This window comes from Musa acuminata, chromosome BXJ1-6 (genome assembly GCF_036884655.1).
Source record: "Musa acuminata AAA Group cultivar baxijiao chromosome BXJ1-6, Cavendish_Baxijiao_AAA, whole genome shotgun sequence".
NCBI lineage: Eukaryota > Viridiplantae > Streptophyta > Magnoliopsida > Zingiberales > Musaceae > Musa > Musa acuminata.
The window spans coordinates 34375638-34431764 of NC_088332.1; the positions used below are offsets into that span (position 1 = coordinate 34375638).

General features: G+C 38.2%; 4 protein-coding genes across 6 annotated transcripts; 1 reads left to right on the forward strand and 3 right to left on the reverse strand.

Moving 5' to 3' along the window:
• Nucleotides 1-1247: 1247 nt before the first annotated feature.
• LOC103988700 (uncharacterized) lies at nucleotides 1248-6836 on the forward strand. 3 transcript variants are annotated; one of them, XR_010514395.1, is made up of 7 exons: nucleotides 1248-1413; nucleotides 1727-1800; nucleotides 4308-4441; nucleotides 5449-5591; nucleotides 5803-5879; nucleotides 5964-6068; nucleotides 6172-6189. XR_010514395.1 is itself a non-coding variant. In XM_009407311.3 (7 exons), exons 1-7 carry the CDS (start codon nucleotides 1347-1349, stop codon nucleotides 6321-6323), a joined length of 747 nt encoding a protein of 248 aa, XP_009405586.2. In that variant the 5' UTR covers nucleotides 1248-1346; the 3' UTR covers nucleotides 6324-6836. The 3 variants fall into 3 exon arrangements, 2 of the variants coding, with proteins under 2 accessions (XP_009405586.2, XP_065044267.1); XM_009407311.3 differs by having other exon boundaries at nucleotides 5803-5874; nucleotides 6172-6836; XM_065188195.1 differs by lacking the exon at nucleotides 6172-6189 and having other exon boundaries at nucleotides 5964-6069.
• Nucleotides 6837-11852: 5016 nt separating this feature from the next.
• Nucleotides 11853-14765, reverse strand: LOC103988698 (uncharacterized). The gene is made up of 5 exons (XM_009407309.3): nucleotides 14429-14765; nucleotides 13938-13977; nucleotides 13693-13853; nucleotides 13161-13610; nucleotides 11853-12327 (listed from the first exon to the last, which is right to left on the reverse strand). Exons 1-5 carry the CDS (start codon nucleotides 14642-14644, stop codon nucleotides 12046-12048), a joined length of 1149 nt encoding a protein of 382 aa, XP_009405584.1. The 5' UTR covers nucleotides 14645-14765; the 3' UTR covers nucleotides 11853-12045.
• Nucleotides 14766-16140: 1375 nt separating this feature from the next.
• LOC103988697 (probable zinc metalloprotease EGY2, chloroplastic) lies at nucleotides 16141-22998 on the reverse strand. The gene is made up of 13 exons (XM_009407308.3): nucleotides 22670-22998; nucleotides 22516-22588; nucleotides 21969-22055; nucleotides 21089-21181; nucleotides 20939-20992; nucleotides 20755-20862; nucleotides 19390-19464; nucleotides 19211-19316; nucleotides 18909-19002; nucleotides 18511-18664; nucleotides 17841-18048; nucleotides 17031-17191; nucleotides 16141-16506 (listed from the first exon to the last, which is right to left on the reverse strand). The coding sequence occupies exons 1-13, from the start codon at nucleotides 22822-22824 to the stop codon at nucleotides 16255-16257; spliced, it is 1620 nt and encodes a 539-aa protein (XP_009405583.2). The 5' UTR covers nucleotides 22825-22998; the 3' UTR covers nucleotides 16141-16254.
• A 334-nt stretch (nucleotides 22999-23332) lies between these two features.
• LOC135676721 (uncharacterized) lies at nucleotides 23333-37500 on the reverse strand. The gene is made up of 25 exons (XM_065188197.1): nucleotides 37262-37500; nucleotides 36761-37150; nucleotides 36240-36301; nucleotides 35313-35450; nucleotides 34933-35196; nucleotides 32307-32393; nucleotides 30648-30749; nucleotides 30517-30582; nucleotides 30028-30138; nucleotides 29891-29952; nucleotides 29716-29760; nucleotides 29498-29571; nucleotides 28315-28382; nucleotides 28163-28231; nucleotides 27966-28063; nucleotides 27805-27886; nucleotides 27620-27698; nucleotides 27455-27542; nucleotides 27230-27383; nucleotides 25810-26001; nucleotides 25669-25728; nucleotides 24981-25288; nucleotides 24663-24768; nucleotides 23694-23751; nucleotides 23333-23585 (listed from the first exon to the last, which is right to left on the reverse strand). The coding sequence occupies exons 1-24, from the start codon at nucleotides 37473-37475 to the stop codon at nucleotides 23698-23700; spliced, it is 2973 nt and encodes a 990-aa protein (XP_065044269.1). The 5' UTR covers nucleotides 37476-37500; the 3' UTR covers nucleotides 23333-23585; nucleotides 23694-23697.
• Between the last annotated feature and the right edge of the window lie 18627 nt (nucleotides 37501-56127).

A 56127-nucleotide genomic window follows, 5' to 3' on the forward strand; every position in this document is an offset into this window, starting at 1 on the left:
GGGGGGGAGGGGGGATTCCACGTTGGGTTTGGTTTTGACTGGTCGCTCTACCAGTCGGCTCTCACCTGCTCGGTCTTATAGCGACCACTTGGTGGGCATAGTGCTGGTGTCCCACGTAACGACGCCATTGCCGAATCCATGGTGACAACAACGCTATAAGCTTCAGTCCCATTCATCTCCAGCCCAACTCAACATTGTTTGTTCGTTATCGAATCACGTAAATCTTCGCGTCAATTTTTTCTCATTTCTTTAAATTTCTCTTTTAGCGTCGAGATAAAGAATGCTTTTAATAAATATTTGACACGTGTACACGAAAGTGATAAAATCTATTATGTCAAATTTCTCATGTCAACGGTCATCTTAAAAACTATATATATTTACATGAACATGGAAGGACCAGAGACTCCAGCAAAATCTAACATCAGTCTTCTCCTGCATTAGCTCAACTATCTAAGAAACCTTAATGGTTTTCGGAAAGAATAACCTCGACGCTTCGACTCTAGCACTCAGTTCTTCTAGTTCGGCATCTTGACACATTAGACGAGATTGACCTGCTTTGGTTTCATGTCTGAATCAGGTCGAACCATTCTCGACATCCATGCAAAAAAATATTGTCTGATGACATTTGGCGTCGATCCATTTTGACAAGGCCTGAGTCTAGAATGATCATCTTAAGGTCCACCTGTCGTTATCCGATTGGTACAGAATATTCGTGGTATCACCGACTAAAACTACACCAGCTTTAGCTGTGCATTTAATTTAAATAGGCTAAAATATTGCCTTCCGTTAGCCGTCTTCTTCAAAGTCACTGTTGTCATTTTCCCTACCTGCTTATTCTCAAGTCCACGTCATCACCAATTGGAGTAGACATTGCTAATTGATGCCATTTATGATCCCAATTATAAACTGGTCCGACCTAACCGGACCAGAAGATGGTCCAAATCAATCCTGATTCGACCCAAAGTGACCCGATTCCCGTCTATTGGACCAAACATCATGTTGTAACATCTTAATTGAATTAGATTATTGGATCAATAGCGTTATCCATTTCCTTGTTTTTTCATTAATTATCTATGGGAAAATGACAAATTATGTTCATTTCCACTGAATCAACTTTGTCGATAATTCGATTACTACCAAAAATCGGGTTCAAGTTGGGGTTTTGATCCATTTGTAATTGGGTTTTAATCCCCAGTACCCGGATCCGATTTAAACGGATCTTATTAACCCGATACCCGAAAGCGTAACCCCCGATGCCGTAGTGGTTGTAAAACAGGATCCGATCGCTCTCCGACTAACGGGAAGAAGGCGGTCGTGTCGGAACGTCGTCGGCGGCGGTGGTATCGATGGACGTAGCGCTCTTCTCTCCGGCGTCTCTCTTCCACGACGACGAGGTCGGTGGAGAATACTCAGGTAAGCAAGATTCCGTGTTTTCTTGGAATATTCTCGTCTTCGTCGCCCATCTTTGTTCCGTTTCTTGAGACCCTATATGTTTCCCTCGAATCCCTCGTCTTCTTCGTCGATGTTGATCTTATCTTTTCTTGGAATGATTCCGTCTTCTTCCTGGATCTTTTTCCCCTTCTTCAGAACATTTGATTTCTTGGAATCCCTCGTCTTCTTTGTCGATCTTTTGCTCTTTCTTGTTACCCTATTATTTTTCCTTGCTTTCCTGTTTATTGCATGATTTTATTCTTTTTATTTGTTTGACTTTTCTTTGTTTTGGCAGCGGCGGCGGAGGGGAACGAGAGCGCGGCGGAGCAGCAGGTTCATGTGGAGAGAAACCATGCTTTTCCTGGAATGGTACTACGATTCTCCTATTCTCTTCCCTTAGAGATCAATGAAAGAATCAACGGAGCGCAAGAAACCTTCAATAGATTGAATCATTAGGGTTTCGGTTCACGTATCCATAGGATTGTGAGTGAATGCCGTAATTCAAGATAAAACACCACAGCTTGATGTCACTGAATGCCCTAGAGATCAATCAAAGAATCAACGGAGCGCAAGAAACCTTCAGTAGATTGAATCATTAGGGTTTGGGTCACGGATCCATAGGATTGTAAGTGAATGCCCTAACTCAAGATAAAGTACTACAGGTTATGCAAGTGAATGCCCTAAAGATCAATGAAAGAATCAACAGAGCGCAAGAAACCTTCAATAGATTGAATCATTTGGGTTCGGGTTCAGGTTTCCATAGGATTGTAGGTGAATGCCCTAATACGAGATAAAATACCACAGGTTGATGTTGGTGACTGAGGAGTTTCTTTGTTTCAACTAGAGGAAGGAAATCATGCCCGTGCCCTAGTATTGTGCCTATAATGAGCAAGAAGTGTTTACCCTGGCTATGCAGTCTCCTGCTTGATAAGCTGCGTAAAGCACAAATATGATCAAGTGTGGTGGGCGACATATAATGTTGTTTTAGGATCCTGAGTTAAGATTTATTGTCACGTTAATGAGAACAAAAAAGAGAGGAGATCTTGTAAATTATTAAACCAAAAGCTTGTCGTTTGCCTATTTCTGTAACTGAAAATGTGATAGAATCATGGGAAGAAATTTAGACTGTACTGAAAAGCACTAATCTGTTGAATTGTATGACTAAAGAACACTTATGTGTCTCTCTCCTAAATTTGGATCTCTCTCTGCCTAGTTCTGAGAAGTCCAATTTGTTTATTGAAATCTAAAATAAAAATTGGCTAGCATTTTTTTATGTTTTGTTCTTTTAGTTTGCATAGCTTTATCTAGTCTTAACTCTTAAGTACATTCTACACATTTAATGACACAGTTAATAAACTGATGTGTTTCTCTTGATCAGACAATGCTTTCATAACTTGTCTGTCGAGATCAATGCAATATGTAGGAAATTCCATGTCAAATATTTAATTACGTGCATAATTCTTGGTATCATACTCTTTGCTCTCCACACATTACTTTCATACTGTTCCTCCATCCAGACAATCAGAATGCTGTTTCAATTTCATGCCACTGTGTGTTGGGGCCTGCAAATCCACTATCTGATGCCTCGACATGGTTGAATGCTCAGCTACCAATTTGGCTTTCTTCTGTTTCATTCTGGGAGGCATTTGTTGGGTTTTTCAATGTATCTGGTCTGCCTTAATGTTTGACTAAAGACCCATGTCTCGAATTAAAATGTCAACATACCTGTGGTTTCTAAAAAGAATATTTTCTCATCCAATATGAGCAGGATGATATTAATTAAGAAGTTCTTTAAACTGGGAGGAAGATTGATAACACAACTATGCTTCTAAGCATGCTATGTTGGCATAATACTGGATAATTAGGAATCAAATTACCCCAAAGTAAAACTTACAATTATCTTTTTTGATTGTGAATTAGAGGCATAAAAAATTAAAGATGTGACAGAGATTATGGGCTTAGGGAAGCAAAAGATCTCCCGACAAAGTATGATGTAACAATCACAAACAACAGCCTTTACTAGCTTCCTATGTATTAAAAAAAGATCTGTTTTGTCTCCTGAACTCAGTTATCATCTATTGCTGCCTAATGACACATTATGGTCATGCCTTGCATTCTGATTGAATTGTCACATTACAAAAAATTTATTTCCTGATGACTTGACAGATGAGGGGATCCTTAACGACTTCAGAGATTTGCAATGGGCCATTTCTTCCTAGGATTCTGAGTTCGATGTCATTGATAGACAGTGTTCATGCCGATGGTTTATGACATGGCCTTGTGGATAGCATGCAAGTGCAAGAAACAAGAGAAAAATGGCTTGTGTGAAGAATATGATGGCCCTTGAATTAGAGAGAAAGATATCCTAAAAGGCTATGTGCCATTGAAGGAGCTATGTGAATGGCCCCTGATGATTGGAAATGAGGTCTTGCTGTTGTACTTCATAGCCTGCTATTTTTTCGTAAAATGAAGATTCTTGTAGAGCTTTTTTTCTTGGATTCTTTTTTGACAAGCTGCTATAAAACATTGGACTAAGAATTTAACATGAGAGTTAAATAAAAAAGACACAAACAACCTTGTGCCTTTTTTCAACTAATCTTATTAAAATTTGAGGATAAATTTGCTCTGTTGCTTAGATTTTAGCCTAAGCAAAAAGTTATAGGTGACATGCATTTAACTCGAATCCCCTCAGAATTGTCATATACACAATGCCTAGAACCCTCTGGCCTTTGTCTTTCATATTTTTAATTTAATTAACCTTCTGATAAAGATTTGAGAGTTGATAGGGTATTTCCCTATAGGTATACCAGTGAAAATTGCAGCCATACTTCACATTTTTTTAGTTATAATGTTTTGCTTGGATCATTGACATGCAGGAGTTGAATCTTCGAGAATTTTCATTTCACCAGCTAAATGCCAATTTGTTGTGGCCTGGGACATTTGCATTTAGCAATTGGTTAGTTGAGAATCGATCTCTTTTACATGGAGCACGCATCTTGGAGTTAGGAAGGTATGCAACAACATTTTCCTTGAAAAACAATATTTTGTTGGTATAGTACTTGTGGAAAAACTGTTAGAAGGAACCTAGCCAACTTGTTTTGTTTGTTTATGCTTTATGTTATTGTTTGAAGAATTTAACTTCTCAAGTATAATTGTATTCAGTATTTGTGGTAATACAGATGGAATTAACAGTATGATGAATCTTTATTTGCTCTAGGTTGCTTCCATGTTAATCTTTTTTACTAATGATGGATTAATACTTCTAGTGGAAAATTGCCACTACAGGACACTTTATTCAAATTTTATTAATGAACATATTTAATTTATGAAGAAAGTCACATGTTGTACAATTTATTGCTTAAAGCTAGAAAAAGTTACCTATGGTAATACTTTTTTGAGTCCAAAGCTTGTTTGTTGAAATTCATTGTTACTTCAGTTTCAGAATAATGTAGATTATCCATTATATATATTTGTTGTATGGAATCTGGATTACTTGTTCCATTTTTCGTCAGTTTAAGTACAAGGGGATGCAAAATACAGATGATTATCATGGATTTAAGAATTAAGCTATCCAAATTTAGTAAAAGCTTCGTGGATCCTTTAAATAAATGAAAAATATGGTGGAACATTCCGAGAATGAGTTAGGTTATGAGGATTGGTTGATTTGCTGAAGGAATATGGATGATCTCAGAGCCGTCGAGGCTTAGGAGGAGATTAGCATTTGATGCTAGGCCTACTACTATTAGTGTAATGATCACATAATACTACACTCGGCTGATAAGCCAGTTATGTTGTCTACAAGTGACCGAATAACTGGAGTCAGAAAAGGTTGTCTTATAGATCAGATTTTGATTTTTCTGGAGAAAAAGAAAAAGAGAGAGATTAACATTTGGATGCTAGGCCTACTGCTTTTAGTGTAATGATCACATATTGCACCTCACCATGTTATTATCTGTCTTCTGTATTGCAGTGACTATTAATTATATAAACTAGTTGTTTCTATATCTAAACATGTAGTGGAACCGGAGCTTTAGCCATTTTCTTGAGAAAATCGTTCGGGGTGGACATTACAACCTCTGATTTTGATGACTTGGAAATAGAAGAAAATATAGCTTACAATTGTAGAGCTAATGGGCTACATGTGCTGCCTCACATCAAGCGTAAGTTTCATTTGTTCTTCTTCCCAGTCATGTTGGTCCAATAGGTGGTGCGTAGGTTGATGATAGTATATTGCAAAATCGACTCTTTGACAAGTTTCAAATAATATTATCTTGCAAAGTGTTTACCGCTGAGGCCAACATGTGAGAATTATTTGGAGTGTTTTCTGATTTAGAGCTTTTTTTTTTTTTTTTGTCCCATGGAATGCTTCAGATACATGGGGAGACACCTTTCCGATTTCTGAACCGGATTGGGACTTGATCATCGCCAGTGATATCCTTTTATGTACGGTACTGTTGTTCTCCAACTCGGGCAGTTATTGATTGCTTGGGTAAGCTTTGACATGACAATGGCCTTTTTCTTTCTTCAAACAGATGTGAAACAATATCCAAGCTTGATAAAAACCCTCTGCTTCCTCCTCGACTCGGACAGAAGGAAGGACACAAAAGCTAAAGCTGCAGAGGCTCTCTCCGTCTCAGGTACGATAAGAAGAACCCCCCACCCCAAGAAAGAAAAAAAAAGCTTCAAAATCTTCACGCGAAACAATGATTGATGCCCATCCACTTCGTTGTTGCTTGTCAGGAAAAGAGGTGCAAGTGAGGCGGCCAGTTTTCCTCATGAGTTGGCGGCGCAGGCTTGGGGGAGAGGAGACCCTTTTTTTCACGGGATGCAAGGATGCTGGTCTTACCGTACGCGATATGGGGTCTCGTGTATATTGCATCAGCCGCGACTAGACTAGAAGAGAGAGAGAGGGTGCTGCGAGGAGTTTCTAAAGGACGGTGACAACCCTTGTCGGGGCAACATCGCTTTACGTCCCCAAGGGAAGGTCAGCATTCAGGCGTGAAAAGATCGTGTGGCTTTAGATTGTCCTCCTTTGAATAGATGTTCCTGCGATAGAAGAAGTTGTGTAAACGTCGGGTGTGAAGCGATCTTAATTATGAGCTAAAAAGGCCCAAATGTTCACCCGAAATGCTCCGTCGATGCTACGTAATTTCCTGGCGACAAAAGAACCCGAAAGGGGGTCGGTCAAGCTGGTGCCACTCTTTTAAACTTTCCATCTTTCGTTTTCGAGCAACTTATTCTAGCAAAAATTTTCAGTCATTTTCTTAAACATTTCAAACATCTTAAATTACATACAGAGCACTAGTTCCAGAATGATGTTGCTAGCTACTCTGATAAACCGACTTACTGGATTCACAAACATGTATTGGTTCAAGTTTCATGATGATGTTTTACTAGTTCAAGCATCCAAGTATGTATCTCAAAGATGTTGTTACTATTGCATACATGCTTTCACATGGTTACCATTTATCCCCTTCTTTCACAGTAATATTAAAGAATAGTGTAATCAATCTTGAAGAAGTGACAAAGTAATCTTACTAATGGTTCTAGCATCACTTAAATAGACAGTGTGGTACTGTGCTCATAAAAGCACACCAATATCAAGTTAGAAACATAAATTTCATCACATGCATAGTTAAGAAATCATTGATATTATAAAAGAATGTCTATATATATATTCTTAATAGGGAATTCTAGAAATTAATGGAGTGTCTATGATATTTTCTACTCAATGAAAGATAACTTAGTTGCTTGCTTTTCCTTGCAACTTTTAATTTCTACAGTTTTTCAGTGAGGATCATTTGAACTAAACAACTGTTTTGGTTCAGCTTCTCATCATAATGGTGTCCAAATTTCCAATATGACACTGCCTAACTTTTTGACAGCCTATTACATACATGCTTAAACCCCTTTTTTTTTTTTTATGTAGTACACATGCTATGAGCTAACTGGGTAATTGGAATCTAACAACCAGTGATGCATTAAGGATCAAAATTTTTCATCTTCGACATCAACCTCAAATTAAATGATCGAATCAAACACATTAACAGATGCTTCTGAAACTTGAAACATATATGAACAATGAAGTAGATAGACAATTGGCCATCTTGCAAAGCAGTTGTCGTTGTTTCTTATGTTTAGTTATTTTGCATGTTGAACTCCGATTTTCACAGAAACATGCAATAAGAAACTATATAAATTTTTTATACTACTACTTTAACTACAAGAACAAAGAACAAAGTTGTAAAGTCCAAACTATTTGGAATCGACAAGTGCCAAAAGGGGTGCAACATGCAGAACTTGATGAATAATGTTGATGACTATTTTTTTTATAAATTTAAAGCTATTGCCTCCAATAGCTTATAATTTTTTTTAAGCTATACATGTTGATGACTTTTCATGGAGAACTTGCTGAATAATGCATTTATTTAAGATGTATCAATTATATAAATATATACGTATATATGTATATGTATATATACACAGATATACATACATATACTTGTACACACACACATATATATATATATATACCTTGGTCAACATATAGTCTCTAAGCAGATGGCTTATAGTCTTCATGTTGGATCACTGAGTACTTCCATTCTTAATTGTGTACTAATAGTCTGAAAGGGAAGCAAATGAGCAAGAACAATGTGCAAAACTAAATTGTTAAATTCAGTCAAGTTATTTGTAATAGAAAAGCAACATCAATTAATAGAGAGAAAAAGAATAAAGGATTCTGCTCTTAAATGATAAGATCATTGATCAAAACAATGAAAAGTAACCCACAAATTGTAGAATATAATAGATGTACAAGCAAAAGCAGTGCATCTGCTCCAGTCATCTATGGCTTTCAATTCACTGCTCTTAAGAGATCCAAGCATGATCAAGAAGTAATTGTGTAGAGGAAGAGATCCAAGTAGGAGAGGTTTAGTCAAACATCTTCTTCTCTCTTTTCTTGTTTTGATTTCCTGTTCCAGCTGCAAGTACATAAATTATGTACATTGGTATGTAAGTACATAAATTATGTCAAATTAGAATTTTTTTACCCTGTATAATCCAACTTCTTTTTGTCTAGTTGACATATATCTGACACTATGATGCCCATCCAGATTTTATTACTGTAATTACATGACTACTAAAGCCTGAGAGATTGATGAAAAACATCTCCAGAGGAGTATGGGTTTCAAATAAGGTGAAGGTTTAGTACTAGGGGGGTTGACTCAGGTCAAGTTTTAGCTTAATCAAAGAGATCTCATTTTTCTCTTCATATGTTATAGGCTCATGGGCTTGGGCGGGCCTGCAGGCTTGGTTCGCAGGCTAGCCCATGAACCATGCTTGTGGACTGCACTTTTTATCGAATTGACTAATCTCTAACCACTTTCATAACATATATTTTCTTTTTATAAAATTAACAAATTTATTAGTGATTTAAAATAACAATTAACATGACAAGAACCAAAAAAGGAATGGGAAACCTACTTAGGTTTCTCCCTCTTTCCTTCCTCTATCTACTTAATTTTTGCATGTAATTTGAGGCAATAACCTCTTTATAAAGAGGAAAAAGAGGCAGTGAAGACTGAAGCAGCTTAAAAGTATGATTTTATATTCCAGTGAGTGAAAGATTGTTAATTACAAATAAGTCCCTGTAATTGATTGAGGGGGTAAGACAGCTATTGGAACAATATCTATACCATTGTCCTTTCAGGACAAAATATGAAATATGGAACTTTTATATTTTAGTCCTTTAAAGACTTATAATTGTGTATAAGTCCATGGAAATACAGAAAGTCAACATAGAATCTAATTTTGCCCTGCTGGCTCTTCTTGCTTTTCCTGTTGACCTTCCAGGATAAACACCAAACCACTCGCTAGAGTGGTTTGATTAAATTAGAAAAAAGAAACAGATCCTAATTCAAATCTACAAGCTCTCTTAAGTTTGGTCGGTTTTGATTCCACATAGATTCATCTTGGTTTATCCTAAACTCAGAAAAACGAATCAAAACAACCTAAAACAAACTCGCTCAGTGAAATTCTCTCGCTTAATCATGGTCATGTAAGATAAGGACTCAAATCTTCTTGTGATTTAAAGAACTCACCCAACTTAGAAATATCTCAAATTTGTCAGCTTACTTGTTAACTAAGTAAAAGACAAGATCGAAGCAAGGATAAACAACACAAAACATAACTAGAAATAAGTAAACGAAAGATGAAGCCGTTTGAAATCTATGAAACATTAAAAAAATAATTTAATCTCAATTTAACCGAAACACAATAAAATTTCTCTTTTTTGTTTGAATAGATATGCACAAGATCTTTGTCCTTAAGAACTTTTAACATTGAAATAGGACTAGAAGAACTAGGTGAGAAATAGGACTAATAGGTAGAAAAGCTAGAATGAATTTTGAAGGTATAAAGAAAGAGGACAATATTCTCCTTCCCAAGTATTTCCATGCTTGCTTTAATCAACTGAAGGAGCTACTGAGTTTGCTGTTCATGTTTCTATTCCCTCCTACATAAACTTTGTGGTCAGTCATAAGACACACTTCCCATAAGATTTGCTATTTGTTACTAGCTCGTGTCATCTCCTTCATCATGCAATTCTACATTGTTGGTGATAATATTAACCATCTGATGGTGCTTAATATGATTATGCTTCTTGAAGTCTAAGCTCTTAAAAATACTGTAGTAAATAGAATTTGGAGTTACAGATACAACCAGCAACCTTGCAATCTGAATGATGGCCTTTTAGTGCAGGAGCATGAACAAGATAGAGAACAATGCAATACATACTGGCTAATTATTATCAGTCAGGAGATGCTTTCCTTGTTACTATGATCAGCTTTAAGAGGGTATAAGGGGACTTAAATTTCCTCAAGAGTACAGCCATCAGCTAATTATTGGCTGTATGGTTGATGGTTTAAGAAAGAGAGTAAGTAGTAAATAGACACTTTTTTCATTGTGACTGCAATGCTTAGCTTATTGCTCTTTGGCTGTTTAACCAAAGTAGCACAAGTTCTCTAAATAATAATTACGAGAAACAGAGAAATAAAAAGCTGGTTGATGAGAATCCTTCCAATATGACCGATGCTTGATGATTAAAGCTAGAAAAGAACTTCCGACACTATTTGGTATAATAAGATCAAACTTGTATAAAAAAATTTGTACTATAAGAAATCAAAGATTAATACATGTGCGTGCTATGGATGTAATCCCAATCCTATGAACTTGTAAATTGAGTTGGTTCTGAGACAAAACTTGGCAGAAGCCTCCTACAGTGTTATGGACAAAGGTTGCATCCAGATGGTCCATTCAAAAGGCTACTTTCAAAGATATATTGATCATGATTATGATGTTTCTGTATATTCCAAGAGTTTTGAAGCATTCTATAGTTTTAGGTCAAAGTATTATATTATAGTTTCAGGGTTCAATTTATTATTTCTATACAATGAGACATAATTTGGCTTTCTAAATCTTTTTTTCACTTTGTTAGGAGCATCTTAATTTGGCATGTTCTTGATGGTTGATGCATATGAAAAATACGAAAGCAAGATAAACATAAACTGTTTCAGGTGCCACTGCTCTCTTCCATTTTGCTCTTCTTAGGGGCAACACCTTCCACATTCTTGGAATCATGGACCTGTCAAAATGGAATTCATGTGAAAATCCATCTGGTGCTTTTGACAACAACAGTTCTACTTTCCAAATTTGTCTGAATAAGCTTTATTGACTTTGTTATATATTTGTTACATATTATTATTTCTCCTGTAAGGCCTATCCCCATTTTCAGAAAGATTCTACAAGTTATATCTTAAACTTCAACTCCCATCACTTTCTTATAGTTTTCTTGATGCACATTGATTTATTTGTAGGAAATGCCTTCATGTAAGAGTACAAAAGATCAGTTATTGCAAGTGGCGGAAATTTTCAACTGGAGGAGGTTTAGCGGTTGATTCATGTAAGAGTACAAAAGATCAGTTTAGCTCTCAGGAGGAAGAGAACCATTTCTCAAGCAGTGAGTACCACTATCTTCATGTTCAGACCTCTCCTACTGTAGTACTTGAAAAGGTTATATATGATTGCGGTTGATCCTATGTCAGTGCATACACTCTTACAACTTTGTTATTAAGAAGACAATCATATATCATTTTGTTTCTGAATATTTGAATTTGAAAAATGCATGTGTACGTTGGATAAACAAGTGTTAAATAACAATGTTTTGTTAAATGCAATTTGTGCACAAAACCTAAGTAACAAGTAACAAAAACATCATCAGTGGGAGAAAAGATAGCAAAAGGTGAAGGTGCCTGCTCAACATAGCACAAATATCTCCATTCCACCTGGATTGGGCCACAAAATAAAACTTGGTGTTTGAACTGAGTTAAATCAGAATATATAATGCTCTGTTTTCTCTCAAAATATCTAAAGAGAGCCATTATGGCCAATCGCATTGCAGATGGATACAGAATCAGCAACACACCCATTCACATTCCAGTGTACAACACAAAACTACATCCTCCACAAACTAGTAATGAATAAAATAAGGTTACAAGTATAATTCTCCACAGCCATTAAGAAAGGCCACAGGAACAAGCAACAAACAACACTGGGTTCTCAAGAAGTTTCTGTTGGCGTGACATTAAAACCCAGATTTAAAAGAAGCTGCTTCAGTGTTCTACGGCCCCATTGCTTGTCGTTCTGAAGAACATTAGCTATTTCTTCAGAATTAGGTTCTTTTGGGAGAATTTTATCTTCAACCAACATGCTGCCGTTACTCTGCTTCACTGCCATTTCTTCATGTTCATGGCTGTCTGGTTGTTGCGACAGTATCGTGGTTTCTTCTTCTTCAAGCAAGTTTTCGTGTGATCCCTCTGGTTTTTCTTCCTTTTCAGATAACTGATCCATGGTCATGCAACACATGAAACAGATGTTTCAAGTTAAACACAAAAGTACTTCTCTACAATAATTGGTCTTCAGAAATAAAAGATATTGACTTACTTCTTTGTATCTTATTATTTTGATGCAATATGATATATCACCATAAATTTCTTGTAATAAGACTCGATAGGTTAGGTTAAGCACATGGAAACAGATGTCTCAAGATAAACACACAGTACTCATCTCCACACTATGGTATTCAGAAATAAAATATTTTGTTTACATTACACGAAGCATGGATGCTACTTCTTCGTCTCTGATCACTTTGATGCATATGATAGATACATCATTACAAAATGTTCTTGTACTAAGACTAGATGTGTTATGTTAAACACATGGAAACAGATGTTTCAAATTAAACACAAAGTACTTAAATCCACACTCAATTGTGTTCAGAAATAAAAGATATTGATTCCACAAATGATGAATGCCGCTTCTTGTTATCTGATTACATTGATGCATATAGCATATCACTATAAATTCTTCTTATACTGAGACTAGATAGGTTAAAGTTAAATGTCTATTGCACCGGGTTTTCACATTGCAGATATCAGCCTCATCTTATTAATGGTAGTGGCAGAAGCACAAGTAGACCTGACTCATGGTTGAAAAAAAAATGCCTAAGGAGACTTATTAGTAGCATAAGCAGTACATATATCTGTGAACTATAAGGAAATCCAATTGCGAAAGAAAGAATCTCTGCAGCTTCCAAAATTGTGATCGACACAAGGCAGGAATTGCTTGCCTGTTACCAAACCAAAGTGAAGAGCTACACCCCATCAAACATTTACCTGCGCTGATGAGTTGTAGTGTTCAGCAGCTTCATCAGATTCATGAGAAGCATCAACAGCAGCCTTCACAGGCATTGTTTCTTGTGGGGAACCCAAAGCGCTCCCCAAAGCACGAATTGGCACTAAGCCGGGGACTAAAAGCAAAGTGGTATCAGTTACGCCTCTGGGTTTGTCCTGAGCCTCACCATTCTGGGTCAGATCCATTACAGCTCCCACATTGCTACCGATCTTGCTCTCCACGGACCGTGTTTCCTCGACCAGAATAAGAAGTGATGGTTCCTCCTCTGAAATCTTCTGAGACTCAGCATCCTCCCAGTCTTCTGAAACCATAATAGTATTGGAGGTTTCCCATGTCTGCAAGCATCTATCAGGGCCAGGCTGCCACTTGATTTCCCCAGCGTCACCTTTGAGTATAAACTTGAACTGGATTTGTTTTCCCACAGGTAAATCCTACATTAAACATGTCAGAGTTTGATCAAAACCAGAATTATCGTTTGGTTCCAAATACAACTGGAGCATTTCCTTGTCTCACCAGCTCAGCTGTCCATTCATGGCCGGAAGACCATTCCAAAGGAACTGCCTTTTCTGGATCCCACAGACCAAACATTGGATCATCTCCAACCAGGAGGAATTGCTGGCCAAACGAGCACTCCTTCTGCAGAACAAATCTTACGTGCACGGTCTTGTAGCGATCTGAGTAGGAGCAATTAGAGCACGATGTTATCTTCAGAAACTAAACAAAGCAGGAGATCCGAGATGGCGACAGCGAAGTCTCACCTGCCTTCTCGACATAAGAATCAAGAGTAAGCCTATCTACCTGCATCATGAGATTTGAAAGCATGTAAGCTACAGAATCAATGACTCAAAAATGTTGCTTGTGCTATCAGAGACTCCGTAGCTTCTGCACGAACTATAGGGAAGCGTCGATCTAAAGTGCCTTGCTTGTGCTCTTAGATGCTAACACAAAGGAGAAGAATAACCCTAAAAAGACTAGTTAGAAAGAGAAAAGTAACCCTAAAAACGAACACATAATTCCTAGAACAAGAGTCGAGGACACGAATGACAAGCTCGCCTTTTTATCTCGGAAAGATATCCAAAATCTTACACAAAGCAGTCACTGAGACACCGCCGAAAGGAAACAACCTCAAAAAAGGGGCATTCAAACGGGGCCAAAAGCTCCAGTAAAGCCGAAGTAAAAAGGGCCAATCTCGAAGCCCTAAAGAATCGCCCCAAAAGAGAAAGAAGATAAACGATGGTGGACGCTGTACCTCCGACGACGCTGCGGAGAGGGAGGAAGAGTAAGACCGCCAGATCAGCTGCCCTCTGAAAAGGACGGCATGGCCGGAGCCCAACTTTTTGGTGGGGAACGGGGCCCGAACGGTGATCCACCTCAGGCGAGAAGAAGCGGAATAGGCGACAGAGGGAGCTAATTTGCTGCCGTCCCTAACGAAACCTCTGATGCAGTTTCCCGCGAGTGCCTCCATGGATCGATTCCTCTTTCCCTCTCCCTCTCTCTCTCTCTCTCTCTCTACTCCGAATGTGTAGTAGCTTCCAAAGTACTTTCTTCCTTCACATGATAGAGCTCGCGTCGACGCGATGGAGTGAGTGGCCAAGAGGAACGGCTTTTAGTAGAGATGGGACCCGGGCATCACGGGGACTCGACCGGGGTCCGCACGACCAATCGACGGCTGAGATGGAGGGATGGATCTTGCGTGTCGCAGGCGCCTCTGACCCGGATACCGGAAACGTGGCTCGCCGAGCGAGCCGCGGGTGTCACCACTTGGGGAAACAGAACCGAGAAAGCGGGGTAGGGATTATTTAGGCCGTCCTTCCCTGCCGTTACGGAGCCGGGGGCCGAACCGGACCACTTGGGGGCGCTCTTCCGCTGCCACCTGGCGCTCTGCTACGCCCTCCGGGGCAGTGGCCGTCTCGCAGCTGTAAATACGATTAAATACCAATTGTATGAACGTAACATGTAAACGAAGTACAAATATGTAAATTGGATTAAAGGGGAATAAAAGGATTATAATTGAACAAAATAACAAGAGAATGAAAAGGATATCTAAATTAAATTTGAACCAATATATTAATTTGCATAAATATTATGTGGGCAATTATTTATAGACGCTGATAAGTTGATGCAGAAAATTGAAGGAAAATGTGAAGAGAAAAGCACACGCCCGTAAACATGCTTCGCGCGAGTTGAACCGTATAAAAGCATATAAATATGAACTATAATTCCGCTGATATATTTTTTTTTTTTCTCCTGTGTTTATGAAATGATGTTGTTGATACGATATCCTCCTTATTTCATCCAACCCGATCCGATGGAAAACTGATATTTATTACTTTGATGAATCTAAACGTGAAATAATGATTTATTAATTTGATGAATCGTTACTATTAAAATTTCATCCTAATGTGGTACGTCCTCATTTAATATTTTTTTAGAATATCATCTTCGCCGTTTATTCTTAAAAAAGGAAGAAAAAAAAAACCCAAAAATGATTTTTCACCTTGCCATCTCTCATCCATACTTAAATCCATCATTGTGTAATAATACTATGTTGGATATGATATCGTGTGTCATAAAGTGATAATTGGTTCATTAATTAGATGATCCTGAACCACTCATAAGTTGACTCGAATTGTTAACCATCCCTCAATTTAGATGTGGACTAAACTCAAGTGTCACAAGTTTTTTTTTTTTTTTTTCTTTTTTCGCAAAGAGCAAGTGATAAAACAAAAAATTGGATGGATTTTGATCTCAAACCTGATCTGGACAAAGCATTATCAGCCAAACCTTCGACATGCATCATGCGTCCAATACAGCCTCATCCTTTAATATTTTTATGCCTGAAACATCGAACACATTAGTCACCTTAACTTAAAAGATTCACCATGAGTTGTGAGCATAGTCTCATACGGACTAAGCCACAGAGGGAAGATAGGAGCAAAACAATAGAGACATACGTTGGGATTCATCAGCAACAACTGCCTTTATTACATGTAATCAACTAATTAATGATTGAATTTAGTCAGCACTATGTCAAAATTCAAACTTCATATGTGATACATGTACATGAAACACCACTCAAAAATCAAAATTTGTTACTTCTGTGTTGAAGGGAAAGGGGTATGGTAAGCATACAAGCAATCCCAGCAGCAACACTGCGATGCCAAGGCCAACGTATCTGTTCTCCGGTTCAGTTATCTCCTCCGAAAGAGGAGCAATAGGCCCCCTCTGTAAGAAAAATATTAAAACTGTCCAATAGAATGCCACGTCATTGAAGAGCGATGATATTCCAAGTAGGGCAAGGGCGATGCCACTCAATCGAGTAGATGCCTGTTGTATAATCAAGAAAAATTTCACCACTCGAAGTTATGAAACTGATGGAACAGGTTACAAAATACTTGACTACTCAAGTCTTCTGGCTCAAAGGTTCGAAGATAAGAATTTAAGTCAAGGAATGCAGAAAATTTATTGACATGAACATTAAGAAAATTAGAAGCAAACATGATTTAGGACGAAGATTTCTTCACGTACATGCACTTGCTTTTATGCATCATAATAAGCTATCTTTGAGCATGTCTTGGTACATTTAAAGTGCATCATGGTATAAACCAAGTAGGTTAACAAAGTATAAGTTGACAACATAATTTTCAAATAGATTACATGCTTGTGAAAATTTTCCAGCAATGTACTATCTTAAATTTTCAATAATAATTAATCAAGTTCTCAGAAGTCCACTGTTGCATATAGTTGGTAAATAGATTGCCATAAAATAAACTCACTAGTAAAGTCTCGTTCCGGTGCTCGATAGCATGCATGAGCAAACAAGGATGGATTTATAAAAAATAAAAGTTTACCTTTCTTCCCCAAATGGCAAATGATATACGACCGCCATCAAGCTCTCCTGCAGGTATACTGTTGAGAGCATTAACAAGAAGCCCAGTCCAAGCCCATAAGACAAGTGGATTGATAGATAGTGGAGCGCCTTCTTTCAGAGCATTACCAAGGAAAAGTTTTGCTGCAGGATATGCAAGATAGTGAATGGAAAATTATCCAGTTAGTGAGTCCAAGTTTGGGACACAATGCATCTGTTATAACTAATTGCCTTGGTATTGGAATAAAATATATACCAAGTACAAAATGGGGACAAATAAAATCAGATAGAACATGAATAAAAATATGCATATGAATGCTTCAGCCGATTGAGATCAATTGCAATTTTGCTGGAATAAGACAGTACATGTGCCTTTTGTCATTGTAATGTTGTGCATACTTGAGAACATTTGACCCTTCCTGTGTGACGATAAAAATGCAAGGTCCTAATTTGTAGTATATTCTTGGCTATGTTTTGATGACTTCATAAGAGGTAACAAAGTATATTCATCAGGCGACAATATCTTACTCCAAAAAGAAATGGGAAAAAGAAATTGGACGTGGACAACATGCAGCTTAAAATGGCATGGTCGTATGGTCTCTTTGAGACACACTGAAGTAGGGGAATCAACACAAGCATACAAATTATGCAAGCCTGTGCGCAGAGGTGCATGGAAATCATGTACCCTTACATGCACTAGCACAAACAAGAACATTCTCACACATGGACAACATCCCCATCATTGCTGAACATATGAGATAAATCCATTAATGATGTAGGACAAAGAACTCACCAATACCACCAGCAAGAAATGACTCATGAAAGACTGCCGGATCAATCACAATACCGGTGCCATCAACGGGAGGTAAGACAAACCCTAATAGCAAAAGAATGAGTCCCACTGTAAATCCAGCTAAAGGCCCAGCAGCTGATAGTTTGAGAAGATCCTCACGGTTGGCTACAATACTTAAGATCCTTGTAATAGCACCAAAAGATCCTATCTGTATAAAAATTAATTCATGCATCAACATCCAATATAAGATGATAGAAATTTGACTCTTATACTGCATTCCTTCAGTTCATAGTGCTCTATAATCTATAAATACCGTCAGATAGCAAAGTAGAAAAAAGCACAGAGCAAGCAGAAAAACTTTCTTGCCAAATTGGCATGTCTAAACTGCAAGAAATTTTCTTTACTTACAAATACATAACTCAACATGAAATCATGTCCAATTAACTACAAAATATTTTCCATGTTTTTCAGATAGTTCCTTTCAAATAGATTAAATACATATCAAAATTAGCAAAAACGGAAAATATTGAAACACACATCCTGCACCTTTATTATAAGAAGTCCATCAATGAAAAGTGAATCAATATAAATCCTTTTATTATTCACGAAACTTAATGTGACTATCATGCAAGACATGACTGAAAGATCAAAACTAGAGAACAGCACCTACCTGCCAACTAGGGACAAAATATGGCACTCCCAACTTGATTCCGGCATCTCTGGCAACTAAAATGTGACCTATTTCATGGAACCCTACAATTAGAGCAGTTACAATGGCTCCTGGAAGACCGTCATTCAGCAGTGCAAGATTATCAAATGTTGATCTGAAAGAACATATTTTCTAACATAAGTAACTGATATCTTGAAGTACAGCACGAAACTCAAAACAAATCCACATTACTAAACTACATTTTGAAAAGAGGGTACAAGATGATAAATCTTTTAAATAAAGTTTATAAGGATTTTCTGCACACCATTTGCAACATCTTGAACAAACAAAATAAAAAAAACAAAGATGAGGACGCTAAGTAATAAATAAATAGTAAGCATGTGCAGGAAACCTCATACAGCAAGTTGGACTGCAGAGCAGGTACATTCCGAAGAAGCAACGTGAAGATCGTAACCAAGCCAAATGCACCAGCAGCAAACCATTCTGGAACAGCTGCAAATCAGAATACATCCAAAGCACGTCAATATCAGAAGTATACAACCTCTCACACATGGTAGCTTGCTCTGACATGCCTAGTCTGAGCAGATAAAGTTACATCAGCAATAACAATGATGGAGTGAAGTTTCATACAAAGAGAAGATTTCATTGAATTCCAACTTAAAGGCTCTTTAGGGGAAAGCAAGAAGAAAACTCTTATTACCGGTGGTTTCTGGCTGCAAGGTTCGTTTAGGCACCACTACAGCAACTGGTTTATCATCCTCTGGATTGATAAGAAGGAAAAGCTTATATTGATCACCAAACTTACCCTGTGAACCATATGTGCTGGAAAGTTAGTAGATTGCATTGACAATTAAACCGAAGAACAAAAGCACAACTCACTTGCATCCGATTTGTAATCTTCTCATAACTTTTAGCTGGCTTTCCTCGAAGGTTACCCTTAAATAACACCCCACCCTATCGGGAATGCAATGGTAGCATATGAGTTGAATGGAACCTTTTTTTACTTCTCATGTACAATATTACCAGCCTTAATTATAGAATTAGAGTTAATAAAGATGATTTCTCCAGATACATTATAGCAGTTATGTTGGAATAGCCCAACAAGAAAACTTTGCAGTAGATTGAAAAATATGGAAAGCACTTCTGTTAGGGTCTGCAAAAATCAGAGGCTGCACATCAGCCATTGAGCAGTTTTGCTGAAAGACAGCAAATCAGACAATGCAAGACTGAATAGCTTTGGCATGTTAAAAAAGTTGTTTCATCAACAAGATCATGTAGATTTTGATGTTCCTATACTAAAACAAGTTAAATGACATTACCCAGTTGTACTGGAGAAAGCAAATCATAAATGTGACAACCATAAGAGCTGTGTAGCTTTCGCATCTTAAACAGGTGTTCTTGTCAGCATGTCATGTGGGTTATGCTAAAGAAAACTAACTTATAACCTCATTTGGCTCATAAATATTGAACAAAATTATCTGAGAATGTACAAACATTATCAAATAGGATCATCTACAGCAAAACACACACACACACACACACATCCACATTTTGCCCACCTATTTATCACGCCAAGCTTTGTCAAGTATGATTGGGAGAATTCGTAGTTAACAACCTCAGTTTCCCTTCACTCCAAATGTAGTCTCATTACACGTTTCATTTTACAAATTGTGAGCTTGATCCCACAACTATGGTGCTCACATCATGATGGCATTGCATTCATGTGCTACTTGCTGGAATTTATGTGGTTCACAAGAGCCATAACTATTTTGTGCCAACAACACATAGCACCAGATGCATGACTATGTGGTAGTCCATTTTAACCTAGCATGGACATAGCATCAATGTGGCATTTGTTTTGACAATGTGAGAGGCCCATGTGCACCAGAATTCAGCCATTCTATATTCCATCTCAGCACTGCATTAGTGTTATACAGGAGCAAAAACACGTCAATGGATTCAAATCATATATTCACATGGGTAGGACATTCAATAATATCAATAAATGCTTATATCACCCCTCTCCTAATGTAACAAAAGATGCAAATGTTGATGACATTAAAATCACAACATAGTTTTCCAATTGAGGTAACACAAGCCTATTTTGGATCACGGAGCCAAATCTAAGTAGAATAAGGGATGCTTTTTGAACAAGTTGACAAAGCGAAATCAGAATAAACCACATGTTGGTAAACTGTAATTTACTTAAAGTCAAGCCCTCTAAATTACAAGAAAGCAAGTCACCTCATAAGGTTCCTGGCTGGTGACAAAAAAAGTGTCGAAACCAAAAACTTGATCTTTAAGAATGTCAATAGTTGCCTTAGGGATCTTCACTGTTTCATCGAGTTGTTGCTGTACATAAAACATTGAAGATATATGCTTAATAAAAGGAGTAATCAGAATGGCATACATGCTATGAAAATTTAACCTTCATTCCTGGTAAAGGAGACCCACTTGCAACCTCCAAATTATCATCCTTCTCCTACAACAGGCATTCAATTCAGACACAAACTAAGTACATAATCATAGTTCCAAACTTGCAATACCTACAAAGTCACGCAGACTACACTCTAAGTACCTGGTTATCATTGTGAGCCACAAGATCATCCTCGTTCTTCTGTAATGTAATATCCTGATTCAACAGTTCGTTGTCACAAGGCTCATCTTTATCCTGGTGAAATATATAACAGCCATGAAACCTTTTTCTCATGAAGGATACAAATCGATCATATACATACAAATTTAACTTTAAAGCATTTCTTATGGATCCTTCTACACCTTTAATAATTATATTTTTGTTAACTTTAGAGTACTAATTAATATTTAGTAAACTATATAGCATATAAAAGGGTTATCCTAAGATTTTGCAAATCTGAATATATGTTGATCTCAAGAAAATGTTATGAACTGGTCAAAGCTGAATTAATTATTTGAATTCAGAAAAGTACATCACTAATGAATTTAAAAAGTTATTTGTTATTTTTTGCTAGTAATTTATATTCAATTATTTTTATTGAAAACTTGGATTAAGATATTTTATCATTTTTTTTCTTTCTTGATCCAAAACTTATTTAACTTGTTCTCCTAGTGCATCGCACAGGACCTTTGTTGTTCCCTTGTAATGTAACAATAATTACTTCTTGTACATGTTGGACAAACATTCTGAAAAAAATGAAACCTAAGAGGACTATGAATAGACAATACAGGCAAATAACATAAAAAAGATGGTCCAGTGCACAAGCTCTTGCCAATGTGGCGATGGCAAAAGTCAATGTAGACAGTCTTATCTATTCAAGCAGAAAGATTATTTCTGCATATTATCAAATAACATGAACATGAAAATTCAACTATCAATCGTCAATAAAACTGAATACTATGACAAATGACGATGTAACAGACACTGCAAAATATAAGTTTTAACTTTACTATAAGCTTCTGAGATAAAGGTCCATGGTTACCTGGTCAATGATGGAATCCGCATGGCCATTATTTTGGATCAAATCGGCAGTTGATGGTGTGGAAGTATCTTCCACAGGTGCCACCTTCTGCAGAAATGCACTTGGTATTGAAAGATGAAATCACCACATGACTTGATCCAAATCAAAAAAGGTTTCACAATTTGCTGAAGCTTGTCTCAAGAGAATCCCATGCCAGTACCAGTATCAAGCCAATAAATAATTGAAAGTATAACATATAAAATCTTAGATGGATGGTGAATTTGTTTCTTGACCAGGTTAAGACCTCTTGGACCGAAGGTAAAATGGCCAAACTACGGAGCACAACTAGAAAACTGGAAAGAAACAGCAAGAGATGGGATCTAGTCATTCCATATTGAACGCCACCAGAGGTGGCTCTTTCAGTTTTTTTCTTCCTTTTAGGCAGTTTGTGGAGACAAGATTGAGGACTGAAGTAGATTAGCAGCCGATAAAAGCTAACGACATTACCCCACCGCAAGATAGGAGAGGCAGTAGACAAGCAAAAGGGAGACTACCACATAAGGCGCACCTTTTCGTCGTTGCTGTCCGGCTCTGTTTCCGTCATGGCCTGGCACACAATCTGATGCCTCCTCAACTTTAAACTGAACCCAAAGGAAGAGAAATTAATTGACCGGGGAAGAGAAAAAGAGAAGTAAAAGAATGAAATTGGCAGGATAGCAGACCCGAGAAGGCATGGAGGTCTCGAGGTCGAGGGGGAGCTCCTCCAGAAGAACACACTCCTCGATGCAAACACAGGTGTGCAGAGGTAAGGCCCGGCGCGGAGTGCGCAGCAATGGAAGCATTGCGAGCCGCGGAAAAGATCCACCGCGCAGCTCATATCGAGCGAGACGACAGATGGCAACCGCAGCCTGTCCTTGAAGGTAGCAGAACTTACGAGATCGCCGGAAGGAAGAAGACGGAGACAAGGAGTGAGTACACCGTACACGGAAGCGAGAGAGAGAAGAGACGGAGAGAAGGAATCTTATCCTTTTCGGAGGGGACGACGGGGGGAGGGAAAAAGATTTTTTGGGCCGTTAGACGCTACTTGGTTTGGGTCGGGTATGTATCATTTCGGATCCAGCAAATCCGACTCGACTATCCGGCTGGCAAGTTGATAACAAAGCGATCCGATAATATCCGACCAGCGTCCGATATCGTACTCCTTTCCCAACCCGTGTCGGTATCGAACCCAATGTATTTGCTGGGTTAGATTGGATCCATCGCGACGAGCCGGATCTCGTCGGTGTCGAACCCAATGTATACACGACCGGAAATACGAATTCCTTCATACCAACTCTCTTAAACAAACGGTCAAAGGAACGAGTAAAAGGAAATCTCTTGGGACTGGGAAGAAGAGCATAATTCCTTAATTAGTAGCTGTTCTTCGAGAGGAAGAGCAGGTAACAAGTTGTCACATGCCAACTCTCTTAAACAACAATGGCATGACATACAGCTGACGCATCTGGCCATCCCTTCTTACCACAGTCGGTAACAAGTTATAACATCAGTAGGCAGCATGTCGGGTGTGTTCAAATCTTGAAATAACAAAGCCAAAAATAATAGTTACATCTCTAGTAAACAAGTACATGCGTTCGGAATCTGAAAAAAAGAAAAAAGAAAATGTATTATGATCTAGATAGAAATATTTGCCAAAAAACCATATTCTACCGATACAGAATGGGTCATAGAATGTTAAAAATTGCAAACCTTGTCATAACAGCAGATCGCGTATCCTGACAGGTCTTTTGACTGCGTTTGTGAAACCCTGCAATAATCACATTGAAAGGATTCACAAACAAATCAAAAGATTAGATTTTCTTTCAAGTTGCATGTAGACTAAATAAGGTGAGTGCTGCCATGCTTTTTTAAGTGGTCTAATGTAAGGAAACGAAAGGAAGAGAGTTCCCCATGGTTCTGGGTATTTTCATAGTAACAATAATGTAAGAAAACAAAATGAAGCCCCTCAAGAATGTTTGTGAATAAAGACTTCCCCCATGGCATTTCACAGTCCAAAGCAAAAGATTTACATGACAGATAAAGCAATAACATGTCAAGTCTTTAGCAACATATCCAACTGGGCCATAGCAAGAACATGTTTGATAATGCACCTAAGAAATACATAAATTTTCAGTGTCCCCTATTTCACAGTGTAGATTGCCATTAGCCTTATCCAGACTCAATATCATTCTATGCATTTCCATTTCCTGATTCTTTCCACATCTCCAAAAAATATTAACCTGACATTCGTCCTATTCGACCTTTAAGACTATGACATGTTGTGCAAGCCATTGTTCCCCACTTTACAAATTTAACCCATTGGACCATTCAACCCTGAGGATCAACTGTCATTTAAACTGTTCTCTGCAAAAATCAGAGAACAGCCACAACAAACTGTATTGACTAGTAAATTATTGGAATAGGAATAAACGCTTTGCACGATAACTTGAACATATGAAGGTTTAGAAATAGATTCTTAGGTGAGTGTGGAACCAAAGATTGCTCAACAAGGATAGATTTCTAATGCTATTCACTTCTAGATATGGATTGATATCTGAAGATGCAGAAGACTAGAGAATCTAAGTTCACCAAAGGAGTTATTTACTTCATCATTTACACTGAAAAACATATCAGAACAAAGTTCCATATTAAATGAGATATAAGAATCACTGTGTATACCTCATTGTATTTGAAGATTAATGGACGTGAATCTCTTTCAATAGTTGCTACCTCTTGTAAAGCCTCTCCAGAAACATTGGAGTTTGTGTTGCTTCCTTTTCTAAACCTGCAGTTGTAAAACATTAATTAGTACAAGGAGGCAATTTTATCATTCCATAGTAATCTACTTAGTTTTAACTTAATATGTGTGTACTGTTTCCTGATTAGTTTAGTCCATCAAACTCTGAAATGAACAGCATACCCATTCTTACATAAGAAAACTAACCTCTTTGCATAGAATATATTTCCTATATGTATACAAGTAAACTAGAAAATTACCTATCAAAGAAACTATATGAATCCTTTGAAGACTTCTTTGAAGCTCCCGGAGCTTTTAAATTCAAGCCACGAGAAAGAAATTTCTTGCCTTCTGGAACTGAAACTGAGCTACAGATGGCTACATTTTGCCTCTGACCTAAAAGCACTTTTGATTTGTGGTCCCCCCTATTAGATGTAACTGAAGTAGCATTCATAACAGGTGTAGCTTCCGCACTTACATTGGCAAGGGCCAGGTTGCCATTGTTGCGTTGATCATATAGATTGATGTTTTTGGCAGTGCTTTCTCGTAGAATTCGATGTTTATCAGCCTGTAATGTCATGTATCAGCACTAATAGAAATCCACAGGAGAGATTCCACTTACACATTTGCTTCTATCATTCAAGAACACCAAGTGAAAAATTAAGTAGGTATAAGGAAAAAAGAAAATCAGGTTATGAGAAATCTATGAATATCCAGATTAATGCAAACATGATCTATCTGACATGACAAAGATCAGGTTATGGAAAAGTCTTTGAATAAAACATCCAGGTTACTTTCCCATTTTTGCAAACATAATCTAACATGATAAAATCCATTTCCACAAAGCTTCAAGAATTGGATATACTAGTTCCACTATTTGCCAGCAATTTTGGAAATATGAACACTCAATAGGATGATTAATCTCATACTGATGTTATTGAGACCCACCTCATGCACCAAAATCTGCTTCATAGCTCCAGATAGTCCAAAATGCTGAGACTGGTATTCCTGTTATTATCACTCAGACATTAAATATGGGGAGCTAACTTCTAATCATAATGCATAAACTACAACAGAATCAAAACAAACCTTAAAGTTCACATAATCATGAAGTGGGGGGTCAAGAGATAATGGTACAGCATTAGTAGTTGCTCCATATCTTTGAGTCTTTTCTGGAAGCTCAGGTTTTGAATTTCTATATGTTATGGAGAAACAAACCATCGTATCCACAAGTTGGCATAGATCATCTTTTTCTCTTTCTGACAATAGATGCAATGCCACCTGGTAAAAGTTTGAAAAACTTATGAAAAACATGAAAAAGGATGAAACTACTCCAATCTAATTGATAAAAGACATGTGCAGTGAAAGATCCCGATAGTGTTATGTTGCTGAGTCCAAAGTAAACTATACTAGTAATAGTTTCCAGATCTTAATGCAAAATGCATGCCAGTATAAAAGCTGCTATAATACCTCTAGCTGCAAGTTTGGAAATTCTTCTTGTTTTTTGAAGCACAAGCACACACATTCAGTGAACTGAACATGAGCACACACTTTTGCATGGGCTCTAAACTGCTCAAACTGCTCACCTGACCATGGGCCACAGAAGGCCAGCATGGCTGACATGTTATAGGAACACACCATGGCCTGAACCAAAGCTTGGCCCATGCCTGTTCCGAGATAGAGGTCTGCATCACATGGCCTAAGCTCGGCCAGAACCAGCAACATGTTGGGCTATCTTAAGCATGTTGGTCTATCCCATTACAGTTGAGCCTCTAGTCATTAATAGAAGTCCTACCAATTAGAAGCTGATCAGGTTTACTCAAGCTGATAGCATTAACCAGGACCAATAACCATCCTAATACCAGTTGATTCAACTGATTCTGATAGAATGTCACCTGATCCTGGTCAATTTAGAGAAATGATACTTTTAACCTATTTGGCTGATCTAGACATTCTAAACCATGGTTTGGTCCATGGCATGTTATTTCACCAATGACTCAGTGACATGAGAATTTGTTAGGTCAGTGGTCATTTCGGTTTTCAGATTATATATTAAATCGAATCATGGTTCAAGCTTTGAAAGAAACAAAAGGTAATCTGGTGACTGAATATTTTTAGATTGCATATATGGAATATTTTTAATTTATTATCTTCATAGTTTAAAAAACTCCATTAGTAATATTCTGTAGACGCATTTGCCTGAGATACATTCAGATTCATCAGCCATCCTAAAAGCTTTCTTCCATCTGCTAAGGTATTGAAAAGATGACAAATTATTGTAGATGATAATAAAAAAAAGACATATGCTTGTATTACTTCCATAATCTATTGACTTCTACCAGTAATCCAAAGTAATACACTAATCCAAGCAAATAAATTGACGTCGGATTATGAAAACTACTGGGTAAATTTTTATTTTTAGTATGCCTTTTTCTTGGTCTCCATCTTTTTTTGGCAAAAGCAGCAACCATAGGTTGGGTACAGTAAAAAAAGAAAATAGGGAACTTACTGGTCTCAGAGTTGGTGGTGATAGAATATGTAACAGTGGAGAAACAACATCTTCCACAAAAGACTTAGTCAATAGATGCCTAGAAATCAATGGTGATATCTTGCTTATCCATGTCTTCAGTGATTCTTTTTTCTCTGCAAGCAGTGCTCGAAATCTGGAATGTTTGAAATTATTCAATAACTATAAACTGCAATGTGAAGAAACAGCTGCGTTTAGAGGAAGCACCTATGGTAAGTCCTTGGCCATTCAATGTTTGGCTTCTCGACTTGTGCTATCAGGTGGCCCATAGCTATGGCAATGGGAGGTTGGTAAGCTGTGACAGAATAACGCAACCCATCAATTCAGTTACAAAATTGTCAAAGCTAACTTAAAGTTCAAGAGCAATCTGACCATGGAGAGACATTTGTTGAGTTCTCAAAACATAACGAAGCACCGAATCAGAAACACCAAGTAGGTTAAGACATTTGACCTTCATATTGTCAAAGTAAGAGTAAGTTCTGTAGTTCAAGTATACAAGAAACCAGGTACATAAATGTCAAAAATCCTACTGAAAATGACAGCTGAGATGAACTCACAGTTTTTCTCATCATTGGATCATGGTAAGAGAGCCGCAGAAAATTTTCATGGATACCATCCATAGTCAGTTCATATTCACCACTAGTGAAGTTATCATTGTTAGATCTTAAAATAAAATATACAAAACTGCCAAAATAAATTTAAGGATCCATTATTTTACCGGTTAGAAATCAGGGAGTATGTAAAATCAAAAGCACCATGTTCACTGCAGCCATTGATGAGTTTTGTTTCACCCTTTGATTTTCTCTTCTGAAAAACCTACATTTAAAAGAAACTCATCAGCAACAGCTCAAAAGAAAAAGCCCATGAATAATATAAACATGTCAACAATTACAGTGAAAATAAGAGACAAGTTACCTCTTTCCATACATCAGTAACACTTCTTGTCATGTCCTTCCGGCCAACAACTTGGGAACCAAGCTCCAACTGGCTAAAACAATACTTCAGTGATATGAACTATTTACCACCAAGAAAGTTTGTTCCAGACAAAAAAGAACATTTTGACTTACAATGTTGAGCGCCTCTTTCTTCTTGTTCAGAAATTGAAGTGTGTTTAAGCAAGATCTTATATCACAATCTGCAGACAAAAACATACAAATAAACAAGTGTTCTATCCGAAGTTCCATTTCCATGTCAAATGAGCAAAGCTTTGGATTGAATGGCAACTCAGGAGCAGACAAATATTCTGACACCATACTGGTTTTTATCCATCTCCTTGATTGTTTGTTCATAAGATTTGATACATGTGCAGTTACCACACCCGATCTATTGTACTGGTTAAGTAAATGGACAATTAGATGACTTTGGCTGATGTTTATACATTGCATCTTTTAACAACAGTTGAATTAGGAACTCACTGAAAGTACCCTGAAGAAATCTTAAACTTGCAAGAGAGTAAAGAGAGAATATTTAAAGAATTAAGTATTAGGGGAGTCAAAAGTTATAACTAGTAGAAAGTTCCCAGTTTACCTTTCTGGGTCAAAATTTTTAAATTGTAAAATACCATATCCTCATCATCAATTGAAAAACTATGATGATGTATGTTCTTTTCTGTGTTGTGGTCAGTGCAGAACAAGTACCCATGTAAGAAACTAGGAGATCTTGCAAGCTCATTAAAAAACTGCTTTGTAGTCAGGTCAGAACAATATGACATAGAAAAGCATTAAGCATTCCTTGATAAATGACATTTTTCATACATGAAAACAAACATGAAATAACATGATGGCATTCTGTGATTGAATACTGTAGTTTCTGAATTATACAACAGACAGGAATCTATGGCATTATTTGCAACGATGCTTGCAAACAAAGTGAGAACTTAGAATGATGATCTAAATAGCATGTCTGAGAAAATGATGGTTACCAGGAAAAAATTGACAAAAAAACTAAATAAATGATTAATCAACTAGCAAATCAGCAAAAACAAAACAACCACAGAGGCATATAATCATGACAAATCATATATTCTCGACTTTGTCTGGCTTCCATAGGGAACCTCAGTCAACGTGTAGTGTGGATGGGCTATCTTCAAAAGCAAAATCCTCCTCATTTGTAAAATTGGTTGTCATTATCAATTTATTTACATTTACATAGAAGACAACTCACAAGTATTGCTACCAAGCAAAAAGTTGATGATGAATACAAATAAACACAAGCTTCCGTAAACCAAAAAGAAAAAGCAAGAAAGCTTACCTGTATATTCAGCAAGTGCAGAAAGGGCACTTCTATTTGTCCTTAATCCTTCTCTTTCACATATAAATTTAAGCCTATCATGAGTAAACTCTTAGACGTGCAGTTTGTTTGTCAAAGGATAAAAAAAAAGAAATACTTAAGAATTAATGGCATGTAAATTATATTAAAGACAAAACAGAGTGCTAACATCATTCAAGAATTCTTCCAAGTTCACCAACCTATTCACAACACGGCTAACCGTTGGTTGCATGAACATGTGCACCCTGTAAAGCAAAAAAAAATATGTTCCTTGTCAAAATACGGCAACATCTTTTGTCTCAATAGCAGATACATACAAATATTATTGTTCCATGTTAAAGAATAGCATCCGTGCTGATACAAAGACAGACTCACTTGGCCACTTGACGTAGTGCTCTCAACGCTGGTGCATAAACATCATTGCATATGCAAATTACCTAATGAGGTATCCGATATTAAATCATGAAGAACCAAATGAAAATGAAAGCATCAAGTCAAAATCCTATTCTCACAGGTCTACACAGCATGGTTGTCTTGTGTCCTTTTCTTGACGAATTCTTTCCTGGTGTGGCTTCGTTAGCAGCATTTTCCTTATCAACAATGGATTTCTTTTCAGCAGATATCTATAAGAATAAGAAAGAATTACTCTTTCAGATAGGTATGAAACACAGGAATCTGCAACAGAAAGTTCTTAGAATCCTGAATGAACTGTAATATGCAAGAATTGTACATGAAAATTCATATCTGATACAGGGCTTCAATTAATTTAAGTTTGATTGCTGTATGACTAATTCCTGATTTACCTATGTTCTTCCATTCTCCTCAGTGTTCTGCTTATTGTCTACCTTGTGGTTCTCAATTCATTTATGGGTCTTCTTCCTCTTTATAACCCAGTACTATCTCATAAAGTTGGTCACGGCACATCATTGCTACTCCATACTTCAGTATTGATAATATATAAGAATTTATAAGCAAAGATTTAATACCAAGAAAATACATACCATTTTCAGAATGACATCAACTGCACCTTTTCCTTCACCTAGTGCCCCATCAATTTCGTCAATGATCTGCAAATAAACAACAAAAATTACCTTGGAAGAAGCAGTTTATGACAAGGTAAGGTTAAACTTACCAAACACTTAGGCTTTGAGTGAGGCATGACAGAATTCATCTGTATTACATCAAGAACTTTTGACTCGATCATAGAAGCAGAACGATCATCACTAGCATTAATCTGCAAAGCAGTATTTATTAACTTTACTAGTGCTTTGCATCTTGCAAGAAGAAGCAAAATGGTCATCATAATCTGCAAAACACTACTTGTTCTACTTGTGCTTCTTTGCAAGAAGCCTAATAAAAAAACTATCCATGTTTAGATTCATGTTCGTAAGATCTAACAAAGTTTTACACTGATTATCAGTTGTCCAATGCAAGCACCTCCCCTTCTGGACTTGGAAATAGTGGTGAAAAAGATTTAAAAATACAAATGAGCCTGACAATAATTTATCATAATTCCTAAAAATAGTATGCATTATAGTTAATAAAGAGATGAATTTAATTGTCTTTTCTAGACCAACATCCACTTCGAAGTTTACATGTGTTCCCGTATGAAACATGTGATGACCTATCAATCCTCGCACAAACCATTTTGGTCAACCCAACATGTTTAAATTGCAAATCAGGAATGATTGAGGCTTAATCGCCTGCTAGCATTTCAGGCTGGGTTCGTCCAGCACATCTTGACCAAACAAAGTATGATTAGTTCTCTTGGACCATCCCTGTCGATGAGAGATCACCAAGCCAAAGAAGAAATATTCATCACCCAGTCCACAAGTAAAAAAGAGATGGCTCAGTGCATAAGACTTTCACCAATGTGGGTTCTAAGGTCAATATACAAACCTTAACCTATGAACAGAGAAGTCACATAACTTAATTCTAGTCAATAAGTCCACAGGCAGAAACTACAAACAGATTGGGTCTTCAGATGGTAATTACACCACCAACATTAAGCTATTAGGACTCTAGAGAAAGGTTCATGAGATCAACCATCCACATTACTGATTTGACTGTTTTGATCGACCATCCACAATATTAATTTGACTGCTAAGGAAGGTTTGCAATACCACCTGGTACATTCCGTACAAGCAGTATTTACCGATCCGACAAGTTACCGGTACATGGACCAAAAGATAAACCGGTTGGTAACCCACTTGTCTGGTGCATCGTGGTATAAGCTTTGCCCCAGGCAGTTTCTTCTTTTTGGTTTTTTTTCAATCTTTTTCAAGTTTTTTTCAAAACTCTGTATTTACAGGTGTACTGAGTGTCAGTACACCGGTAGATTATTGGTCCAAGCCCTGACCATAACAGCATTGGTAGACAAAATTACTAACCTTGCTGCTAACCGAAGTCTAAAAATGTGATCTCTGAAAAAAAAAAGGCAGAATTTGTTCAGCAGCAAGGTAACTTCATTACAACTAAAGCATCATGGCCTACATAATTGTTGCAGTCACTCTTCACACAAAGGTAATACTGAATGCAACTGAACAGCCTATATACCCTGCTATGGTCTCAAGCACTGGGCTACCTGTTCATTCTTATATGTGAAACAAAATTGTATATCTTGAAGTCTAGACGGCTCAGTTTGTCACAAAATGAAATAACTTATGGTACCAAATGACAAATCCAATTTAACTGGCGAATTTCTCAATATCTTTGTTGAGAAATATACAGCCTAAAATTGGTGCTTGTTGGCAAGAAGATCTACATACCTGAAATGGATAAGAGCCCATACCTCAAGAACATGATATCCACAATGCTTAGCAGCTATATGTGCAAGTGTAGTCTTCCCAAGGCCTGGTGGACCACATAGCAGAAGCACCTAATGTTCAAACATGATCATCCACAATGATGTCAGAAACCAAATGAGCATTGAAAACCTATAAAGGTGTTTAATGTAGCACATAGTCTTCATGCAGTACTCAGTGTGTGAAGAACAAAAGGATTTTTAAAACAGTAATCAGCAAAGTACAAGCATAAAGAAATTATTTGCAGAACAATGCATTTCATGTTTCAGGTTTGGTTATCTTGTTCTTAGTTTCAGACAAACATCTTGAAAAATGAAAAATTTTCTTAAATGTTTCAATACATTTCAATCAATATGAATATCAGATATCTATTTTCAGCAGGTGAAATTTATCACAATTCATCAGAAACTGTTCGATAGTTATTTTTAGCAGCCTTTGATTTAGTAATGTATATTTCTCGATGCATCACTACAAGTTTTACAGATACACTTAAGCCTGTTGGCTATTGAAATGATTATTGAAACCACTTTAATTCTAGTGAACCTCCACATTTTGATAAGGTATTCAAACTTCATATTAATATTTCTGATAAGCAGTTTTTTAAATGCTATAGCAGGCCCTAGGCCACTTGTTGGCTAATATATTTGGTACTTTTCACATAGAAGACTAAGGCACTATTGAAAGTAGAAAAGACAATAAAAAGAGGTTAAAGGAAAGAGACAAAAATTTAAGTTGAATTCTGACATTTTGTCATCAAATCATGGATATTTAAATGATGACACCTAAGAAGCATAGAGAGGGACACAGGACATAGACGTGTTCAGCCACAACACGACACGAACATGGACACGAGACACGATACGGACATGTGTCAGACACGAGCAGGTGTTGGACACAGACATGGACACGTTTCCTGCCGTGTCAATAATGTATCATGTCGGACACGGATACGTCCACCAAAAGCACGTGTCAGTGCTTCAAAGGCACACTCAGCCCACATAAGTCATGTTGCTCAGCATGGTAATCTGTGAAGATGAAACCTCAATCAATTAGAAATTAGGAGTCACCAATAAATGTTTAGAATATTCATTTTGGAGAAAATAAGTTGTATTATCTAAGAAGAATATTAATAAATAAGCTTCTACAAAAGACAAAAGTGCATCCAAGTTTCATATTAGAGAAGATAAAAAGGTCCTAACACTTTGTTCTTCTTAATCAATCTGTAGCCAAATATTGAAACTTTGTTGGATCTTATACAGTGATTTAAAAAGCTCTAGGAGTCAAAATGTGTCAAGGTCCCAAAACGCCCGAGGCACTAGACGCTCGCCCAGGCGAAGCGAGGCGCTCTAAAATATTAAAATATAAAAATATATAATATAATTAATAAATATAATTATTTAAATAAAAATATGATATTAAATTAAAAACAAAGATTAGCAATGTTAAAATCTAAATAGTATATTATTAATCTAATAAATAAAGATTATTTTGAATAGTAATTAATAATCTACTATTAATAGTATATTTATTGTTAACAGCAATGGGGAAGAGTAGAGATCGAAGAAATCGCGATGAGAAGTCGCGATGAAAAGCTGAGTCGCAGGCAAGCAGCAGATAACAGCAGAAGCTGCAGAATTGCAGACAACATGAGGCAGCGAACAATAGCAGTGACAGCAAAGTCATGTCGCGGACAACAACGACAGACAACAAATAGCAACGAAAGCTAAGGAGACTCAATCGGCGACAGAGGAGTCAACAGGAGAAACCGTAGGCGGCAGAGGCAAAGGGAGAAATCGTCAGCGGTGAACACAGAGGAAGAATTCGTCAACGACGAAAACAGAGAGAGAAGCATGCGTAGGGTTGGGAGTCAGGGTCACATGCTAATATAACTGCATGCATTAGTTGATTCAATCGAACCAACTAACGTAAATTTAAGTGATTCGGTCGCCTTATATCAATCGAGCACTCACCCAAAGCGTCCGGTGCTTGGGCTCGGGCGAGCGCCCAAGCATTGCCTCATTGAAGCGCGCTGCCTAGCCCTTAAACGAGGCGCTTGGGCCTCGCCTCGCCCAAGCACGTAGGCGAGCGCCCAAGCACCTTTTTAAATCATTGATCTTATATAACAAATCTTGTATGTCAAAGAGGCAAGAACTCCAAAATATTTTTAAATTCTCTGATAATTAACAAAGATACAATGACCAAAATTTTTGGTTAGTGCTATGATTGGTCCATGCATGTAAAAAATCATTATTAACAAATTGATCTTCTGACTGTAGTATGATTCTTCTAGCAAATCCATGATGCAAACTGACTTTAGATGGAAAAGTAACACACCAGGTAAGAAAATCTTATGCTTGCCACCTCAGATCTAGGATAACAATATCACATTAATCCTATATAGGAGACATTCTCGGATTTTGTTATCTTGAATCCAATTCAATTCTTCTAGATTTCTAACATATCTCCCATCAGAGTGTTGTGAAGAATGGCTTGGTATATGATACAATAATGTAAATCTGCTGTTACAAGAATGTAAATGTTTGAACATGATCCTAAGGCCAAAAGAAATTAAATATATTATTTTAATCATCTAGATAAAAAACTTTGACCAACCTTCTGTTCTGGTGGGTGATTGAATATGGACTTTCTGCTCCATGATTCAAGCATGCCTTCTCCATCTAAGAAATTTGAAGTCTTAAGGTATTGATTGCTCAAAGGAGGACCCTTATTTTTGTGAGAGAAACTTCTATGGCCAACGAACCTCCGATGTTGAACAACTGAAGAATGAAGCCTTAAGGCAGATAAAACTTCATCCTCAGTAGCCCTAATCTGAGATCCAAATACAGAAGAATCCCATTGCTTCAACCATAGAAGTACCTGTTAAAAGTAGGAACAGTCCAAAATAAGTCCCAACTAAGCTCAATATGAAGCAAAAAAACTCTGGTTTGTTCAAAACAAGGTAACTGAACTTCACTAATCTATTTATGTTTTACCTCACGATTTGTCCGTTCATCACTTAGAAGCTCCTTAAAGGAACTAGGTGCATATTTCTCTACCCAAAGTTGCTCATCAACCATGTGAGGTATTGCATGAGTTGGCTGATCTCGTGATCCAAGACTGTCTTGCAAAGCCTTCATGATGATTATAAAAAATTTGAAAACAGATGTAGTCAAATCTTAATAGAGAAGTGTATAATAAAAGGTACATAGAGGAACATTAAAATAGATTTTAGCATCAACATGCAATCAATTCCTGCTTAGCACTAACATAATCCATCTTTGTTTATGATACAGGATCATTATTCTTTATGACAGCAAGTCAGGGATTCCAGAAGGGCATTAGGCATCAAGCATGATTTCTGTGAAGTGAAGATCATGAAAATGAACAAAAGTTTTCGACTATAAAATATAAATAATAAAGGTAGGATTTAGGATTAAAGGTTGTTCAAGTGAGATAATATGCACATAAGTTGGATGAGAGAGAGAGAGATAGAGATAGAGAGAAAGAGAGAGAGAGGAGAGTGAGACTTTAAAACAGCATTTTTCTTTGTTAAAAGATATTCCTTAAGGTAGCACTCTAGAGAACAATTTGATGTCTCACTCAAAAGAATATAAATTGCTTATCCGTTTACACTCAAGAGATATCATAATTATTTATCAGTGTGTTTCAATTTTTATTTGTTATCTGCCTACTTTAGCATTAATAGTGGCCAGAAAAAAATCCTGTTATAATTATAGTAATTCATTTATATTTTGTTGATAAAGTAGCAGTTGTCAAGTTTCTTGTAAGAACTTAACAAACTTAGCACTGACTATATCTACCATAAACCATATATCTACTATGTTACTCTTGTGAAAAAGAATAACGATGACAAATTCATAGATTTATTATCAACAGTAGGATTGTCAAAACATCTATACCTTCGCTAAAGCTTCTTCCTCTGCCTTTTTGCTTAATATACTTATAGGTTCCAAAAGAAGGCCTGCAAAAAGATTAATTTAAAGGAGTCACTGATATTGTTAGAGTTCGAGCAATGTTATCAGTCTAGTTAAAGTCTATATAAACATAAGATAATGAGCCTAGCAAGCAAGCATATAGAAGACCAAAATAGCATGATGCAATACTAACTAAATTTTAAGAAGATTTGCCACCAATCCAAGAAGCATATTGTGAGTGGTACGGTGGAAAAGGAAACAATGACTAGTTGCTAAGTTTCACCATGATACTACTGAGACTTAACCATGTGGAGTTTCATTTGGAATATCAACAATTTTGCGAGTCTGCTTTAGTTTAAATTGGTAACAAATAGATGATCCAGCCTTGGTTCCCACTTGCACATAATACATACCAAGATCAATTATGTCATGGCAGATGCATATAGCAGTAAAATGACCAATGTATCAAGGGCTGATAAAGAATTTTTGAATGCTTTTACACGGACCTCTTTCTGGCCTCGAAGCCAACACCTTCCCACGGCCTCCACCAATCTCAGCAATGCTCATTTTAGCGTAAACCCTGACTCCAGAGGGCGAGGTCACTGGCATGCACTCCCCATCAATGTCTGTGGCGAATCGGGACAGGATCGTTTCCTCGGCAACAACATCAGGCAGCGAAACATCCGGAACTGATGTGACTCCAACAGTGTCAGAGTCCTTTTGGGGGGAACAGCGGAGCCAATCCTCGTCAGCCTCGTCTTGCAAGGCGAACCTCTTCGCCCCTCTCCCCTCATCAAGAATATGCTTTTGACTGCCTCCCAAGGAGTCTTCGTTCTCCGCGGACCAGAGCCGCTTCTTGGTGGTCTGATGCTGAATGGCCTCGGCTGCCGATCGCTCTGCATATCGGATTAAGCAACAAGATTAAGAAGAAAGACTTGTCCATTGATAAAGGGATAAGGTACAGCGCGTCGGGATCTCATCGAGTGAGATGAATGCGTGAGCGATGCCTGTTACTTCACTTTGTAGGCGATTCTGTTCATCCCCGTCGGCTTCATGGTCGTCGAAAGCGATGGCGGCGGCATCTCCATCGTGTTCCATGGAAAACTCCTCTTCCTCTTCGCCTTCATCGGGGAGGAGAGCGATGGACTCGAGCCACTCGAGTTCTTCGGGTGCTGGGATGTCCATCTCCATCTCCATCTCCATCTCCAATTCCATCCCCATCGCCAAACCCTAAACCAAGAAAGTGGCAAAGAGTCATAGACGAAAACCCACGATAGATCTGAGATCTTTTTGGCGGGAAAGATAAAAGGTCATTATCGGAATTCTATCTTTTGTAGTTTATTTTGTACAGTATTATTAGAACTGCTCGTTATTAATAGGTTTCATGTTTTAAACGTCTGATACATAATTTAATATATTTAAAATAATTAAAATAAACAAACTATAATTTTGAACGAAAATATAATATTTATAAAATTTTTGATTCGATAGTATGAATATATAATATTTATACATTAAAATTTTTTATTTTTAAAAAAAATATATGATAAAAATATAATTCGATCTTCCTATTTTACTATCAATAGTCAAAGTTTTTACTATCTAACTTATTAAATCTCTTCATCTCTCGACATCTAAAATAAATATGCTGAGGAATGATTAGATTTTCATTGTTTGAGTAAATATAGTCTCAATATAAGATAATTTATTGTAAAATTTTAAATATTAAGGTTTTCATTCATCTGTTGATGTATAACTTAAATATTAAAAAATATATTACCATATTATAAGTTAAACATCTGTAATCAACAACTTTTATGCATTTACCCAAGTATTAATTTGATATCGTTGTTCTTGGTTCCCTCTATTGTATTAAGAAATAAATTAACTAAAGGGAAGGGGCAAATTAATATGGGAAATTTGAATTCCAACAATAGTATTTTATATATTTAGCTAACTTAACGGCTATGGAACTTAAATTAATTTATAGTTATGTTTTATATCTGCAATGTGATTGCCAAACAAACCCACGTATCTATCAACTCGTTTTATATAATTTATTTATATATTTTTCTAATTCTTCTCCCTTGTCGATCACCACTATCGTCTGATTTTTTTATTTTTAAATATATGTAAAAAACTAGCTATAAATCCACATAAGGTAAGCCATACATGCTTACACTATTTTAAATAATCAAATAGAAATAGTATAACATTGTTTAAAAATAATCTAATCAAAATATGGGGACTTTAGTTTCGATCACACCTGCATGAACTATTATTATTATTATTATTATTATTATTATTATTATTATTATTATTATTATTATTATTATTATTAATAAATCAATTTTTGGTTATATGCTAATTTAAAGTTAATCAATTTTTTTAACCCAAAAAGTTAAAGACTGATTTGATGTGTAAGCATAAAAACTAAAATCATATTTTTTTATATGATAAATTTTAATTATTAAAATTTAAAATCATATAATGATATATCAAATCTAACATGCGTATCTTTTGATACTATTCATAATACTATATGCAAACATATCATTGTTTTTTATACTATTCATAATACTATATGCAAACATATCGTTGTTTTTTATACTATTCATAATACTATATGCACACATATCATTGTTTGATTCTAAGAAAACAAGAATACTATTCATAATACTATATGAAAACATATAATTGTTTGATTTTAAAAAAATAATAAAAACAACAATGATGATCTATAAAAAGAACTAAACTCATCTTTTCTTCTCTTTATATCATTCATAATATAATATTATAATAAGTGATGGAATAAGGATTAAGAAAAGATAACAATATTATAAATTTTTCATCCATATAGGTTATGTCATGAGCAAATGATATAGGAGAAATAATTATGAAAGTCCCTCGTATTAAAATCATCTCATAAAGAATCATATCATAATTAAACTTCATTTCTATTGGACAATAATCATAATCAAAATCTAATTAGATCTATCATATATCTTACTCAATTAAATAGAATAACATAATATAACATTCTCCCACTTCGTCCATTAATTTATAAGGTATAGAACTTTTTACATAATTAAATTATTAAAAAAATTAAAAATATTTTACACATGGCTATGAATTTTAAAATAAACTAATAAATATAATAAATATAATAATACTTTATTAAGTTAGATTGTCAATAATTATTATATATCATTAATATTATAATATCTTCAATATATCATAACATTGTTAGTCTTTCCTAATATAATTCATAGTAACCCTTATAATTTGTCATATCAAGACAATTCTATTATTACATCCAATCATAATATATATATACATAAATGTGAATATGATAATAGAAACAAATAAGTTTAATTATATAAATAAAAATAGTAATGATAATATTTACTTAAACATGTATCACCTTATATTTTATGGATTGCTCATGAGTCTAATCACAAGAATATGTTCTTTAAATATATTAAATGTAAAGCCTTAGTAAATTGATCAACAATCAATATAATGAAACTTAAGTTCATATTAATTATTTTTTAATTTTTTTTTAACTATTAAGTATTTTATACCATGATATATAGAATCACTGGTATATTTGTTATTCTCAAAAAAAAAAATTACTATGACATGTTACAAAGTATCTTTAATGATTTAGTAATTGAGTCTAACCACATCAAGTCCCAAAATAAAATTTCATAGTTATAAAACTTGATTAGTGACCTCAAAACATGTCATAAAATTAACTTTTATTTTTTGATAATATAATTTACATGGTAAAATAAACTTCCTATTATCGAGACAATTTGTAGAATCAACGTTTAAAAATCTCAGCATTTCAAGCCAATATTGTAGGAAAATCTAGGAGTGACATCATATGCGCAGTAAAATAATAGAAAACAAAAATCCCAAATTTTTCAAAAAAGTGTTCATCATTGTTTAAAGATTGATGCGCAAAAACCCGTAAAACTTGAATCGATGTGTGAGATACTATTTTTACCTAGAGAGATCATATATCCCTAAATTCCTATATATCTATGGGATTAGATGAAGGAGTTCAAGTGTCTTCCTCTCTATCGATGATTCATACAACAGGGCTACGACAACGCTCCTCCAATCATTGCCCAAATCTCCACACTTGTTATCTGAGGTGAATAGGAGGTAGGAACTAGGAAGCCTTTAGCCTATTGTCACGGACTTAGTTGGTTTTGCCTAAGTCGTATAGCACCCTTGCGTGTCCGTCCACAAAGGTCAACCTCCCCGAAGCCTCTCATTGTCTCTTAGGACCAACTAAAGAGAGAACGGGTTAGAGAGAATGCCTCACTCGGGATCCACAAGCAAACATTTCCGAAAAAACACTTCATAGACAAAGCAAATTACAAATAGACTTTACAAGCTCTGAATAGTTGCACAACAAAAGGTAAAATAGTTCATTACAAACCGAACTAAAATGGGACTATTAAGCCTTCGGCTGTCCCTCTACATGCTAGTCAAAGTATAAACATACCAATAGACACGGACATACATAAGCATTACATCAAACATCCTGTTTAGAAGTTTGTCCGTGACATTCTCCCCCACTTATTCCTTCGATGTCCTCATCGAAGCCTTTGTCAACACTGCAACTCCTCGCCTTTACTAAGTCTTCAATCTTCTGCTCCAGCTGCAATGCGTCTCTTGGCTCCCAACTGCTCTCCGCTACTGTTTTTGAGTAGTCGAACCTTTGATCCACCATGCTGCTTCAACTCGCCAATGACTCTGACTCTAGTGTGGGGTTGGCTGAGTTGTGTTGATCTCTGTTGGTTCCTACGGATCCTCCAAATAGAGGAAAATACCATCCTTACTGCGTTAGTCTCCCAAATGTCTCATGCTGCTTGAACTAGGTGGATGCTTGTTGGAGCTTTAACGAGCATCGGCTTGCAAACTTCTGAAGTTTTGGGTCCTTCCTCCACCAAATTTGCTCATTGACTCCTCTTTCACTTGGTTGTCATATCCAAGTAGGTTCGCATCACTTCCGCTTTCGATTGACATTTCGTTAGAAAATGAAGTGGACAATCTACTCTCAGTAACACTGATCATCGTTGGTGAGTATTTGACAACTATTTTCTTCCATTATCTTCAAAGGGTCTTTGAACATATGCAGAGCTCCTCTGCTGGATAGATAAGAGAATTGGGATACTCGGTTTCGCCCATTCTCTTAAGAGTTGAGAAGGCAAAGGTTACTTGATTTCGCCCGCCTCCTCGAGGTTGTACTCTATGCATCGAGCTTGTTACTGGCCTTTGCCTGCTCTTTGCTCACACTTCTGAAGCACTTGAAGTGTTTGCACTCCTTGCGTTGAGTTAGCTACTGTGATTCACCTTCTCAATGCCATCGAACTTTTGGAATGCAAGAAGTTTTCACCCCAACTTGGAGTAATTCTCTAATAGATTTGGTCACCTCTGGGATTGTACCGTCTTCTCCATCAACACTGTCGCTTACTCCCCTGAGTAGCGAAGGTACAACACCGCGTACTGCCTGCTTCGTTCCTTGGTCATGCACTCTTGCATGACCCGAAGTCTTTCACTTTCGGCTATCTTGATGAGAAACTCGTTGACACCGGTCTTACGAAGTTCCTTGGCCTCTGCCCTTCAACCTTGTCACGGTACTTGGAGATTGCCTCTGCATGCTCCACCTCCTCGGCCTCTTTCACGACCAAGCGCTCTCCCTCCATAAGAGCAAGGGATCAATGACTTTCAGGGAAGTCCCGCCTCTACGGTACCATGGCGCTGCCATGCCCATGGCCCTACTATCCGTCGCCTCGCATCTACATCCCTTTTCTTCATGATCAGTAGATATGTCTCCATGACACTCCTCTGAGTTCACCTCCATTCTAACTGATGCTTGATTTTGGGTAGCTAAGTCCCTCTGGACTCATCGTCGCTTCCTCGCCCCTTTCAACCTCTTGCTTCAACACCTCTTGCTAGTCATAGGTGCCCAGCAAGCCAATCACGTGAGTGATGGCACGTGTGACTTGATACAGAATCTTTTTGCTTATTATATTTTGGCGTATATCACTTTATAACTATTGCATAAATGCATATATATATATATATATATGTATATATATATATATATATATATGTATATATATATATATATATATATGTATATATATATATATATATATATGTATATATATATATATATATATATATATGTATATATATATATATATATATGTATATATATATATATATATATGTATATATATATATATATTGTGATGTCCTTGGATTTGTGCAATAAGAATCGGATCGTGATGAGATCACGATAATGAGATCGATTCACCTATAAACACATATCCTAAATAATCCCGGTCATAGGTTACTCGAGAGGGACATCGTGATAACCGAATAGACTGGTGTGTTGTATACCCGTCCATATAATGGATGCAGCTGGTCTCATAGCTGCTCGTGTAGGGACACTAGGGATACAGTACAGGTGCTCATTGGAGAATGAGTTCACTGATTGATCCGCTTACGGAATGCTGGATGGTTTATGATGCCTTATTGTCAGACAACGATTCTGTAGTCCTTAGACTTGAGACACTAAGGATGTCCTGTATGAGTGCTCCACTCTTTGATACCAGACTTATAGGTTTGGCTGTCCCCAGATCTAGTACAACTGGTCATTGGGAGTGGTAGTCGACCTTACGAGGGCTATTGAGTGTCAATAGAGGATCATCCACTCTCGGCGTCATGAGAGGAATATCCTATGTGTTCTTGCTCAGACAAATCTCTGGCCAGGGTCATTCGGGTTGAGAGAGAAAGAGTTCTCCGGGAGAATCTGATTAGAGCGAGACTCGAGTAGAAACCGTATGGGTCTGACAACACCATGCTCGATATACGGTCTCTGGGATATTAGATGGATGAGGGACTATAGGTACATGGTAACTAAGGACAGACAGGTCCAATGGATTGGATTCCCCTGTATCGTCTGGGGACTACGGCGTAGTGGCCTAGTACGTTCGTAGTCGATGAGTCGAGTGAATTATTACAGAGATAATAATTCACTAAGTTAGAAGGAGTTCTGACAGGTATGACTCACGGCCAGCTCGATATTGGGCCTAGAGGGTCACACACATATGGTAGGCATTGCGATGAGTAGAGGTTCGGATATGAGATATCCGACGGAGCCCTTGTCTTATTGGATGCAGATCCAATACCCACTAGGGAAGGACCCATTAGGGTTTGATACGGGATCTATATAAATAGGAGGGATTCACAGCCTCATAGGCTAGAGTCTTTGCTTGCCTTTCCTATTCTCCTCTCCCTCTCCACCTCAGAGTAGGCCTGGAGTTTTGAGGAGCGTCGTCGCAACCCTGCTGTGATCACCGCTAGAGAGGAGGACGCTTGACCTCCTTCACCCTCTCCTAAGGATCTGCAAGAAAACAGGGATATACGATCTCCCTAGGTAACACAATCTCTATACGCAGTTTTGTGTTTTGCGTATTTTTGCGCACCAATCTTCGCACGACGACGAACATCTTTTTGGGAATTGGGGATTTTTGTTTTCTTGTTCTTCCGCTGCGCATATGATGTCGCCCCCAATGATTTCCCAACAGTGGTATCAGAGCCAGGTTGTTCGTGCGAATGATTGGTTTTGAACTACGTGTCTCTATACGCAGTTTTGTGTTTTGCGGATTTTTGCGCACCAATCTTCGCACGACGACGAACATCTTTTTGGGAATTGGGGATTTTTGTTTTCTTGTTCTTCCGCTGCGCATATGATGTCGCCCCCAATGATTTCCCAATAGTGGTATCAGAGCCAGGTTGTTCGTGCGAATGATTGGTTTTGAACTGCGTGTGTTGTGTTTAGGAAGAATATCGACGTCAAAATCGTTGACGCAAAAGCGAGAAAGGGCAGCAACAGTTGCTGCCCTCGATCTGCGTGCGTGCAGCGCAGCCGAAGGCGGGCAGCGCAGGGGCTGCGTCTGCAGCAGCCGGCCGGCGGCCTGCTTGCAGCAGGCTTGCTGCCGGCGGGGCTGGCAGCCCGCGGGCAGAGGCGTCGTAGGGCAGCGGCGTCTGCCGCCGCAGGGCAGCGACGCCTGCCGCCGCTGCTCCCGCGGGCGGAACTCCCCCCACAGGGGCGGCCGGCCGGCGGGACAGCACCGCCTGCGGAGGCAGCGGCATCGCCGCCAGCGGGCGTGCCGCTTGCAGGCGAGGGCAGTGCCCTCGCCCCGCCGCACAGGCCGCCGCCGGCAGGGTGGCGGCGGCGGCAGCAGCAAAAAGGGGAAAGGGCATTAGGGTTTTCTGGGAAAAAGACAATTTTGCCCCTCGGAATTTGAGAAATTCCAGTTTCTGTCTTTTGTCAAAATTAAGAAAATACCCTTAGGAATTGAGAAATTCCCTATATATCCCTGATTTCAGAAAATATTAATTAATTAAAAGTTTAGTTGATTATTATTTTTATTATTATCTAGTAGTCCTACATGATAATGATTATTTATACATGTGATGTATGATGTGTGGACGGATGATCATGGACCGTGTGATGTGTGTACTTGTGATTATTATTATTGAGGTCTGCGAACTTCCATTATATTTCTCGTTTATTGTCGGGCATGCGTGCCTATGATTAAGTTGTAATCACATGAGGAGGCGCAGCGGGAGCGTGGATGCGATAGCGGGACCCACGAGACGAACGATCGTGATGCATGGAGATGCATCAAGATGTCGACGGAACCGACGAGGACGAGATGGACGATCACAGGGCATGGAGATGCACCGTTGCACACATAGATCTTGATGTGAGTGATTAGGCCTACTGGCTCGGGCCTAATCATATTAGGTTGTGGTCCATTATCATATGGTGTGATTGCTTATACACATACTAGATATGTATATATATTTGCATGCGATGTAGATATATATTAAATATGTATATGTATGACATGTCATATTAGGAGACCAAATCATAGAAACATCTCTCGATAATATTAAGTCGGTAAACGTGAGGCAATTAGATTGACCCACGTGGCCTTCCATCGTTATAAGTAGGAACCGATTCCTGGTGTAGGTTGAGTTGGTCGAGTCCCTCGAGACTCACCTATATCGCGATTCGCTATCTTGCTTACGACATAGAGATGTCACCGGTGACCTGAGGGCATGGTATACTTGGTCGAGTCCCTCGAGGGTATATCATCAAATCAGACTCATCTTGTAACGAAGGTGTTGACTTAACCGAGCATCATGGTTGGTCGAGTCCCTCGAGGCCATGGTGATTCGGAGGCCGAATAGGACGGGAATCACAAGGAGTTGTGATCGACAAGAGTTGCCTACCTTTTAGGCTTAGTGTGATTGGTCGAGTCCCTCGAGGTTACACTAAGACGCTGATTGGATCCTGATCCCCACTAGAAGTCTGCCGGAGACTTCCGTTTTACGTGCTGAGGGTGTCGCGTGACTCGATAGTAAAATAGTGGGAGCATATTAAGATAGAAGTCCATATCTTAATAGTTTATTTCTTGCAAAATCTGCATGTTATTCATTTCTGCTACATCTTTATTTTCAGAAAATGTCGCTTTCAAATCCCTTACGTGGCATACTTGATGTCAACCGCCTCACTGGTCCAAATTATACGGATTGGCTCCGTAACTTGAGAATTGTTCTCACAGCGGAGAAAATCGTGTACGTCCTTGATACAGTGATGCCTACGCCCGAAGAAGGGGCAAGCGAGGATGAGATCGCTCGCTACGTGAAGTACATTGATGACTCCACTCTTGCTCAGTGCTATATGTTGGGCTCTATGACTCCAGAGTTACAGAGACAACATGAAAAGATGGATGCCAGATCCATTCTCCTACATGTCCGTAAATTGTTTGAGGAACAGGGAAGGACTCAACGATATGAGATATCCAAGAGCCTTTTCCGCGCTAGGATGACTGAGGGGACACCAGTTCAGAACCATGTCCTAAAGATGATTGAGTGGATAGAGAAACTCACAGGTCTAGGAATGGTCCTAGAGGATAACTTGTGTGTGGACATTGTGCTTCAGTCGCTACCAAATTCCTTTTCACAGTTCATAATGAATTTTAATATGAACAAGCTTGAGGTGACTCTCCCAGAGCTCCTCAATATGTTGAGGGAGGCAGAGAGTACTATTAAGAAAGAGAAACCAGTTCTCTACACTAGTGAGACCAGAAAGAAAAGGAAAGCAGAAAGGTCCCTTAAGAAGGGAAAGGGCAAGGGCAAGGGCAAACAAGGTAAAGCAAAGGTTGCTAAGAAAGACCCAACAAAGGACAAAGGCCAGTGCTTCCACTGTGGTAAAGATGGGCACTGGAAGAGGAACTGCAAAGAGTACCTTGCAGAAAGGGCGAAACAAGAAGCTTGGTGAAGCTTCAGGTATATTCATGATCAATCTCCAATTGGCAGATTTTTGTGATAATGCATTGGTATTGGATACCAATATTGCTTATCACATCTACAATTTATTGTAAATTCTAGCAAAGCCAAGGGGAGATTGACGAGGGGAATATTGCATAAAAGGTTTGTTTATGCAAGACACTACTCCACATATCATGAATGTAAGTGTCCAAAAGGAAACGAGATGAGTTGAATAGTGCATACCTGTGGCATTGTAGGCTAGGTCACATCCATGAAAGAAGGATTCAAAAGTTGCTAAATGATGGATATCTAGATCCACTCGACTATGTGTCATATGCAACTTGTGAGCCTTGCATTCGTGGAAAACTAACCAAATCTCCATTTAGTAGAACTGGAGAGAGAGCCACTGAGTTGTTGGAACTCATACATAGTGATGTATGTGGACCCATGTCAACTCATGCCATTGGAGGTTACTCCTACTTCATTACATTTACTGATGATTTCTCAAGGTATTGATATGTGTACTTAATGAAGTACAAGTCCGAGGCCTTTGAGAAATTCAGAGAGTATAAGAATGAGGTGGAGAACCAAACTGGAAAGAGTATCAAAACTCTTCGATCAGATCGAGGAGGTGAGTACTTAAGTACAGAGTTTACTCAGTTCCTCAAGGACCATGGGATATTATCCCAATGGACACCTCCTTACACACCTTAGCTCAATGGTGTCTCTGAAAGGAGAAATCGTACGTTATTAGATATGGTACGGTCCATGATGAGTTTCGCTGACCTACCCATCTCATTCTGGGGATATGCCCTAGAAACCGCAGCTTACCTTCTGAACAGAATTCCAACTAAGTCGGTAGTGTCTACACCATATGAGATATGGAAAGGGAAGAAGCCTGATCTTAAGGTTGTTAAGATTTGGGGCTGCCTTGCCAACGTTAAAGGACACAACCCCGATAAGTTAGAATCAAGGATAGAGCGATGCAAATTTGTGGGACACCCCAAGGAAACTTGTGGGTATTATTTCTATCATCTCGAGGACCAAAAGGTCTTTGTAGCTAAGAGAGCAGTGTTCCTTGAGAAGGAACACATTCTTGGCGGAGACAATGGGAGAATGATAGAGTTGAGCGAGGTTGGAGAACCAAGCTCAAGCACCACTCTACAGCCCGAGTCTGTTCAGGTACCTAATACACAATTTTCAACTTTACGCAGGTCTGATAGAGTATCTCATCCTCCTGAGAGATATGTTGGACATATTAGAGGAGAGGATGTTGAGGATATTGATCCTCAGACCTACGAGGAGGCTATTATGAGTATAGACTCCGGGAAGTGGCAAGAAGCCATGAATTCTGAGATGGATTCTATGTACTCCAATAAGGTTTGGAACCTAGTTGATGCGCCCGAAGGTATTGTACCCATCGGTTGCAAGTGGATCTTTAAGAAAAAGATCGGAGTAGATGGAAAGGTAGAGACCTATAAAGCAAGGCTAGTGGCTAAGGGGTATCGTCAAAGCCAAGGTGTTGACTACGACGAAACCTTCTCACCCGTAGCAATGCTAAAATCCATCAGAATTCTATTGGCTATTGCAGCACACTATGATTATGAGATCTGGCAGATGGATGTGAAAACTGCATTCCTCAATAGGAACCTCGAGGAGGAGGTGTATATGATGCAACCTGAGGGATTCGTGTCCAAGAACTGCCCAGATAAGGTGTGTAGGTTGCTTAGATCCATTTATGGACTAAAGCAAGCTTCCCGAAGTTTGAACATAAGATTTGATGAGACAATCAGATCTTATGACTTCATTAAGAACGAAGATGAGCCTTGTGTGTACAGGAAAGTAAGTAGGAGCGCTATCACCTTTTTGGTGTTATATGTGGATGACATCCTCATCATTGGGAATGACGTAGGAATGCTATCCACAGTAAAGGCTTGGTTATCTAAACACTTCTCCGTGAAGGACTTAGGGGAAGCATCTTATATCTTGGGGATTAGAATCTATAGAGATAGATCCAAGAGGATGCTTGGCTTGTCCCAGTCCTCTCCGTGATGCCTTATTGTCAGACAACGATTCCGTAGTCCTAGTGGTGTATCTGGTCCTTAGACTTGAGACACCAAGGATGTCCTGTATGAGTGCTCCACTCTTTGATACCAGACTTATAGGTTTGGCTGTCCCCAGATCTAGTACAGCTGGTCATTGGGAGTGGTAGTCGACCTTACGAGGGCTATTGAGTGTCAATAGAGGATCATCCACTCTCGGCGTCATGAGAGGAATATCCTATGTGTTCTTGCTCAGACAAATCCCTGGCCAGGGTCATTCGGGTTGAGAGAGAAAGAGTTCTCCGGGAGAATCCGATTAGAGCGAGACTCGAGTAGAAACCGTATGGGTCTGACAACACCATGCTCGATATACGGTCTCTGGGATATTAGATGGATGAGGGACTATAGGTACATGGTAACTGAGGACAGACAGGTCCAATGGATTGGATTCCCCTGTATCGTCTGGGGACTACGGCGTAGTGGCCTAGTACGTTCGTAGTCGATGAGTCGAGTGAATTATTATAGAGATAATAATTCACTAAGTTAGAAGGAGTTCTGACAGGTATGACTCACGGCCAGCTCGATATTGGGCCTAGAGGGTCACACACATATGGTAGGCATTGCGATGAGTAGAGGTTCGGATATGAGATATTCGACGGAGCCCTTGTCTTATTGTATGCAGATCCAATACCCACTAGGGAAGGACCCATTAGGGTTTGATACGGGATCTCTATAAATAGGAGGGATTCACAGCCTCATAGGCTAGAGTCTTTGCTTGCCTTTCCTATTCTCCTCTCCCTCTCCACCTCAGAGCAGGCCTGGAGTTTTGAGGAGCGTCGTCGCAACCCTGTTGTGTGGATCACCGCTAGAGAGGAGGACGCTTGACCTCCTTCACCCTCTCCTAAGGATCTGCAAGAAAACAGGGATATACGATCTCCCTAGGTAACACAATCTCTATACGCAGTTTTGTGTTTTGCGGATTTTTGCGCACCAATCTTCGCACGACAACGAACATCTTTTTGGGAATTGGGGATTTTTGTTTTCTTGTTCTTCCGCCGCGCATATGATGTCGCCCCCAATGATTTCCCAACACCTCTGTGTTATCCAAGCAACTCCCTTTTGTCGATGTAAAGACAGACTGTAACTCCCATGCATGGCCTCTGCCATCACATTGTAGGGTTTGCACTGATTCTGTTCTCCCTAGCTTCCTTGGTAGCAACGTTCGCTTACTCGAACTTGTCCTCTGACAAGTCGGGCACCCTTAAGCGAATATGAGCTCTGGAGCAGTCCAACTCTCCAGGTGCTTCGATCATATCTATGTATGATCAAGTCCCTCCCATGGGATTCACTGGTATTTGCATTCGAACTTTTCCCTTGGTGGAACACAGCCCCCATATGCTGATGACCAAGGCTTTCATCCGATGCAAAATTCGATGCATGCACGGAAGACATGCCTCTACGGTACCATGGCCTTCACTCCTTAAATCCATAGCCCTTCTTGCCGTCATGTTGTTCACCAAAGTGGAGCTTCCAGTAGCTCCCGATCATACCTCCGTATGATCTAGTCCCTCACGGGACTATGTCGTGTGTATCGCATTTGCCACGAACTGTTCCACCACGATCCGTTGTACCATGTCGCCTCCTGGTGACATCTCCATTGCATTCTGATCCTTGTGGAATAAACTCAAATTGTGGTCCCTCCATGTGTGGCCTCTGCCAATACATCGCAGGGCCACTTCCACCTTCGATTTTGTTCACTCCTTTGGCAATCGACATTTATCCACCCACTCTTGGGTCACACCTAGATGAAGCACCGCTCTAGGACAGTCCGTTGCCTAGTAGCTCTTGAAGTCCCCCGACTTCGCTGCAATTAGTGCACCATTGTCTGGATCCTGGGCTTCTGCCCCTACCAGCACAATCTCCGCTGCGCACCGCTTCCTGCCCAACAACTTGATTTGCAACACTGTGGCATATTCTTCAAGAGTACCCGCCTCTGTGTCCTCTTGCTCCGTGCTAAGGCCTTTTGAAACCAACTTCACCTTCGCAAATTGAGCCGCCTTAGTTCCTCCATCAAATGCTTTTCCGAGATAAGGTGCATGTGCCCAAAAGCTCCATTCGTCTTTGGCACCATGCAAGATGAGTCCACTACTAGATGATTGAGAATAGTCTCTCTGTGTTGTCCTTGTTTTATTCCCTTTCTTTCTCTTGTTTTTCTGCCTTTTCTTCTCCTCATTATTGCTGCGAAGATCACCACGTTCCTGCCCTTTTCTGCCCAAAAAATGTAGCCACCTTCTTCTAAAAATGCAGCTATCACACCTCCCTTATATTGATCTAAGGTTAGGTTAAGAGGGGGTGTGGGCTGATAAAACCCACCATGGGCTGAACCACTTTGGGCTGTCAGCCCAACAACCTCCCCCTTCAGCCCATAAGGGAGGCTATCCCATGACTCCTCAATGTGAAGCCATGCCAACCAGCTGTCGGCATATCTCCTGTCTTTCTTTTGGTAAAGTCTTTGTCAACATGTTTGCTTTGTTGTCTTCTGTGTGAATTTTTTGAAGCTGCAACTGCTTCTCTCCAAATATATTTCAAATCTAGTGGTATCTGACATCTATATGCTTTGACTTGGAATGAAATATTGAGTTCTTACATAAATAGATGACACTATGGCTGTCATAATGCACCACATAATTTTTCTGTTTCAGCCCCAATTCTTGTAAGAATTATTTCATCCATAACATTTCTTTGCATACCTCTATAGCAGCAATATATTCTGCTTATGTGGTGGAGAGAGCAATACACCTTTGCAACCTGGATTGCCATGACACAGCTCCTCCTGCAAAAGTAAGTACATAACCTGAAGTAGACTTCCTTATGGGCTGATAAAACCCACCATGGGCTGATAAAACCCACGACTCCTCAATGTGAAGCCATGCCGACCAGCTGTCGGCATATCTCCTGTCTTTCTTTTGGTAAAGTCTTGTCAACATGTTTGCTTTGTTGTCTTCTGTGTGAATTTTTTGAAGCTGCAACTGCTTCTCTCCAAATATATTTCAAATCCAGTGGTATCTGACATCTATATGCTTTGACTTGGAATGAAATATTGAGTTCTTACATAAACAGATGACACTCTGGCTGTCATAATGCACCACATAATTTTTCTGTTTCAGCCCCAATTCTTGTAAGAATTATTTCATCCATAACATTTCTTTGCATACCTCTATAGCAACAATATATTCTGCTTCTGTGGTGGAGAGAGCAATACACCTTTGCAACCTGGATTGTCATGACACAGCTCCCCCTGCAAAAGTAAGTACATAACCTGAAGTAGACTTCCTTGTATCTATATCTCTTGCCATATATGCATCTATGTAACCTATCAATACATGTGGTCCACCTCCAAAGCTTAAACAAATCTTAGAGCTCCCTTTGAGATATCTAAAAATCCACTTCACTACTGGCTAGTGCTTTTTGCCTAAATTTACAAGAAATCTGCTAGTAACACCAACTGCATATGCGATGTTTGGCCTCGTACATACTATTGCATATATTAAACTTCGAACTGCTGAAGCATAAGGAACCTTTTGCATTTTCTCCTTCTCCTCATCACTTGACGAACTCTGTTCTGAGCACAACTTAAAGTGATCTACAAGAGGAGAACCAATTGGTTTTGCATTATTCATACTAAATCTTTCCAATACCTTCTCGATGTATTTCTCCCGTGACAACCAAATCTTCTTATTTTTCCTGTCACGGAAAATCTGCATACCCAGTATTTGCTTTGCTGGCCCCATGTCCATTGCAAAAGACTCACTCAGCTCCTTTTTCAATATGTCAATTTTAGACATATCTTTCCTAAGAATAAGCATGTCATCAACATAAAGTAAAAGAATAATAAAATCCTCACCAAACTATTTGATGTACACACAATGATCTAAAGCCATTCTTTTGTATCCATTTTTTGTCATAAATGAATCAAACTTTCTATACCACTGTCTTGGAGCTTGCTTTAGTACATACAAGCTCTTCTTTAATTTGCAGATAAAGTTCTCTTTACCTTTGACTTTGAAGCCTTCTAGTTGCTCTATATAAATTTTCTCCTTTAAATCCCCATAAAGGAAAGTTGTCTTCACATCTAACTGCTCAACCCCCAAGTCCTGGCTAGCAGCAATACCAAGAGCAACACGAATAGAAGACATTTTAACAATAGGAGAAAAAATCTCTTCAAAGTCAATACCTTTCTTTTAACCAAAGCCTTTCACAACCAATCTAGCTTTGTACTTTGGTTGAGAACAATATTCTTAAGTCTTCAACCTGAAAACCCATTTGTTCTTCAAGGCCTTCATTCCATTTGGTAGTAGCACCAAATCATAAGTGTGGTTCTTCTGAAGAGCATCCATCTCTTCCTGCATACCAACTAACTACTTCTCTTTCTGTTCACTTTCAACTGCTTCCTAGTAACTCTTTGGTTCACCTACATCAGTAAGCATCACATACTCATCTGTAGAGTACCTTCTGGAAGGTTGACATTGTCTAGAAGATCTTCTCAACTAAGGTTCTGTGAGAAGTTGCTCTCCAACTTCTTCTTGCTCAACATGTCTTATAGGTAGATCAACATCAGGCTCTACACTATCTTCCTGCACATCTCTCCCATCACCTTGATATACTGGAGGAGTAATTGTGTCACAATCTGCTAATCCTTCTACAGAAGTATTGGCTGGTGCCTTCTTCTTCAAATATTCAAAAGTTTGATCCTTAAAGAAGACTACGTCTCTACTTCTAATCTGCTTTTTTGGATCTCAAAGCTTGTAACCAAAATAATTATGTGAGTAGCCAAGAAAAATACATTCTTTAGACTTATCATCCAGCTTGGACCTCTCATTGTCTGGAATATATGCAAATGCACGACAACCAAACACTCTCAAATGCTTGTAGGAAACATCTTTCCCTGACCATACATGCTCTGCAACATCACCATCTAGGGCTGTACATGGTGATAAGTTGATCACATCAACTGCAGTCCTTAAAGCCTTATCCCAAAACCTTTTAGATAGCTTAGCCTGTGAAAGCATACCTGATCTTTTCCATGATGGTGCGGTTCATCCTTTCTGCAATTATATTATGCTGAGGTGTACCAAGAACTGTCATCTCATGTTGGATTCCATGTGACCTGTAATAATTATTAAATAATCTTGTATACTCACCACCATTATCTGATCTTATGTATTTCAATTGCCTTTCTGTTTCCTTTTCAACCATGGCATGAAACTCTTTGAAGACATTAATAACCTGATCTTTGGTCTTTAAAGCATAGTCCCAAACTTTCCTGAAAAAATCATCTATAAAAGTGACAAAATAAAGTGCACCACTTATGATATCAACAGATCCATCAGGAGTTTTTGTCCTCAAAGGACCACATACATCTGTATAAACACGGTCTAAGACATGCGTTTTTCTAGACAAAGTAGGACTAGCAAATGAAACTCTATGTTGTTTACTTGTCAAACAATCAATACAAGGGTTCAGATGTATACCTCTGAGGTCTAGTAATACCTCTCTCTTGGAAAGAGCTTGCAGCCCCTTCTCGCTCATGTGTCCCAGTCATCTATGCCACAACTCCATGCTGAAGTTTTTTTCTATAGCATTTAACTACTCACCATAACCTTTAGTTTGCAACCTGTACAAAGTATGACATTTCTTTCCAATAGCTATCACAAGAGAACCCTTACTGAGCTTCCATTGCCCTTTGTGAAATCTGCTATCATAGTCTTCATCATCTAGCCTTCCAACTGAAATTAAATTTAACCTCAAGTCAACCACATGCCTCACATCTTTAAGCACCAACTTGCAACCAAGGTTGGTCTTTAAATGGATATCACCCATGCCTATGATGTCTACTGTGTCATAGTTGCCCATCTTGACAACACCAAAATTTCCAGGCTTGTATGTAGCAAAAAACTCCCTCCGTGGTGTAGCATGATAAGAAGCACCTGTGTTAATCACCCACTCAAGATCCTGACACACACAAGAAAAAATATAATTAGAATGAGACAAAATCAAATAATCACCACCCTGCACTATAACTGTGATATTATCTTTTGACTCTATAGACTCCACTTGTTTTCCCTTTTTCTTGCTCTTCTTATGTTGCTTACATTGGTTCTTATAATGTCCTTTCTCACCACAGTTATAGCAAACAATATCTTTTCTTGATCTTAACTTGCTCCTACTCATGCGTGAACTGCTTTTAGACTTTGATCTTCCTCTATTCTCTGAGATAAGTGTCTATGAATCATTCTGAGATTTTGCTGAACTCTTTCTTCTCAACTTCTCATTCAACAAATTGCTTGTTACTTGACTCATAGTGACAACACCATCTGGCGCATAATTACTGAGGGAAACTACTAGTGTCTCCGAACTTTCTGGTAATGAACCGAGAAGTAATAATGCATGCAATTCATCATCAAAATATATTTTCATAAAGGATAACTAGTTAGTAATACTTTGCATTTAATTCAAATGCTCAGCAATAGAAGCACCCTCTATATATTTTAGGTTCACAAGTTTTCTAATAAAAAAAGCTTTGTTGCCAACTGTTTTTCTTTCATAGAGACTTTCCAACTTTTTCCAAAGAGAATATACAGAAATTTCAATAGAAACATGGTGAAAGACATTATCATCAAGCCACTGTCGAATAAACCCAATTGTTTTTCGATCTTACCTCTTCCGCTCATCATCTGTCATAGTTGTGGGTTTTGCACTATCCCCCTGCAAAGGTCCATACAAATCTTTACAATACAAGAGATCTTCCATTCTTGGTTTCCATATCATCCAATTGTTTCTATTTAAACTAATCATGCGAGAAACATTACTGGCCTCCATATTCAAATACAAAAATTAAATTCCTAAAACCCTTGCTCTAATACTAGTTGATAGGGATATAAAGCAGAATAAACTTTGTATATGAACAAATACTAGCAGGCCATGATATGTAACAGAATTAAATGAAATCACAATCAAATAGAATAACAAGATATACATGGAAAATCCCTCCAATGTGAAGGGTAAAAACCACGGGACAAACTAGAGATAATCCATTATGAGAATAATGAATATATAAATCTCAATCTCTTGCCCTAAACCCTAGCAACAATCACAAGAGAACAACTGGGATATAAGGATTACGTTACTGTCCACGATATCTAAAACCTCCCCAAGTAATCACAGCAAGAGTCTATTGTAGATTTGATCTAACCTGAGAATACTGCTAGATGATTGAAAACAGTCTGTCTGTGTTGTCTTTGTTTTCTTCTCTGCTGACGTCCACGTGCATATCGCCTGCTGCGCTGCCGTCGGCGTAACCCTCTGCCGCGCCAACGACATTATACCGCTGTGACATGTCATCGTCCGCCGCCCACAACCCACATCGCTGCGATTGCGACATTGTGAAGCACAACCGA

Bases quoted from the DNA above. Each gene is read 5' to 3' on its own strand.
- LOC103988700 (XM_009407311.3), top strand. From the start codon at position 1,347: ATGGACGTAGCGCTCTTCTCTCCGGCGTCTCTCTTCCACGACGACGAG. The intron at 1,414-1,726 runs GTAAGCAAGATT...TTGTTTTGGCAG, and splicing joins GGTCGGTGGAGAATACTCAG to CGGCGGCGGAGGGGAACGAG. The intron at 5,875-5,963 runs GTACGGTACTGT...TTCTTCAAACAG, and splicing joins CGCCAGTGATATCCTTTTAT to ATGTGAAACAATATCCAAGC.
- LOC103988698 (XM_009407309.3), bottom strand. From the start codon at position 14,644: ATGGAGGCACTCGCGGGAAACTGCATCAGAGGTTTCGTTAGGGACGGC. The intron at 13,978-14,428 runs GTACAGCGTCCA...CTCATGATGCAG, and splicing joins TCTCCGCAGCGTCGTCGGAG to GTAGATAGGCTTACTCTTGA. The intron at 13,854-13,937 runs GTGAGACTTCGC...GCTCCTACTCAG, and splicing joins TTCTTATGTCGAGAAGGCAG to ATCGCTACAAGACCGTGCAC.
- LOC103988697 (XM_009407308.3), bottom strand. From the start codon at position 22,824: ATGAGCTGCGCGGTGGATCTTTTCCGCGGCTCGCAATGCTTCCATTGC. The intron at 22,056-22,515 runs GTGCGCCTTATG...GCATTTCTGCAG, and splicing joins CGGACAGCAACGACGAAAAG to AAGGTGGCACCTGTGGAAGA. The intron at 20,863-20,938 runs GTTAAATTTTCA...TTTTATGTACAG, and splicing joins CTCCTTTACCAGGAATGAAG to CAACAACTCGATGAAACAGT.
- LOC135676721 (XM_065188197.1), bottom strand. From the start codon at position 37,475: ATGGGGATGGAATTGGAGATGGAGATGGAGATGGAGATGGACATCCCA. The intron at 37,151-37,261 runs GCATCGCTCACG...TCCGATATGCAG, and splicing joins CCTACAAAGTGAAGTAACAG to AGCGATCGGCAGCCGAGGCC. The intron at 32,394-34,932 runs GTTGGTCAAAGT...TTTGAACATTAG, and splicing joins ATCACCCACCAGAACAGAAG to GTGCTTCTGCTATGTGGTCC.